Genomic DNA, 63,919 nt, shown 5'->3' on the forward strand with positions numbered 1-63,919 from the left:
AAGTGAGGATTGTTTACATTGAAAAGAGACTTTGAATATATTTGCGATCCCTCCACCTTTCCCTTGTCGGGTAACATTCAAAAAATTAAAATTTGGGGGCGCTGCTTCAATAAGGGTGGTAGCACTATTTGCTTGATCCAGCCAGGTTTCAGTTAGAAGCAAAAAATCAAGATTGTGTTTGCAAATAAGATCATTAATTAAAAATGACTTGTTTAAAAGTGATCTAACGTTCAGAAGAGCTAGCTTTACAGAAAGTCTAGAAGTAATATCTGCTTGTGCACTCTGATGTTGTTTTAAAACAGGAAGGAGATTAGATTGGTTCACCCCCAGGGTTAAATGTGCTCTATGTTTTCTGTTTCTTATCAACACAGGAATAGAGAATGGCATAGGCACATTGGGTCCCAGCTGGTTTTCAACACTACACCCATTTGCAGGGACTCAGAGTACATCAAACAAGACTTTCTAAATGTTCCATTTGGTTTGAGGGTGAAAGGATTGGAGATGACATGTATCTTTTGGATGGTGAAAAAGATTTGTAGCCAGCTGAAAGTCCTGGGCGAACACAATTTTGATGAACTGGGTACACTGCTTGTCGCGACAGATTTGGGCTGGAAAAAGAGAGTGTAGCCATTGGGAGCAATTTTTTCATGCTATTTGGGAAATCCATCCGAGGGGAAGTGGAGTCCTCTGTCTTTGAATGTTGGGAGTCTTGCAGGTCAGATGTCTGTGTGTCCTTGATGACGACTTGCAAAGATGATTGTTTAGGCTTTGTAACTATGTCAGTCTGCGACATCTTATCAACTGTTTTCCTCAATGCTTTTCAAGTGGAATAAATACAGTTGTGGGTAAATTAAGAAGAACCCTTTATTTTTGTCACATGTACACAAAAGCACAGCAAAATTCCTCCTCTGCATTTAATCCATCTGAAGCAGTAAAGACAAAGAGAGAGAGCAAGCATTGGGCAGAATAAATATATACAGTTGTGGGTAAATGATATGAATCTGTGATGTCTGCATGTTTCAGCTTTTGAATGTAACATTATCTGCTGGTACAATCTAAATTTTTAATCGTTTCAGAGAGACTGCACTAACTGCAGTTGTCTCAATTTTCATTATTAACTGTAGCGGTTGTTTCTTTGTTTGCCCAGCAATATGATACATGCTGCGTGATAAACAAAAACCTGTGACATCAGTGAAAGGCCTCTATAGCATAGAGCAGGCAAAAAAGAGGAGGCTTTCTTGTGAAAGATGGTATATGTATGTTTGTGTGCATGTGTTCGAAGCCTCAGAGGCCTGCAGTAACATCTTTATCTTTGTTATGACTTTGGGGTGTGGGACCTAGGTATAAATGTTGAGAGTGTTTGTTGTGAAAAGCCTGAAGAAGTGAGAGTGAGCAGTGAACTAGTGCTCAAAGAGGACAACATCTGTGTATGAACCTGAAGCTTCCATAAAACTTTTCTCCTCCAAGTTTGTGCCTGCTTTTCTCTTTCATTACTAAAGAGAAAACAGAAAATTTGCTTCACAATCCAATAAACCATGGTTACTTTTTTTTTTTTAACAATACACCCTTTTCCAAATTCAAGATTTCGAATAGGTTCTTTTAAGTTTCCTGGACAAATAAAATCATTCATTTTATTAAGCTATTTAAATCTCCCTCTTAAATGAAAGCTTACATTCTGCTTCTCAGAAACTGAAACAAATCTGTGCTGAGATAAGGATGATGACAAAGAGTCCTGTTAAAACTTTATTAACATACTATATAATCCATTCAGTGTTTTGGTCATTCTCACTTCTAATGTACACACAAACACAAATTTCAGTCAAGTAAAAGATTTAAAACATTCAGAAGGAGGAACAAATACTTTCAATATAGATTGTATCGCATACATTTACAGGAATGTCGCTCTCTGTCATGTACAGTACCTTGCAAAAGTATTCATCCCCCTTGGTGTTTGTCCTATTTTGTCGCATTACAAGCTGGAATTAAAATGTATTTTTGGAGGGTTAGCACTTTTGATTTACACATGCCTACCACTTTAAAGGTGAAAATTGTTGTTTTAACACAAACAATAATTAAGATGAAAAAAACAGAGATCTGGAGTGTGTTTCGTATGAAACCCCTAAATAAGAGCTGGTCCGACCAATTCACTTCATAAGTCACATAACTAGTTGATTAAGATCCACCTGTGTGCAAAGTGTCACGTGATCGGTCACATGATGTCTGTATAAATCAACCTGTTCTGGAAGGACCCTGACTCTGCAACACTACTAAGCAAGCAACATAAGAACCAAGGAGCCTCCAAACAGGTCAGAGACAAAGTTGTGGAGAAGTATAGATCAGGGTTGGGTTATAAAACATATCCCAAACTATGAATATCCCAGGGAGCAACATTAAATCCATTATAGCAAAATGGAAGAATATGGCACCACTACAAACCTGACAAGAGAAAGCTGCCCACCAAAACTCACAGACCGGGCAGGGAGTGCATTAACCAGAGATGCAACAAAAACACCAAAGGTAATACTGAAGGAGCTGCAAAGACCCACAGCTGGGATGGGAATATCTGTCCATAGGACCACTTTAAGCCATATACTCCACAGAGTGGGGCTTTATGGAAGAGTGGTCAGAAAAAGTCATTGCTTAAGAAAACAGGTTTGGAGTTTGCCCAGCAGCATGGAAGAAGATTCTCTGGTCAAATGAAACTAAAATTTATCTTTCTGGCCATCATGGGAAATCCAACGTGTGGTGTAAACCCAACATCCTGAGAACACCATTCCTACAATGAAGCATGGTGGTGGCAGCATCATGCTGTGGGGATGTTTTTTCATCTGCAGGGACAGGAAAGCTGGTCAGGACTGAAGGAAATATGGATGGCAATAAATACAGGGCAATTCTGGAGGAAAACCTGTTTGAGTCGGCCAGAGGTTTAAGACTGGGACGAAGGTTCATATTCCAGCAGGACAATGACCCTAAACATACTGCTAAAGCTACACTGGAGTGGTTTAAAGGGAAATATTTGAAGGGGAACTGAAGGCAAATTTTTTATTATTAAAATTCTATTTCTCATTTGATTAAATATAGGAATGCATTTTTGATCGCTATTTTGTCACTGCTATAGCAAGTTATGAGTGTTTGAAATATGCTATGTAATATATCAGCCCATATGTCAAAGCAACGGGCATAAACGAGATTCGCTGAGACCTGTGCGAGACATCGTAGGACGGAAGTAAAATGTACAGCGGAAATCAAAGTGACCAACATTTGCCAACATTGTCAAAAGACGCGCGCATCCTCCTTCGAATGCTGATGTAATCAAGCCGGAAGTTTTCAGTTTCCGAAATCACTCCCAACTCACTATATAGGGCACTATATAGTAGGGACACCATTTTGTAGTGCTGTCCGAAACCTTAGTGAGGATTATGTGGGAAATGCGCCCAGTATAATATGTATTTATCACAAAAATACATGTATGTACTTATTATTTTGAAAACCCACCAGCCGCCTGATCTGGCACGTTTTACTTGTGCAACAGTAATGGCGTAAATACCAGTGCAACGAACTAGTCCTTATCCTGTCGTCTTTCCAACTCTTCTCTACTCCACGTTGGCTCAAAGTCGTATGGAATAATCTCCATGTCACGTACGCGAGGGAGGCGGATGTATGTATGTGCAGAAGTATACAGTTTAATAAAGTACAGAATATATATACAGTGAGACAATATATACACACAGCCAAACAATCCAAAACGGTAGGCTAGATCAAAAACGGGAATACAGGCAAAAGGGTCAGTCGAAGCGCAAACAGCACATCAAAGGCTAAGCGAGGACAAGACCGAGAAACAAGGAAAAGAATTGTGAAACAGGAAATCAAGACACCGGGCAGAAAGGCTCTGTAATGCGTACATGGGTATCGTAATACTTCACGATGCAAATGCATCAGCACAGTCCTTAAATAGGCAAACACATAGTTCCTTAATTGAGCTCAGGTGCGCCTTGCTCACGGCACACATGCTGGAGTCCACTTGGTGCGCGCGCAGCCTGAGGCGTGCCTTCAGGTGCAAGTGCCACAGCACACAGGACTGACACTCCATCACTGATGAAGCTGGCAAATCTCAAAATTAATCTAAATTGGAATGATATGGCAATCTGGCCGTTGTGTAAAGTTTTCAAAATGGTGGCGCTGACACTTCACGTTTGAAATCTCACAGAAGTCTCGTGAAGATCGCGCAGATGAGCGATGCCTGGCGTGGACTATACGAACTATGTTCAACATGGCTAAAAACTGAAAAGGCTGATAAGTGTAATATAATGTCAATACGAGTCACAATATAAAGTTAAAACCGAAAACATAATTGAATAACACGTTAATTAAGAAATAAAGCAAGTTTAAAAATTACTTCAGTCCCCCTTTAAATGTCTTGGAATGACCTAGTCAAAGCCCAGACCTCAATCAAATTGAGAATCCGTAGGATAACTTGAAGATTGCTGTCCACCAACACAACCCATCTAACTTGAAGGAGTTGGAGCAGTTTTGCCTTGAGGAATGAGCAAAAATCCCAGTGGCTAGATGTGCTAAGCTAATAGAGACATACCCCAAGAGACTAGCAGCAGTAATTGCAACAAAAGGTGGCTCTACAACGTATTGACTTTGGGGGGGTGAATACCTATGCACTCCCCAGATTTCTATTTTTTCATCGTAATTGTGTCATAATAAAAGCAACAATTTTCACATTTAAAGTGGTAGGTATGTTGTATGAATCAAATGGTGCTAACCCCCCCAAAAATCCATTTTAATCCCAGCTTGTAAATGTGACAAAACAGGACAAACACCAAGGGGGATGAATACTTTTGCAAGACAGTACACATGTTTTAATAATGGCATGGGATATTTTATCTTATATGCTGCTATTTTTGTGATTGACTGGCATCCCATCTAGGGCAAATTCTCCTGCCTTGCACCGTGTTGCTGGGACTGGCTCTGGAACCACCACAACCCTGAGTAGGACGGATCAGTTACTGAAGATGAATATATGTTGCCGTTTGCCAGTTTCTCCCCATCATCTCAAGCCTTCTGCGATGACTGCTCTTTTCTCTTGAGCATGGTTTTATCTGGACCACCATGTATACGACATCATGTCCTTGAGCTGCGCTCTTCTTCCTCTTTTTCCAGCTGATAGGCAGGTTTATAACGGGTTACACCCTTGCTGTCCACCACTTGGAGAGAGAGGTTCCTGAAAGTGTTATCCATGCTGCCTAGCGAAGTGTAGCTACAGTACACACAAAGACATGACAAGAATAATGAGTACAGTAAGGAGTCTGATTTCAAAGAGAAAGAATCAAAGGACACATTTTGAACGAGTAAATGCTGTGTGTGTGTGTGTGTGTGTGTGTGTGTGTGTGTGTGTGTGTGTGTGTGTGTGTGTGTGTGTGTACACAAGTTGTAAATTAAGCCTCACCCTTTGTCATAGAGAATGCAGTAAGGTACATAAAGGGTTCTCAAGAACGACCAGATGTCATGATATGTCCAGTCCTATAGACACACAAAGAGAACAGCCTGGATGAAAAGAATATCCTAAATTGTGAGTGATGGTTACTCAGCTCAACCAACTGTGCATACTGTAAACATGTACAATCAGGAGGAAAAGAAAGAAAGTACACCCTTCTGCAATTCTATATTTTTATTTATCAGTGCCTAAATATCAATTGGGTGGCCCTAGCTAACTTCTATTGTTATGATCCTGGGTCATAAGCTGTATTATTATTATTATTATTGATTTCTTTGTTTTTGCTGTTCTCACTCCCTGTCGGGGGGTCTTTTCCTGTTCCTATGATTGTTCTTTAAGGATGTTCAGTTGTATGTGGGAAGAGAGGTAGCAATCTGTGAGCAGCAGTACGGGTTTATGCCAAGGAAGAGCACGTCGGATGCAGTTTTTGCTCTAAGAATGTTAATGGAGAAGTACAGGGAAGGCCAGAGAAAGCTACATTGTGTGTTTGTAGACCTGGAGAAGGCATACGATAGAGTGCCGAGAGATGAGTTATGGTATTGTATGAGAAAGTGTGGAGTGAATGATAAGTATATCAGAGTGGTGCAAGACATGTATGAGAACAGTGAAACAGCAGTGAGGTGAGCAGTTGGAACAACTGAATGGTTCAAGGTGAAGGTGGGACTCCATCAAGGATCTGCTTTGAGTCCTTTCTTGTTTGCCATAGTGATGGATAGCTTGACGGACGAAGTGAGGCAAGAGTCACCATGGAACATGATGTTTGCGGATGATATTGTGATATGTGGTGAAAGTAGAAAGGAGGTTGAGCTGGGTTTGGAGAGATGGAGGGATGCATTGGAACGAAGAGGAATGAAGGTGAGCAGTAGCAAAACAGAATACATGTGCATCAGTGAGAATGGGGATGAGAGTGTAGTGAAGATGCAAGGAGGAGACGTAAAGAAAGTTACCTGGGGTCAACTGTGTAGGAAAATGGGGGCTGCGATAGTGAGGTGAGAAAGAGAATGCAGGCAGAGTGGAGCAGTTGGAGAAAGGATTTCGGGAGTCATTTGTGATCGGAAAGTCTCAGCAAAAGTGAAAGGTAAGATGTATAAGACAGTAGTGAGACCAGCTGTGATGTACGGATTGGAGACCGTACCCTTAATGAAGAGACAGGAGGCAAAGTTGGAAGTGGCGGAGTTGAGGATGTTAAGGTTTGCGATGGGAGTGACAAGGTTGGACAGGATAAGGAACGAGCACATCGGAGGGACAGCACATGTGGAGAGCTTGGGAATGAAGCTAAGAGAGATGAGACTGAGATGGTATGGGCACATCCTGAGAAGAGATGCAGAGCATGTTGGAAGGAGAATGTTGAGGACGGAGCTGCCAGGCAAACGAGAACGAGGAAGGCCAAAGAGGAGATACATGGATGTGGTGAGAGAGGACATGAAAGTGGCAGGTGTAGTAGAGAAGGATGCAGAAGACAGGGAACAATGGAGACGAAAGATCCGCTGTGGCGACCCCTAATCGGGAGCAGCCAGAAGAAGTAGTAGTAGTAGTTGTAGGTGGGGGCAGCTGATTGCACCATGGTTGATGGCACCTGCATTAAAATGCTTTCTAGAGAAGATGGATGTGCTTCACCTTTTCCTGACTCCCAACTGGACCATGCCTTGTTTGTCGACTGATTAAAACGTTTTGAGTTGTAAACACTAAACGATTCCCTAAAAGCAGTTCAGTGTAATTGTACGGGTGAGAAGCCCTTTTTGTTGCACTCCATTTTCTCCTGTTTTTGTTCGGGAGTTAGGCAAGATCCCTGTATTTTATTTTGTTTTCTTTTATTGTCCAGGTAAGTTAGTGGACATTCAACTAGATTGCTTTGTTTGTTATTTTGGGCTGTGCTCACCCTGACGCCAATTTTACCTGTGTTGGAATAAATTGCTTGTGTCTTGGACTGCAATTGGCTGTGGCACTGGTTGTCTTTTGGGAGTGGGGAAAGTCACCCTTATGCTACGCTGAGGTTTCCCCCATGCCGGGCATAACACTATAAACAAACAAATAATCCCAGGTAACCAATAAATAAACAACCCTACACACACACACACACACACACACACACAACAGATTTCAATATGGAGTCATTTTTCCCCAAACAACATTCAGAAACTATGCAGGGAAAATAAGTACACCCTTCCTACTTCTACAATCATTAACAGCATAATTAGCATCCAGGTGTTACTAATAAAATGCACAAGATTAGTTAATCATGATGAAGTGTGACCGCATCTACAAAACCAGAACTTTTGGCAGTTTGTTGTTCTGGAGCACTCAGGTGTCTCTCTACATCATGCCAAGAAGAAAGGACATCAGTCATGACCTCAGAGAAGTAATTCAATGTTCAGAGATATTTAAATAAAAAAATAAAATAAAAAATTCAAACGCTACATCCTGTGACCTACAGGCCTCAGTTAAGCACATTAACTGTTTACGTTCATGAAAATCAGAAAAAAAAGAAGTATGGATTTATTTTATATCCCAACAGCAATGAATAAACCATCTCATCTCATCTCATTATCTCTAGCCGCTTTATCCTGTTCTACAGGGTCGCAGGCAAGCTGGAGCCTATCCCAGCTGACTACGGGCGAAAGGCGGGGTACACCCTGGACAAGTCGCCAGGTCATCACAGGGCTGACACATAGACATGTCCGGAGGAAACCCCTGCAGACACGGAGAGAACATGCAAACTCCACACAGAAAGGCCCCTGTCAGCCACGGGGCTCGAACCCGGACCTTCTACACCATCATGCCGCCCATATATATATATCATCTCATCTCATTATCTCTAGCCGCTTTATCCTTCTACAGGGTCGCAGGCAAGCTGGAGCCTATCCCATCTGACTACGGGCGAAAGGCGGGGTACACCCTGGACAAGTCGCCAGGTCATCACAGGGCAGACACATAGACACAGACAACCATTCACACCCACATTCACACCTACGGTCAATTTAGAGTCACCAGTTAACCTAACCTGCATGTCTTTGGACTGTGGGGGAAACCGGAGCACCCGGAGGAAACCCACGCGGACACGGGGAGAACATGCAAACTCCACACAGAAAGGCCCTCGCCGGCCCCGGGGCTCGAACCCAGGACCTTCTTGCTGTGAGGCGACAGCGCTAACCACTACACCACTGTGCAGCCCTATATATATATATATATATATATATATATATATATATATATATATATATATATATATATATATATATATATGTGTGTGTGTGTGTGTGTGTGTGTGTCTCATCTATTGTAGTCACAGGGCTGTAAAAAGCCTGTCAGGCTGAACGAAATGATTGGATGGCCTACCTACCTACAGCCAGCTGTGAGTACTAATAGCCATGTTTGTAATTTACATTCATTATAATTATATGTTTGGTGTTTTCTTACACGTGAATGAAACATGAGGCAGTTGGATATGATGACGACGCACTACACTCCTCCCCCAACGCTCTCTCTCCGTCTCTCGTGGACCCATCCTTCAGCAGTAATCAGGCAACGTTCATTCATGTATTTTGAAGGAGTGGCTTTGCAGAGAGGGCTAAAAGGAGGGGGTGGGATTTTTCAGCTGGGTACTTTCAAAATCTAGCTTCCTCTTGCTGGTTTCGCTTCAATTACCTACCTGAGCTCTAGAGACAGAAATGTGTCTATATTATTCATTACTCTTGGTGAAATTCTATATTTAACCATTCAAAATATCAAATAGCTCCCTGCAGTATGACAGTCTTTTTTTTCCCCCCATTTAATGCAATCTGTCATTAGCGGACAGAGCAGCTTGCATAAAAATCTCCTTTGAAGCCCCTTCCAGGCCACTGACAGAAATCCAGTGAAGCATAGCTTCTATAAGCTTCTACGGCAGATTCAAGTTCAAGGTTTAACACTCACTGCACAAAATACATCATTTTGGGTCCTGTCCAGGTTGAACCTTGTAACAAACAGCTGAGCATTAAAATGTTAATGAACATGACTGACATCTCAAACTTAAACACAACAGCACAGAGTGCTTGGAGCTGTGGTACTCAATCAATCGGCTAATGTACAGAACTTTTGCAAAACATGTAGAGCTTGTTATGCTATATTTGTAATCAATAAATACTGTAAATACATTAAGTATAAAGTTATGCATTTATAGTCTAGCTAGCTTCAGTGAAATTGAGTCATCCTGATTTTGGACAATTGTCAATTGACAATTTTGGAGAATTGTCATCCTGATTTTGGACAACTCTTTTGATGCTCTTATATATGAGAGACTAAGAATTAAACAGAATTCCAGACCAACAGATGAACACACAGATATACAGTAGATAAATACTTCAATAACAGACACGTGTGCGTCCCTTATTTTAAAAACCATCAGCCCCCAATGAATGTCAGTTAATCTTTATCAAAGATCTCAGAAATTCATGTTCAAATCCACAGACAACTTAAAATCTTGCTGTGGCCTTAAACTTCAACTGCGAAACTCTATAATAAGATCTGATTCTGCCTTTTTATAAAAGCATCTGTCAGATATGAATAAACAATTACTGTCAAGAAACGAATGTTAATGTAGTGGGCGGCGCGGTGGTGGAGTGGTTAGCACTGTCACCTCACAGCAAGAAGGTTCTGGGTTCGAGCCCAACGGCTAACGGGGGGCCTTTCTGTGTGGAGTTTGCATGTTCTCCCCGTGTCTGCGTGGGTTTCTTCTGGATGCTCCGGTTTCCCCCACAGTTCAAAGACATGCAGTTAGGTTAACATGGGGCGGCCTTGGGCTGAAGTGCCCTTGAGCAGGGGACCTAACCCCCAACTGGTCTCCAGGCGCTGTAGTATGGCTGCCCACTGCTCTGGGTGTGCGTGCGCGTGTGTGTGTGTGTGTGTGTGTGTTCACTGCTTCAGATGGGTTAAATGCAAAGAATGAATTTCACTGTGCTTGAGTGTGCATGTGACAAATAAAGGCTTCTTCTTCTTCTGGCCAAAGCATACAAAAACAAAAAACATCTCCAGGTAAAAGTTTTAAATCAGACAGATATACAAATTTGCTGTTTTACATACTGAACATAAGCAGTAATGATTTATGACTGAAATGCTGCACAATGGTTTCTGATCGCCTATTTATCTTTATAGCCTCTTCTGCTTGAGGAGCTTTAGAGAGACAGTTACAGATAAGAATACTTTCTTTACAGTTTCTATGGTTGTTCTAAGGCCTTAATTACATAAGGCTTGATTACAATTAAATAAGTTTCATTTCAATTAACTGTATGATTAAAATCAAATGAAACCTTCCACATTTATGGGTGGGAAAAAAAAAAACTTGAGAAACAGTAAGCATTCAGCACATCTACAAAAGCCATTAATCTTAGAAACTGTTTGCACAGATGTGCACTGCATGGGTCATAACAATGCTATAATTACATCCGTGAAACAAGACTTCCTTGTTTTGTTTTGTATTGCTGAAGCAAAGACAATGGGTCTTTACTTTATTAACAAAATAAACATATCCATTAGATAAATGTTATGCAAGTGTGGATTTGATGAATTTGGGAAATTTAAACAAAAAAAAGACTAACTGCCTTATATGTCTGACTATTCCCACTAAAACCTGCACAAATACAACTTTCAAAGGAACTCTATACAATCACTTTCAAAGCTGCAATACTCTTATCAGCCACATGGAGGGGTACTTGGACAACCAAAGTTTGTCATCTCACTTAGAATTATTGCATCGCTTTGATAAAGATGCTGCATTGGTTCAAATATCTCATCTCATCTCATTATCTCTAGCCGCTTTATCCTTCTACAGGGTCGCAGGCAAGCTGGAGCCTATCCCAGCTGACTACGGGCGAAAGGCGGGGTACACCCTGGACAAGTCACCAGGTCATCACAGGGCTGACACATAGACACAGACAACCATTCACACCCACATTCACACCTACGGTCAATTTAGAGTCACCAGTTAACCTAACCTGCATGTCTTTGGACTGTGGGGGAAACCGGAGCACCCGGAGGAAACCCACGCGGACACGGGGAGAACATGCAAACTCCACACAGAAAGGCCCTCGCCAGCCCCGGGGCTCGAACCCAGGACCTTCTTGCTGTGAGGCGACAGCGCTAACCACTACACCACCGTGCCGCCCTGGTTCAAATATAATTGTTGATATTTGCCAGATATCTGACTAATTGAATTAATCCGTGAAAGGATGTTCAAAAATTAATCTTTCCAACTTTGATACAAAATTTAAAGGTTTCTGAACTAATAATTACCAATCAAATTTAGACAACCCAAAACTCTTTTTCTGAAAGTAATAAAGTTTATTTTGCCATGTTCATTGTAACAGGTCTATGCCAGTGCTGTTGTACACATGATCTCTGACATATTCCCAAAGAAAAAAGCTATACTTCCCCTCCCCATCCTCACGGCATTCAACAGAGGAATCATCAAGAGTCTTCTGACCAGCTGATTTACTGTCTGTTACGGGACCTGCAGTGTATCAGAAAGTGAAGATAGCAAAGAACATCATGGGGTCTCTCTGCCTCAGGACATCTACCATAAGCACTGCCTCAGTCAACCAACCAGAATAGTATCCGTCCCGTCCCACCCCGTCCATAAACTTTTCATGCCTCTGCCATGTGGGAGAAGATTCCAAAGTGTCCAGAAAGTCCACACCCTTCCAAGTGTAAAGTTTCAGAATGTAATTGTTAGGCCTTACTCGACTCATGAGGATTGTTATTAGGAAGAATTCCAGAGCATAAACTCTCTGACTCTTCAAACATTTAGCAAACACTCAACAAGCATGGGTTCCTCTAAGCAGCTGGCTGAGGCATGATCTGGAAGAAAATTTTCAGATAGAAGGACTCATATACCCCTTTTCCACCAAATCAGTTCCAGGGCTGGTTCGGGGCCAGTGCTTAGTTTGGAACCGGGTTTTCTGTTTACACTGACAAAGAACTAGCTCTGGGCCAGAAAAACCGGTTCCAGGGTAACACCAGCCCTTTGCTGGGCTAGAGGAAAGAACTGCTTACGTCAGCAGGGGGCCAGAGTTGTTAAGACCAACAACAATATCAAGACCGCGAGAGGGTGCCATTTTTAAATAAGCGACGAGATATTATGGATGCAGTAAAGCAGCAGTCATCCATTATTGTTGTTGTTGTTGCTGCTTCTTCTTCTTCGTGTTGTTGTTGCTTCGATGTTCGCGCCAAGGTTTATGCAAACGCAGCGACGTAACTGACGTATACAGTGACGTAATGACGTGGTTCCCCTTAGCACCCTGAGCTATGGAAAAGCAAACTGGTTCTCAGCTGGTTCGCAAGTTGAACGAGTTGTGAACCAGCACCAGCACTGGCCCCAAACCAGCCCTGGAACTGATTTGGTGGAAAAGGGGTAATACAGTGGGCAGAATGGTAAAGTAGAATTCCCAAATGACAGCAATGATTTGCAGGAAGGTTTAGCTGTCACAAGACTGGTGTTTCAACTGTGCGCTGCTTGCACAAACATGATCTGCATGGAAGAGTCATCAGAATAAAACTTTACTTGCAACTCAATCAACAAATGTCAGTGTCTCGAGTATGTAAAACAGCATATCGGTAAGCCAGGTATTTTTAGAGGTATTTTTGGAAAAGTGCTGTGGACTATTGAAGTAAAAAGGGAACTCTGGCCACAACCACCAAAGGCATATTTGGAAGAAGGAAAAAAAGATAAGTGGCATTTCAAGAAAAGAACACCTTGCCAACTGTTATGCATGCGATGGATCGACAGTGCTCTGGGGTTGTGGTAGCTAGTGACACAGGAACTGTGGCATAGGTAGAAGGAAAAATATATTTCAGTTAATATGAGCAATTATGGCGGCGCGGTGGTTTAGTGGTTAGCGCTGTCGCCTCACAGCAAGAAGGTCTGGGTTCGAGCCCCGTGGCTGGCGAGGGCCTTTCTGTGTGGAGTTTGCATGTTTTCCCCGTGGGTTTCCTCCGGGCGCTCTGGTTTCCCCCACAGTCCAAAGACATGCAGGTTAGGTTAACTGGTGACTCTAAATTGACCGTAGGTGTGAATGTGAATGGTTGTCTATGTGTCAGCCCTGTGATGACCTGGCGACTTGTCCAGGGTGTACCCCGCCTTTCGCCTGTAGTCAGCTGGGATAGGCTCCAGCTTGCCTGCGACCCTGTAGAACAGGATAAAGCGGCTAGAGATAATGAGATGAGCAATTATTATACATACAGGACATTTTTTTGATGGAATAAAAACATGTATTCTATTTCCTTCTAGCAGGTTTCATTCATTTGGTTTGATAGCATATCACTTATCCTACATGTATTACATCTACCCAATGGAGAATGAGCATTGAATATGGTTTACGATATTGCATGGTTGTCAAGACATGATGTCACACATCAGAGATGTAAAACTTCTGCGCTAGCAAGCGAGTGTGATCATTTGTAAACAAACATGGTCGCCAGGTTTGCTTTGTTAAATACGGTAGATTTTGAGAGAATTTTGAAAGAGTAAAACACTTTGAACCCCCAAAAGGAACGTGTATGCATAATAATAAATACGAATAAATAAGAATATTGGCTGGCTTTTTTTGTCAAGTTTATTTGCATAGCGCTTAACAATAAAAACATTGTCGCAAAGCAGCTTTACAGAATTTGAACAACTTAAAACATGAGCTAATTTGTCCCCAATCTATCCCCAATGAGCACACCTGTGGCGATGGTGGCAGGGAAAAACTCCCTCAGACAACATGAAGAAACCTCGAGAGGAACCAGATTCAAAAGGGAAACTACAGTTCTCTAAAGCCTGGATACGCACTTCTTGGGCAGCACGGTGGTGTAGTGGTTAGCACGGTCGCCTCGCAGCAAGAAGGTTCTGGTTTCAAACCCAGTGGCCAGCAAGGGCCTTTCTGTGTGGAGTTTGCATGTTCTCCCCGTGTCTGTGTGGGTTTCCTCCGAGTGCTCCAGTTTCCCCCACAGTCCAAAGACATGCGGTTAGGTTAATATGGGACGGCCTTAGGCTGAGGTGCCCTTGAGCAAAGCACCTAACTCCCAACTGCTCCCCAGGCGCTGTTAGCATGGCTGCCCAATGCTCTGGGTATGTGTGTGTGCTCATTGCTCACGTGTGTTCACTGCTTCAGACGGGTTAAATGCAGAGAGGAAATTTCACAAGTGTGTGATGAATAAAGTTGTGCTTTCTTTTCTTTTTCTTTCTTTCTAACACTATAATCCTTTTTTTTGTCATGGTATATCAGATATATTCCAATAAGCTAGCATGAAACTGAATGAGTTGAACATATATCACTCAATGACTGCCAATATTATTTAAATGTAACACAGTCAAGAAACTGTATCTGAAAAGAGCTTTTTGGAATGGCCCGCACATTTCCCAGACTTAAACATTATTGAGAGCTGTGGTAGATCTTAAATCATGCAATACATGCAAGGTGGCCCAAGAATATCTCAGACCTGGAAATGTTCTGCAAGGAACAGTGGGATGTTATTAAATACTGACCTAGTAGGCTGCCCAACCTTTTGTAAATGCCACAATAGAGTAGCCTTCGGCACTGGACAGCCATTGTTTTTGAGTTGTTCATGCAGCCGTCTGAGGTTCTTGTTTGTGCAATATCTCACGAATGAATGAGTTGTTGAATGTTTGTAGGATTTTTGAAAGTTATAAAAAGAATTAGACTCGCTGGCAGTGGAGGCATTTCTGTTCTACTTGTTTAAAACAGCCATGCAGAGGCTGTTTCCTTCTTTTCACTCCAAAAAGCAACAAACTATGTAATTTGGTGAGGGGTGCCCAAACTTTTGCATGCAATTCTACACCACATTCATCTGAATCATGAACGTCATAATACTGTACCTACAGCAGTATTACTTGTCACGTGGGTTAAGCGCAACAGACACTATGCTTAAAACACTCGGACTTCAATGCTGCTGGTATGCGATGAATAAGGCCTCAGTTACTGTGTTGGTGATTACTGTATGTTCCACACTGTTACAACCATTATAATGGCTGTGTTGTATTTGTTGTGTTTTTTCATTGTAACAAGTCTACAACTTGCACATGATCCGTTTATTTTTGTGTCCATTTGTATTGCAACTTCTTAATTGTGCATGACATGTCTGGTGATTCACTGTTGTCACTTTCTGTGGAATAAAATCTCTTTTCCAAACCATACAATGTGCTGCATAAGTATTCCTCTTGAACTTTTCCACATTTTGTACTGTTAATAACCTGCAACTGAAATGAACTTAATTGGGATTAAGTAACAAATTGGTAGCTTGCCAATGAAAGAATAATTATGATCAGCACATTTTCTCAGCAGCAGAGTTTATGGGCCAGAGTTTATTGCTCTTTCTTTGCCCCCCCCGAGTGATATTTAAAAAAAAAAAAAAAAACACACACACACACCACTAGCTCTTTTTTTTTTTTTAAAGGTCCCATGGCATGAAATTTTCACTTTCTGAGGTTTTTTAACGTTAAAATGAGTTCCTCTGACCTTCTTAAGTCACCCCAGTGGCTAGAAATTTCATAATGTGTAAACCAAACTATGCCCAACATTTGAGAATGGCGCGTCAAAACGGCGCATTGATAAGCTCTTCCCTTTACTACGTCAGCAAGGGAGATGATCCCCACGCCCCCCCCTCTGGATTCCCACCCACTGTATGGATTACCCCGCCCAGTTGTAGTGAGGAGACCATAGAGAACACAACAACATGGCATCACCTAAGTGAGCGAAACATGGAAATTGCGCTGTACATGGATGTGACAACACAGAAAAGAGTCTGTTTTATTTACTTCAATAATACGCCATCGAGTCTACCTAAGACGGTGTATGTTTGTCGGAAGCATTTTCCTGAGGAATGTTTCCACAACTTGGGACAGTACAGGGCAGGTTTTGCACATCAACTGTCACTGAAGCCTGGGTCCGTACCAAGCATCCCTGCCGAATCAGCAACAAACACCGAACAAGTAAGTGTATAACTGGTCGTTTTGCCGTGTTTTAAAATTGGTGCGTTAGCCTTGCAATGGCTACATTAGCTGTGCAGCTAACTGCTTCCTGCAGTTAGCCAGGTAATCTGCGCTACAAAACTAAAGAGCATGCAGCATGCTCTGTTAAACTGAGTTTAGTCTGGAAATTGACTGTAACTTATGAGCTTATGTTTGACTATTGCTCCGCAATGCATGTCTTCTGTTGGATAAGCGCTATGTTGCTGGAGTTGCTGCTTCTATCCTCTTTGGTTATGGAGTGCGTGTTCAAGCCTAGGGTATTATACGTTTGTAAACTACCACTCCGAACACTCTCACTCTCTGTTCTCTGGGTCACGTTGAGTTTATGAAAGGAGTCCGAGGGAGAACGGGGTTTTGTCTTAGCAGCGTGGCTACAGGCGCTGATAGCAGCGAGTATGTGTGTGCGCAGCTTGGTCAAGCCCCTCCCCCTCCCCCCATGGCCCGCCCCCACCCTCTACCCTTCCCCGCCTCCTGCTTCTCATTAGCAAAACGACGCACTGGGAAAAGAGCTGAAATGGGGCTTTCTCCCAGGAGGCTATATTTACGTGCCGAGGGTTCATTTCGAGAAAGGCTGCGGATATAACATCCGGAAGCCTCCACGAGCCCGTTTAAAGCATCAACAAACCACCATGCCATGGGACCTTTAAAGACCTAGTGGTGTTTTTTTATTTTTTTATCTTTCACCTGAATTACAGTCCACAAGATGTTTTGAATTTGAACGGAGTCGAAATTCATTTAGTGGGCCAGATTAGAACCTTCGTCTGTGAGAACTCTGACTCCTTAAGACTAGATTCAGGATTTTACAATAATGCTGACTAAACTTGATTCAAAGCTTTAGAATTTTACTCAGAGTTTAAATAAAGTAGAATGTGTGCAATCCCATAACAGTTTAAACTTGAAGGCAATGAAAGTTTGCTTGTATAGAAGGATAAAACAGGCTTAATCAGCAGTCAGAAGGGCTAGTTAGTACACTTGACTTTCAATGCTTTGTGTGTGTGTACTTGCTATACATTTAGGACCAGGACATATTTTTTACCAAGAGAGTGAGGACATTTTGGCTGGTTCTCACTTCTTTAAAGCGCTTGTTTGAGGGTTAAGATTTAGTTTCAGGGTTCAGGTTAGAATTAGGTTTAGGTGAGGGTTAGGGTAAGGGTTAGGCATTTAGTTGTGATGGTTAAAGCAGATACGCAGAACCTTTATTTTTAAATAAATTTCTGAGTGGATAGTATCTTCATCCTTGACTTTTGTATGCTGCATAAATGGGAATTAAAAAATATATATATTTTTGAGAGTTAAAATCGACCACACGGCACAGTGGTGTAGTGGTTAGCGCTGTCGCCTCACAGCAAGAAGGTCCTGGGTTCGAGCCCCGAGGCCGGCGAGGACCTTTCTGTGCGGAGTTTGCATGTTCTCCCCGTGTCTGCGTGGGTTTCCTCCGGGTGCTCCGGTTTCCCCCACAGTCCAAAGACATGCAGGTTAGGTTAACTGGTGACTCTAAATTGACCGTAGGTGTGAATGTGAGTGTGAATGGTTGTCTGTGTCTATGTGTCAGCCCTGCGATGACCTGGCGACTTGTCCAGGGTGTACCCCGCCTTTCGCCCGTAGTCAGCTGGGATAGGCTCCAGCTTGCCTGCGACCCTGTAGAAGGATAAAGCGGCTAGAGATAATGAGATGAGATGAAAATCGACCACAAAGTTGGCATTCGAGCTGCCCCGCTGAGCCAGCCAGCCATGAGTGCGACATCACAGCGTTAACCGGTTTTAAGGCTGAGGCTTTTGACAGCTATAGACCAAAGTCATATAAATAAAAATTTATGGTGAAAGTAAGAAATACCGTTACCGACTTGTTCAACTAAGACTGGTTTGACTTCATTGATTGTGGGTTGACTCTCATTAAAACAGGATAGGTGTTATAACTTATGCAACATACATGTACATGCATGCATTTTCACTTATAAAACGTAAAAGGCTAATTAAATAATCAGACGAACTGAGACAATCACATTCTGAAGCAAATTAAATAACCTTATACCGGTAACTTAAACACACAATACAAATTGCATGTATTAATCTAAATGCAGGTAAACAACGTGTTTTTGTTGTTTTGTATCCAAATGAGAGTCGGCGCTTACCCATCTGTGTTGTCGCTTCTTGAAGGCCGATCTCGTGGCCGATTGTTTTGAAACAATCTGACTTTCAGTTGTTCGTTCAGTTCTCCATTCATTCACTTCTTCCACATAAGGGTGAGATGGCCGCAACATCCAGTTTAGAAATAAGACAGCTGGTCCACTCATTCTCCATTTTGTCCATACGGAGTACTCCGCCATTACTGCTCAGCTCAGGCAATTACTAAAACCAGGGATGGAACTGGATGTCACCGGTTTTAGCAACAACTGCGGGGAGGTCACTACCCAAGCGATGTCATGTCCCATTCCATTCCGGGTTTTAGCAACAACCCTTGGCTCACTCTGGGAGGACTGGTGCAACTTAACTTTGCTTTTTAAAAAAATAAAAATACTTTCCTTTTCTTGTAGTTTTCTTTGTTACTACTGCACCCTCTTTCAATATGGGCTTATAGCCAACGCTCTTCAACAGATCAGCGGTCTCGTACGAGTCTTCAGTAAAATGTGCAGAGTAGAGAAGAGATCACTTCATAGCCACCCAATGTGCCCGTGAACAACTCGCAAAACACGTCCAAATCTTTGCAGTTTGAACATTCTTGGGCCATGAATGCAACATAAATCCACCTTCTGTCATGTTGCTGCACCCGCCAGCAACACCTCTACACGGCATGGCGATAAATTAGCTCAAAATGGAGGATTGGAGTTGCAGTCAGCTCTGTGTTTTAGTATAGTGGAAATGGCGATGAGACCGATAGACTTCCTGCTGTGACGTTACGGATGTCAAAGTCATTCACTCAGACCGCTACCTACATAAATCACTTTAATCATAAAAATTACTATATTAGATTTATTGTTAACGCTTAAAACTATTCCTATGCCATTCTTGAGCTCTCAAGGCATCTATACACAAAAATGAGGCCATGGTTCTGCGTATATGCTTTAAGGTCTGGGTAAGGGGCTAGGGAATGCATTATGTCAATGAGTGTCCCCACAAAGATAGACATTCAAGAGTGTGTGTTCGTGTGTGTTCACCAGTAGCGGGTTGACTCTCATGTAGGGAGGCCAATCTGGGTCTGTGGGGCAGAGGGCAGTGAGAGTATGCGAGTATGGATCAGTGCGTCTGGTGCCCATTAGAACAGCATGGAGATCAGGTCTCTTCTCATGCACTTCATTCAGAGCCTGCCGAATGTTGCCCTCCACAGCAAACAGGTCCAGCTCATATCTGCAAAACACACAACCGGTGCTTTTGTTTATCCCCTTCGGACACAAGGAAAAATGCTATGGAACTTCATGTGTACAATTGTACACATTATGTCCGAAGGGGTTTTTCCTCAGATGATGCAGGTAAAGTTATTATTTAAGAACAAGGTTGAAATACCTTGGGGATCAACAGACCACGTGTATGGTTGCGTGTATGCAATACTTTTTGCTTTTACTGCCACATCTTGAGCAGTTTCACCATTTATCTTAATTATCTACTGACCGTCCTCTCATTAATAATTGATTTGTACAGGTGTTGCAATATTATGTCAATCATGTAATACGAGACTGTGAACTACCATGGAGGCACAACTAGTAATAATAATAAATCAGTTATGAAGAATTTACCTTTTAATAGTGTCTTGCAGAAATCTCTCCATCTCGGGGAACGGGGAGACAATTCGGATGTACAGAGCTTTCACCTTGTCTTTACTGTCTGGATAGCGGCTAAGGAGGAAGAAGGTTTAATAGCTTAAAAAAATAAATAAATAAATAAAAATTGCATTAGTGTGGTGTGTGCTGCATTTTCCACGGTGAAATCCTCCACATCCTGATCTTTCCATGCATTAAATTAGAGTATACATGAGGCACATTTATGCACGTATTATAAATGGATACACAGTTCCTCTGTCAATCAGCTGGGCTTTGGCATGAAACGATAGTATTTTTAGACCAGTTCTATGCACTACAATTCTCATAAACAACAAAAAAAAAGATTTAGAAAATGTCGTCTTTGTAACTATTTAACCTCAAAACTGTAGTATACGCCAACACCATGTCAGATAATGAACTAACCATCAATGTTCAGGAGATGTTAAAAGCAGAAATGTGCATAAAGATTATCAGTTGTGTTTCAACATACAAAAGTGCAATGTCACTGACCAGGTGCTGATTACAGATGTTCATTTTTCCAGCTTGAGATAAAACTTGAAGGTTTTATCCGATACTTTAAGTATTATTAAAAGAAGGGAAGTGAAAGCTTGATGTGTGTGAACAGAAACTGGATGGGTTTTTATTAGAAACAAAACTGCTGAATCATATCTGTTCATCAAAATCTAGAAGCGAGCTTCGAAAAAGCTCAGAAATCTAGGAATAAACTGCTGTTACATTTAGTGCTTTACTGCGGATTATGGATTTCTTGCTGTCCTACTTTGAACTGAGGCTGAGTTGACCTTAGTTCCAACTTCACAACATGAATACTGGTAAACAGTCAGTTGGGATTGACTCCAGCTCACCCACAAAACACAGTGGATAAGCAGTATAGATAAAAGGATGTTGAGTGAATACTGGTAAACTACTACATCCTTGCTATAGCTCTCTTCATAATATAAAACAAAATTCACAGCTTATTCATGTCTAAAATGTGGATCAGCTCAAGGAGCACATTTTTATATTAGCATTCCATGCTCTTGAAGTAATGCACATAAAATATAATAAATAGTCAAATGTACCAAAAAGTGTCTTTTTTGACTGACAGAAAGTGGCACAAATCTGATACTCGTTCCTCTTTTTCTCACCGTTTAAGTGCAGCGTAGAAAAGATGCAGCAGTGCCGTGCAGTCTTTGCCACCATTGAAGCCGATGCAGATCTCATTCAGTCGGTAATGATCCAGTGCTTTCTCAATCGTCCTCAGAGCTGAAGCCACTTTTTCCCCCAGTGGTGATCCTGAAAAATATTTGAGATTTAAAAAAAAAAAAAAATTACTTTCGAATATCTTAATAATAAATAGCTTGATATAATATCTATCGCACAAAAGGCAAACCTTTGTTTTTGTTGGGCACAAAAGTGAATCTACTTCTGCAAACAGATGTTACAGATTATACGTTTACTGAGATTATTACAAATCACGAGTTCAATCAGAGCTAATTGCTGACATTTCTGATTATGAAGCTGCCAGTCAGTATGAGTACATTTCAACCCGATCCAAAAACAGACCATGACTCAACCAGAAAAAAAAAAACAGAACACAACCAGTCTGTTCTGCATTATTTAAATCACTGATTCCTCCCTTTGCTAATATCCCATTGCTTGACTTACAGTTTTTAATCCATCTGCACGCTAAAACCAAGGAAACTACTCAGTGATCAATTTTACTATGCACTCTTATAATCTTGCCCTGTAACACCCTCTTATTTTTATTATTTCACTTAACATTTCAATAACAGTCTGTATTGACAGCCTTTCCTGTCTGTCTTTATTTTTTTAAATAATTACCATTCAAGGCGAACGAGTAGACCTCATGAGGAGCGACGGCTACAGGATCAGTGACTAGCCGCACCACACTCCCTTCAGGCAGCTCCTCCTCCAGCTGGGCCTGAGCCTTCTCCACCTTGTCGGCACTATCCGAGTCCAACACCAGCCTCACGCGGTAGTAGTTGCTCAGCCAGTCGGGATACGAGCCGAGTGATACGCGTTTTCCCCATTCCGACTGCAACCTTGTCAGGATGGGTGCGATTTCTGTTTCATCAGCATCCACAAACACCTCACGTGTGTCAAAAGCAGTTCCCGGGCTGGCAAACAGGTGCACTAAGCCATTGAAGGCACGCTCCAGTAGTGTAGGGATGCCAGGGAACATGTAGACATTGTGTACGCTGATCAACGGGAAGCGCAGAGGCTCACCGGTCTGAGGGTCGCGGCCGTAGTTCAGCTTTGCAGAAGAAGGCACCGTGGCAAGTTTCATGGTGGCACTGGACGAATCAACGGTGCCGAAGAACTTCTCGATGAGGCGTGTGAGCTCTGGGTGGGCATGCAGACTCTCGCCAAATGCCAGCGCCACCGCTTCAAAGGTCACGTCATCATGAGTGGGTCCAATGCCACCTGCCATGATCAGGTGTGTTACTGTAGGAGAGAGTGCAGCCACTTCCTTAGCGATGACCTCCTGTACATCAGGCACCACTGAAATGCGCTGCACACTGACCCCCAGCTTGCGCAGGCCACGGCACAAGAAGGTGCTATTCGTGTCTGCCGTGTGACCCTAACACACACACACACACATACACACACACACACAAGGTATAAAGATGCACCCCGATAAGATTTTCAATCTGTTTTTCCAACCATGACATTTATACCTCATTTACATTTTATCTCTGAGAGTTTTTATCATATTTGATGTATAGTTCTTAAAAAAAAACGTATTGTGTTACAATCACTACATCCTGTACAGGCAATTAGTACTACTAATGAGCATTACATCTAAAAATCTAAAGACATAGAAATCAATATGTATTTTTCACATTGAGGCATAAAATAAAAAGGTAAAAGCACTTCTGTGGCACAGCTGATGAAGGGCATGTTTTAAAATGTGTAGTACTGTGGTTTGCAAAGTGGACAGTGACATCCAGCTAGAGGGTTCGCAATTTTATTAGAATCTTTTTTTTCAAATAACGAAATGGCAGTTGTTGACAGTTACACTAATCTGTTTCTTATGCTGTTCATTTTCTGATCTCGTTGTCGTCACTACAGAACCTGATCCAGGCTTGAGGCGAACCATGTCTGGTTGACTTGCCCAGAATTGCAGTAGCAGTAAGGTGGCCAGTTCCTTTCTGCACACTCAGAGACTCACACACACACATTCACACCTATGGGCAATTTAGAGCAGCCAGTTAAACTAACCGCATGTCTTTGAACTGTGGGGGAAACCAGAACACCCAGAGGAGCAGACACGGGAGGAACATGAAAACTCGACACAGAAAGGCCCCTGTCAGCCACAGGGCTCGAACCCAGAACCTTCTTGCTGCGAGTTGACAGTGCTAACCACTGCACCACCATGCCGACCATTTTCCGATCTAAAGCTATATCATTTAACATAATGGCAAGGGATGTGTATCGTTCATGCTTGTGTCACACATTGGCATTTCAGCCTTGCGTATGTACGGCGTATCAGGATACATGGCAGTAAGAAAGGAACATCACAGCATCGCCAACTTAAGTAGCTAATACTCTAGGATGCTGTGGCAGCGGGGGCGTGGTCAAGCATCGGTCTGTGACCGGAGGGCGGAGTCAGGGAAGGTAAGTGGCAGAATCTCTGCACCTGATATTTATTAACGTGTTTAACGTTTATTGTGTGTCTTCCCCAGTGACTGCGCCCTATTTAAAGAGAGAGAGAGAGCAGAGGAGGAGAGCTCTCTCCCCAACCAGACGACTTGTGTGTGTGTGTGTGTGTGGCTGGAGAGTACTGCAATTGAAAAGTGCAAAATAAAAGAGTTTTGTGAACTCAGTTCTGGCCTGCCGTCCTTCTGTGCTCCTCCCACTCATATGAACTGTCACAGTGGTGCCGAAACCCGGGATTGGAGCACAGAAAAAGAACAGCCCCATGGAGTCCTCCCCCTTCACGGACCTGGTCCACGCCCTCGCCACGGTCCAACAGAGCCAGCACCAGGCGCTAGTCGCCCTCTGGAAGGAGCAAGAACAACGGCTCGAGGCCCTGGTGTTGGCGCAGCAGGAAGATCGACAGGTGTTCCAGCACCTCCTCACGTCGGCAGGGTCCACCACCTCCACGGGCCCTTCCCCACTCACCCTAACTAAGATGGGCCCGCATGACAACCCCGAGGCCTTCCTCATGCTCTTCGAGCAGGCAGCAGAGGCCTTGGGCTGGCCGGTGGAACAGCATGTGGTGCGCCTCCTCCCCCTGCTAACGGGCGAGGCGCAGCTGGCCGCGCTACAGCTCCCCGCCGACCTCCACCAGGCCATCCTCCAGCGTGTGGGGCGCACCCGCGAACAGCAGCGACAGCGCTTTCACGCTCTGTGCCTGGAGGAAGTCAGCCGGCCGTTCGCGTTTGGCCAGCAACTCCGGGACGCCTGCTGGCGGTGGTTGAGGGCCGACAACCGCGACACCGAGGGACTCAATCGGGTGGTACTAGAGCAGTTCATTGCCTGTCTACCGGAAGGGACCGCGGAGTGGGTCCAGTGCCACCGCCCAGCGTCGCTGGATCAGGCCATTGAGCTGGCGGAGGACCATTTGGCGGCTTTTCCGATGGCAGGACAGCGGACATCCTCTTCTTCCCTCTCTTTCCCCTTCTGTGTCCCGTTCTCCTCGCCCCGTTCCCCCACCGCAGAGATGGGGGCCGGCCACACCTGCGGGGCCGGGCCGTTTCCCCCTTCTGTGTCTGTCTCTTCCCCCCCTCAGGTGAGTGAGCCCCAGAGCGCCGGTGCAGAGAGGAAGCCCGGGCCGGTTTGCTGGCGCTGCGGGGAGCTGGGCCACCTCCAACAGCAGTGCTTGGCAATGGAGGTGGGCGCGGTGGTTTGGATCCCCGACGCGCCAGGAGCCGCCCTCGATCGGGCCGGAGCATATCGCATACCGGTGAGTGTCCAAGGGGATACATATCAGGCATTGGTGGACTCTGGCTGTAATCAGACCTCAATTCACCAAAGCCTGGTGCAAGACGAGGCACTGGGGGGAGCACAGTTGGTGAAGGTGTTGTGTGTGCACTGGGATATTCACAACTACCCTTTAGTGTCGGTCCACATTCTTTTTCGAGGGGAAAAATTTAGAGTAAAGGCGGCGGTTAATCCTCGCCTTACCCACTCGATAATTTTGGGGACTGATTGGCTGGGATTCGGGGAATTAATGAGCCATGTAGTGAAGAGTGGGTCCTGCCGTAGTTCAACAGGGGGAGGTCCCGGTGTCACACTGGCGGGAGCAGCTGTCACAGAGCCGTCTATGTCATCTCCGAGTCAGAGTGAGGAGCAGCCAGCCCCTCCTTCTATTGGGGACTCACTCGCGGATTTTCCATTAGAGCAGTCGCGAGACGAGACTCTGCAGCATGCGTTTGACCAAGTGAGAGTAATCGATGGTCAAACGCTCCAGCCAAATGCCACCCCGTCCTTCCCCTATTTTTCTATTATAAAGGATAGATTATACCGTGTGACGCAGGACACTCAGACTAAAGAACAAGTCACGCAGCTTTTGATTCCAAAGAGCCACCGGGAATTGGTATTCCAGGCGGCTCACTTTATTATTGCGAAAGCGCTCTTCTGCGTCATCTCCCGAGTTGGGATCCCCAAAGAGATTCTGACTGATCAAGGCACCTTGTTTATGTCACGCACCCTGAATGAACTGTATGGGTTATTAGGAATTAAGCCGATCCGCACCGGCGCTCATCACCCACAAACGGACGGTTTAGTTGAACGGTTCAGTCGCACCCTCAAAAATATAATTAAAAAATTCGTAAGTGAGGACGCACGTAATTGGGATAAATGGCTCGAATTCTTGTTATTTGCAGTGCGAGAGGTCCCACAAGCCTCTATGGGGTTCTCCCCATTCAAATTGTTATATGGGCGTAAGCCGCGTGGCATTCTAGATGTGCTGCGAGAAAATTGGGAGGAGGGACCTTCACCAAGTAAAAATGAAATTCAATACGTCATTGACCTGGGCGCAAAACTCCACATACTCACACACACCTAACCCAGGAGAATTTGCAGCAGGCCCAAGAACGGCAAACCCGCCTGTACTACAGGGGTACGCGCCTTAGGGAGTTCGCACCGGGAGATAAAAGTACTCGTACTCTTGCCCACATCGAGCTCCAAATTGATCGCAAAGTGGCAAGGACCCTTTGAGGTCACACGGCGAGTCGGGGACGTCGACTATGAGGTGAGGCGAACGGACAGGGGTGGGGCACTACAGATTTACCACCTCAAATCTGCTCAAACTCTGGAATGAGGAGGTCCCCGTGGCGTTGGTGTCGGTGGTTCCAGAGAAGGCGGAGCTGGGGCCAGATGTTCAAAAGGGAACATTGGCATCGCGTACCTCTCTGGTCCCCTGTGGAGACCACCTCTCCCCGACCCAACTCGCAGAGGTTGCCCAGTTGCAGACCGAATTTTCGGATGTGTTCTCACCCCTGCCTGGCTGCACCGACCTCATAGAGCACCACACTGAGACGCCCCCGGGGGTGGTAGTGCGCAGCTGCCCTTACAGGCTACCCGAACACAAGAAAAAAGTGGTTCGGGAAGAACTTGAGGCCATGCTCAAAACAGGTATCGTCAAGGAGTCCCACAGTGACTGGAGCAGCCCGGTGGTCTTGGTACCCAAGGCCGACGGGTCGGTCCAGTTTTGTGTAGACTAATAGAAAAGTCAACGTGGTGTCTAAAGTCGACGCGTACCCAATGCCTCGTATTGATGAGTTGCTCAATCGACTAGGCACGGCTCGCTTTTACTCGACACTGGATTTGACAAAGGGGCAGATTGGCAGATCCCCTTGACTCAATTATCCTGAGAAAAAAAAAATGGCCTTTTCCACACCGTTTGGCTTACACCAGTTTGTCACACTTCCTTTTAGGCTGTTTGGGGCACCCGCTACGTTCCAGCGGCTGACAGATAGGGTCCTCTGCCCCCACGCCACCTATGCGGCCACATACCTCGATGACATCATTATCTATAGTAATGACTGGCCGCGGCACCTGCAACATCTGAGGGCTGTCCTTAGGTTGCTGAGGCGGGCAGGTCTCGCAGCCAACCCGAAGAAGTGTGCGATTGGGTGGGTGGAAGTACGGTATCTGGGCTTCCACTTGGGCAATGGGCAGGTGCGTCCCCAAATTAACAAGACAGCAGCAATTGTGGCCTGCCCAAGGCCCAAGACCAAAAAGGGGGTGAGACAGTTCCTGGGGTTGGCTGGCTACTATCATAGGTTTATACCTAATTATTCGGACGTCACCAGCCCACTGACTGATCTCACTAAAAAGGGGGCACCAGATCCAGTCCAGTGGACAGAGCAATGCCAGCGGGCTTTCTCTGAGATGAAGGCTGCACTGTGTGGGGGGCCACTGTTACACTCCCCTGACTTTTCTCTCCCCTTTATGTTGCAGACGGATGCGTCGGACAGAGGGCTGGGGGCTGTTTTGTCCCAGGAGGTGGAGGGGGAGGACCGTTCAGTGCTGTATATCAGCAGAAAGCTGTCGGTGCGTGAGGGGCGCTACAGCACCATCGAAAAAGAGTGCCTGGCCATCAAGTGGGCGGTCCTCGCCCTCCGCTACTACCTGCTGGAACGCCCTTTCACCCTCTGTTCGGACCACGCGCCCCTCCAGTGGCTCCACTGCATGAAGGATGCCAACGCGCAGATCACCCATTGGTATCTGGCACTCCAACCCTTTAACTTCAAGGTGATCCACAGGCCGGAGGCGCAGATGGTCGTGGCGGACTTCCTCTCCCGTCGGGGGGGGGGAAGTCGGTTGCAGGCCGGACAGCCACCTGGCCTGAGTCGGGCAGTGGGGGTATGTGGCAGTGGGGGCGTGGTCAAGCATCGGTCTGTGACCGGAGGGTGGAGTCAGGGAAGGTTAGTGGCAGAATCACTGCACCTGATGTTTATTAACGTGTTTGTGTGTCTTCCCCAGTGACCGCGCCCTATTTAAAGAGAGAGAGAGAGCAGAGGAGAACAGCTCTCTCCCCAACCAGACGACTTGTGTGTGTGTGTGCGCGTGCGTGGCTGGAGAGTATTGCAACTGAAAAGTGCAAAATAAAAGAGTTTTTTGAACTCAGTTCTGGCCTGCCGTCCTTCTGTACTCCTCCCACTCATACGAACTGTCACAGATGCATAACACAATCTCCTTGTATGCCAGGGTGCAGCGTATTTTTAAGTCCACACTTAAAAATCCGTAGCACATACAGCTGTGGTCAGAAGTTTACATACATTTACATGAATTTCTTCTTAGATATGAATGTTATGGCAATATTTGGGCTTTCAGTAATTTCTTTGAACTGTTCTTTTTCTGTGGCAGAATGTACAGCATACATCTTTAATTTAAAAAAAAAAAAAAAAAAACACTAGAATTTGGTGCACAAGTTTGACTGAAATCAACACAGGGTTAAAATTATACATACAGCACACCTAATATTTGGATAAAATGTCTCTTCGCAAGATTCACCTTGACCAAACATTTTTGTTGACCATGAACAAGCTTCTGGCAGAATTCTGGTTGGATATTTCATGACACTTCATGGTAGAATTGGCAGAGTTCAATTAAATTTGTTTTTTTTTCTTGGCATGGACTCCACTTATAAGCACGGTCCATACATTTTCAATAGGGTTGAAGTCAGTACTTGTTTTAAGCTTAATGTTAGCCTGCTTTATCCTCCACAACCAGCTCTAAATGTGTGTTTGGGTTTATTGTCCTGTTGTAAGTCCCAAGTTGTGTTCAAGTTTCTGATGGTTTATGCTGAAGAATTCTGAGGTAGTCCTCCTCCTTCATTATTCTGAATTGATTATCAAGTTAGCTTCGGGGAAAATGACTTAAATGAAAAGTAACTTCATGGTTTTATACAACTCTATTTTGAAGAAAAGTCGGGATGCTCTCTTAAATGTAAATTAAAAAAAAGAGAACGTACAGGGGTGATAGCGTTCCGGCGCGCCGTGGCTGGGGAAAAAAAAATAATAAAAATCTAGTTCGCCCATTGTCCTGCGTCATTCTGAGATGCGCAGATAGACAGTAAAGGGAGAATTCCCTTTACTGTCTATCTGCGCATCTGAGAATGACGCAGGACAATGGGCGAACTAGATTTTTTTTTTTTCCCCCAGCCACGGCGCGCCGGAAATCCGGCGCGGCACGCCGGAACGCTATCACCCCTGAATGTAGTAATTTGCAAAACCGCTCTGTGACAGACTGCGTGGGCAAACAGTGCAATAATTTAAAAATAACATTCCTCAATGTAAAATGCAAATAATGTGGGGATCACATCATCTATGGTACATAATATCATTAAAAGATTCAGAGAATCTGGAGAAATCTCTGTATGAAAGAGACAAGGCCGAAAATCAACACTGCGTGCCCACAATTTTCGGGACCTGACACTGCATAATAATAAGCACGTGTCTGTAGTGGAAATCACTGTTTAGGCTCAGGAACACTTCAGAAAACCATCATCTGTGAAGACAGTTCATTAATGCATCCACAAATGCAAGTTAAAACCAGATATAAACAATATTCAGAAACACCACCACCTTCTGTGGGCTCGAGCTCTTTTACGATGGACTGAGGCAAAATGGAAAACTGGCCTGAAGTCTGACAGGCCCATCCAGCTTGTTCAAAAGCCAGCATCTGTGATGGTATGAGGGTGCATTAGTGTACATGACATGGGTAGCTTGCACATCTGGGAATGCACCATCAATGCCGAACAATATATACAGATGACGCCTTTTTCAGGGAAGTCCTTGTTTATTTCAGCAAGACAATGCCAAACCGCTTTCTGCACATATTACAGTGGCATGATTCCATAGTAAAAGAGTCCAGGTGCTAAACTGGCCTGACTGCAGTCCAGATCTGCCACCCATTGAAAACATATGAAATGAAAATATGACAAAGCAGACCCTGAACTGTTGAGCAACTGAAATAGTATCAGGAAAGAATGGGACATTTCACTTCCAAAACTATAACAATTTGTCTCCTCAGTTCCCAAATGTTTACAGAGTGTTGTTAAAAGTAGAAGTGATGCAACACAGTGGTAAACATGCCCCTGTCCCAACTATTTTGAAATGTGTTGCTGACAAAGTTAAAAATGGGCATATATTTTTCAAACAACAATAAAATTTCTTAGTTTCAATATTGTTGTCTTTGTACTATTTTCAATGAAATATTAGGTTTCCATGTGGCGGCACGGTGGTGTAGTGGTTAGCGCTGTCGCCTCACAGCAAGAAGGTCCGGGTTCGAGCCCCGTGGCCGGCGAGGGCCTTTCTCTGCGGCGTTTGCATGTTCTCCCCGCGGGTTTCCTCCGGGTGCTCCAGTTTCCCCCACAGTCCAAAGACATGCAGGTTAGGTTAACTGGTGGCTCTAAATTGACCGTAGGTGTGAATGTGAGTGTGAATGGTTGTCTGTGTCTATGTGTCAGCCCTGTGATGACCTGGTGACTTGTCCAGGGTGTACCCCGCCTTTTGCCCGTAGTCAGCTGGGATAGGCTCCAGCTTGCCTGCGACCCTGTAGAACAGGATAAAGCGGCTAGAGATGATGAGATGAGATGAGATTAGGTTTCCATGATTTGCAAATCATTGCAATCTGTTTTTATCTATATTTTTCACAGTGTCCCAATTCTTTTTGGAAACAGGGTTGTAGTTGGGAGTAATTCTTTCTTCTAAATAACCCAGCTTCCTTTACGTGGGTTTAATAAATTCACATACTTGTATTAATGAGTATAAAGAGTAAAAAGTTGACAGCATATGCCCTCGTTAAAAAGACACAGAAATAAAAGCATCAGTAGATTAATTTAGGGTCATATTTCCTGTCGCTGTAAGCATCTACTAGCTCTCTGCAGTCTCTCAGAATAATGCATACTGTGTTCAATCAGCAAACAGCATGTTATGATCAAAAAGGACCGACCTTTTCTCTTTTCAGATAACTCTGTTATACTTTTGGGTTTGCTGTTGTGTTTCCAGATTTGATGATGTGCTTTTGATTTTTCTGTTTTCCAAATTTTCTGGTGTGTTTTTGTTGTTGCATGATGAATAAACAGAGATGTTAACAATAAGCAAAACAGCATTCATAACACACATTTAAACAAGCAGGAAATAGAAATATGACAAGAACAAATTGTTTGACGTTAACAAGGTAATAAAACAAGTAACACATTTGGAACACACACTTGGTCAACAGTACCATAAAAGAGGATGGAGGCCAAAGGGGACTCTGAGAAACAAACATTGTTCAGAGCTTGGACCAAGTGCACTGACATGCCAGACTGGTGATTTGTTTTCTTGGATAAAGATGAAAGATTGAGCAACTAAAGAAGCACATCATTTGGACAGTTACTGCAATTAGACACTTACACCAAGTCAGCCTGCTTTGTGTCAGACAATATCACACCAACCCAATGTGGATTATTTTCTTATAACAACACATCCTGTCCTGACAACTGCTCAGGTCCAAGGCTGCCTGACAAATATTTAGGCCCTGTGCAAATACAGTCTCCATGGGCCCAATTTTGATTTCTAAAAATATTCCCAGACCCTTCTAAGAAATCCCTCTGTCAAGGAGGCCAGAATATAATCATAATCATTCCCAATATTCCACAGTAATTCCCCTGCACAATTCGCCAATAAGATATATACTAACCCAATTTCCAGAAAAGTTGGGGTATTTTCCAAAATGCAATAAAGACAAAAATCTGTGATTTGTTAACTCACATGAACCTTTATTTAACTGACAAGTGCAAAAAAAAAGATTTTCAATAGTTTTACTGACCAACTTTTGTAAATATAAACAAAGTTAGAATTTGATGCATGCAACACACTCAAAAAAGTTGGGACAGAGGCATTATTACCATTGTATTACATCACCTTTCCTTTAATAACACTTTTTAATCATATGAGAACTGAGGATACTAATTGTTCCAGTTTTGAAATTGGAATTTTTGTCCACTCTTGCTTAATATAAAACTTCACCTACTCAACAGTCTGTGGTTGCCGTTGTCCGATTCTCCTCTTCATGATGCACCATACATTCTCAGTAGGAGACAGATCTGCACTGGCAGCAGGCCAGTCAAGCACAAGCACTCTGTGTCTACAAAGCCATGCTGTTGTAGCCCGTGCAGAATGAGGCCTTGCATTGTCCTGGAAGGAAGACACATTGCCTTGATGAACAAGTCTCTCTAAAATCCCAATATACGCCTTTGCATCAATGGTACCTTCACACACATGCAACTCACCCATGCTGTGGGCACTGATGCACCCCATATCATCACAGATGTTGGCTTTTGCACTTTTCTCTGATCATAAAGTGGATGGTCGTGTTCATCTTTGGCACAGAGAACTCCATGTCTGGTTTTCCCAAAAATAAGCTGAAATGTGGACTCATCTGACCACAGCACATGTTTTCACTGTTTTTCGGTTCATCTAAGATGAATTCAGGCCCAGAGAAATTGGCAGTGTTTCTGCATAGAATTGATGAATGGCTTCCTCCTTGCATAATACAGTTTCAGGTTGCATTTCTGGATGCAGTGGCGGACTGTGTTAAGTGACAACGGTTTTCTGAAATACTCCTGAGCCCAGGTGGCTATATTTATCACATTAGCATGACGGTTTCTCAGGAAGTGCCACCTGAGGGCTCGAATGTCATGCACATTCAACAATGGTTTCCGACTTTGCCCTATACACATTGAGTTGTCACCAAATTCCCTGAATCTTTTCACAATATTATGTACTGTAAATTTTGAAAGACCTACAGTCTTTTGTTGAGAAATTTTCTTTTTGAATTGAATAACAATCCTCTCAGCAATTTTGACTCAAAGTAGTGAGCCACGACCCATCCTTGCTTGCAAAGACAGCCTTTGATTCATGTTCCTTTTATTCCCAGTCATGTTACCAGTTAACCTGCTTATTGTGGAATCTTAGAAAATGGGGTTCCATGAATATCCCGTAAACTTTTCAGTCTTATTTTGTCTCTGTCCCAACTTTTTTGTGTGTTGCAGGCATGAAATTCTAACTTTGTTTATATTTAAAAAATACAATTAAGTTGGACAGTAAAACTATTGAAAATCTTTTCTTGATAATTTTGTAAGTTAAATAAAGGCTCACATGAATTAACAAATCCCAACTTTTCAGGAAATGGGGTGTATGTGTGTGTGTATATATATATATATATATATATATATATATATATATATATATATATATATATATATGTATGTATGTATGTATGTATGTATGTATGTATGTATGTGTGTGTGTGTGTGTGTAATTTTGTCAGTTCACATGAAATAACAAATCCCAACTTTTCAGGAAATGGGGTGTAATATATATATATATATATATATATATATATATATATATATATATATATATATGTGTGTGTGTACAGTTGTGGTCAGAAGTTTACATTACAATGACATGAATGCCATCTTGGATATGAATATCATGGCAATATTTGGGCTTTCAATGATTTCTCTGAACTGTTCTTTTTCTGTAGCAGAATGATTGTACAGCATACATCTTCAAAAAAATAGAATTTGGTACACAATTTTCCTCAGGTTTTCTGAAATCAACACAGGGTCAAAAGGCTACATACAGTGTCAAAAATATACATACAGCACACCTAATATTTCGATAAAATGTCTCTTCGCAAGATTCACCTTGACCAAACATTTTTTATTTACCATGAACAAGCTTCTGGCAGAATTCTGGTTGGATATTTCACGACTCTTCATGGAGAATTGGTAGAGTTCAATTAATTTTTTTTTCCTTGGCATGGACTAGACTTACAAGTACGGTCCATATATTTTCAGTAGGGTTGAAGTCAGGGCTTGTTTTAAGCTTAATGTCAGCCTGCTTTATCCTCCACAACCAGCTCTAAATGCGTGTTTGGGTTCATTGTCCTGTTGTGACTCCCAATCATGTTCAAATTTCCAATGGTTTGAGATTATGCTGAAGAATTCTGAGGGAGTCCTCCTTCTTCATTATTCCATCCACTTTGTGCAATGAACTAGTTCCACTGGCAGCAAAACAGCCCCAGAGCATGATGCTGCTACTACCACCACCAGCTGGTACAGTGTTCCTCTGTACATTGTGGTCATTGTGGCCAAACAACTCAATCTTTGTCTCATCTGACCATACAGCTTTCCTTCAGAAGGCTTTTTCTTTGTCCATGTGGTCAGTTGTAAACTTTAGTTAAGCTTGAAGGTGTCAATTTTGGAGCAGGGGGTTATTTCTTGGATAGCAGCCTCTTAGTCTATGGTGAGCTGAACTGTAGACAGTGATCCATCAGCTTCCAGTTCATGGCAGGGCTGTGCCATAGTGGTTCCCAGGTTGTTCCTGACCATCCAAACCAATTTCCTTTCAGCTCAGGGTGACCGTTTGGGTTATCTTGAAGCAAAGTGGCTTGGCAAAGTGACTACATCTCACAATAACTTGGATACAATCATTTGAACTGATCTTGGAATTTGCAGTTGTTTAGAAATGGCTCCAAGAGACATTCCAGAGTTGTGTATGTCTGCAATCCTCTTTCTCAGATCTGCACTGAGCTCCTTGGACTTTCCCATTTTACTGTGTGTTGGTCAATCCAATGAGTACTGTAAACAAACCCTTTTTATGAAGGCACAGAGAAGCTACCAGCTGTAGTCAATCATGATCACTAACAGGAAGTTAAGAGACCTTAGCCTTGGCAAGATAAGAGACATTTTGGAAGTTTCAGCACCTCTGAATTAATAACATAAGTGAGCGTATGTAAATTTTTGACCCTGTATGTATAATTTTAACCGTAGTGATTTATGAAAACCCAAAGAAAATTAAAACTTGTACACCAAATTCTAGCTTGTTTGTTTTTTTTTAATTAAAGATGTTGTACATTCTGCCACAGAAAAACAACAGTTCAAAGAAATTACTGAAAGCCCAAATATTGCCATGACATTCATCCGTCTGTATTTCATCGCTCAAATACAGACACTGTGATTCCTCACAATGGTCAAAGCGCTAGTAAGCCCACAGATAAAGCGGAAATGTTTAACAACTATTTCTGTTCCGTTTTCACTTCTCCCAACTCAGACAAAGCTTTTTGTAGTTATACATGTCCCTTGAGATCAGATGAAAAAATAGCTGAAATAACGCTAACCGTCAACGAAGTGCGTGACTGTCCATCAAATCTAGATGTAACAAAAGCCACTGGTCCTGGTGGAATTCCTGCTCGTATTCTAAAGGAGTGTAGCTCACAAATAGCTCCAAGTCTTTGTGATTTATTTAATCACTCCTTAAAAACTGGGCGCTTTTCTTCAAACTGGAAATGTGCCGACGTCACTCCTGTTCACAAGAAGGACTCAAAGGAGCCTGCTGCAAATTATAGACCTATCTCTTTGGTTCCAGTTGTAAGTAAAGTTTTGGAGCGCTGTGTTTGCAACAGACTTTATGATCACATCTCGCGACTAATAACATCACTCCAGCATGGCTTTGTGCACAGTTGCTCGTGCGTCACACAACTTCTGTCCGTACTTCACAAAATCGGTGAAGCTCTAGACAAAAACAAACAAACAATCGGACATTTTATATCTGGACTTCGCAAAAGCTTTTGACTGTGTTGACCATACTATCCTGGTCGAAAAGCTGAAATGGTACGGTATCGATGGGTATCTGCTAGAGTGGTTTTGAGATTATCTTGGGGAAAGAACACAAAGAGTGGGAATTGACAGCGTGGTCTCCAAGCCTCTGCCCGTGACCTCCGGTGTGCCTCAGGACAGCCTGGTCGGTCCTGTGCTTTTCACTATTTTTATCAACGATCTTCCTGAGGTCGTGGATAAAGAAACTGGAGTCGCTCTATATGCAGATGAGACAAAACTTTTTCGCACTATCCTGACATCCGAAGACAGCGAGCAATTACAGCGCGATCTAGCCAATGCCGAGGGGTGGAGTTGTGAATCGAACATGCAGTATAATGCCAACAAGTGCAAAATATTGACCGTCACGTGGAAAAAAACTCCAATCATTCACGACTACCACCTGGGCAGCACGTGCCTTCAACGAGTTGACGAAGAAAAAGACCTGGGCGTGGTTATTTCAAGTAATTTAAAATGGGATTCGCATGTCTGCTCAATAGTCAACAAGGCTAACCGGATGCTTAGCTTTCTAAAAAGATCCTGTCCCTTGCTGATGGAAATTCAAGTGAGGAGGACTTTATATTTGTCGCTCGTCAAGTCACAGCTCTGTTACGCGTCTGAAGTATGGTCCCCTGCTAGTGTCAACCTCAGAAGCCTGTTAGAGAGAGTCCAACGGCGTGCAACGCACTGAATACTACAACAGCGTATTGGGGATGCTACTTACACAGACAGCCTGCACTTGCTTCCTCTGACTTATGATAGGGAGATTAGAGACTTAGTCTTTGTATATAAATGCATTAATGGCCAAACAGATTTGAACATAAACCTCTACGTGTCTTTTGTAACTCATGACCGGTTTAGGGCCCAAAATCCGAAATTAATTTTAAAACCTGCACACTGCAGAACTTCAACTTATCAGGCCTCATTCTTCAATAGGATTGTTAAACCATGGAACTACGTATGTAAATATTTTTCCCCAGATAAATTCCGTAGCCTCCCTGTTTTCAAATCATCCCTGTTAGAGCTGTACTTTGAATTACTGACCTCCACCTATAATACGGACTTTTCATGTACTTGGTCTGTGTACCGTGACTGTGGTTGCCACAGATCAATTTAGTCTAATTTTAATTGTATGATTTTTCTCTTTTATACCTTCGGGGAAACGCCTTGCATGGGTCACCCGTTCGCGTTCTCCCCTTTGGGCTGACTTACTGTATTATGTTTATTTTTATGTTTATTTCTTTTTTTTATGTTTATTTTGTAACAGTCCAATAAAGTTGGTAAAATAAAAAAAATAAAATAAAAAATAAAATCCAACATGACATGTCACTGTATGTAAACTTCTGACCACAACTGTACATAGCAGCTTCGATATGTCACACATGCATCATATGTACGCCATAAAAACAAAAGCTATGCAACACTGATGCAGCGGGAACATTCCACGAACACCTATTACGCCGTGTGAACGCTTTAGTTGACGTGTCTAATGAAGATGGCACCGGGGCTGGCTGGGGGGATTTGGCTGATGTCTTCCCTCTTCCCTTATTGGGTCCTGACTTATTTGCTGGCATGATGCTTTCTTGACTGTGACGAATGACAACGAACACAGCGTGGGGCAACCTTTTATACCCACCTGTGAACACCGCAGATACGCCGCAGGTAGCAACGTCACACGTAAGAACGAAACGGTTACGCCATGGCAACACATCATACGACACACATACAAACCCCAGATACGCCACACATACACCATGTACGTCACAGGACTTTAATTTTGGACAAAATACGTCTCATTTCTTGGCATTTGACCCACACGCCGCTTATGTGGCAAGATACGAGACAGTGTGACACAAGCATAAGATTTTAACAGTACTGCTACTCTTACCGATACTGCTCATCAATCTGGTAATTAGGGATAAAATTAGCTCAAGTCTTTAATTTTCCATAAAGCTGCTTTGTGACAATGTCTGTTGTTAAAAGCGCTATACAAATCTGGCAGCTCTCTTATTGGTACTTTTGTAGCATCTGTAGGTGATGGTCTTTTGCTAGATGTTTTGACAGATCACTCTTGTTTCCACCCTTACACGCAAAAGACTTGTTGCACTTGTGGCAATGAGCGTTGTCAGCATTGTCTCTAATGAAGCGTATCCGCACTTTTGAGCATTTAGTTCTCTCTGCCACGTCACTAAGAGCAGGAAATCTGTGTGGCTGTGCTGCAGTGTGTGAGAGACAGAGAGAGAGAGAGAGAGAGAGAGAGAGAGAGAGAGAAGCTGCCCCATGCCCTGCCCTTCGCACACAGGCTTCAAGAGAGAAGGATCTCTCTTCTGGATTGCAAAGACCAAAAATGCATCTGAGGCGATCTTAATCAGAAATGGAGCTGGTGAGATAAAATGTGCAAGATAACATTTATGCCGGAAAACTATTTTCTTAATGTCTCCAGTACTGAAAGCAGAACCAATAATGTCAGAGTTTCATGATACGATGGTATTTAATAATTTAGCACCGGGGCCTGTTTAATATCAGGTTTCAGCACCTATGCCTAATAATGGCTGATTGAATCTAACGGGTATTTTGGCAAGACCAAGAAAATTGTTCTAAATGTGATGCTGAATGTACATTTTAAGACAAGTGTAACTGGTTCTGTGGGTAGAAGGTTCAGCTATAAAAGGCTCCATTGGCTTCAGTAAATGGATATGATCACAACTGTTTGGCTAATTTGTTTAATATTTGACTATGTTCAAGACCTGCGATAATTGGCGACCTGCCCAGGGTGTACCCCGCCTCTCGGCTGAAGTCAGCTGGGATTGGCTCCAGCCTCCCCCTCGATCCTGAGGGATAAGCAGTATAGACAATGGATGAATGGTTACATTATTAAAATAGTCCAGAAAATGTCTCACCACACATGAGGGACGTGAAGCTAAAATGGCGTGCTTCTAAATAATCTGTACAACACCACCAGAAGTTTTCCAACCCTCACGATCGCCTTCAGCCATTCTTTGGAAAGTCTGCACACCATGGCTTTCTGTGTGTAATGAATATTACTCGAATATTACATCATAGCTGGTGGGCCTCACCATCTCACCTTAAGAATCTCATCGCCGATGATGACGATGGCAGCTGTGATCACTTCTCCATTCTCAGTGCTGCCATTCTGGGCCATACTGCTGAAGTGAGCTCCCACACGGCGAATCCTCTCCGCAGCTCTGCTCAGCCGAGGTAAAGCCTGGAGCATTCAGCCGGGGTGAAGGCTACAGAAAATATGCAGAAAGACTCTGTGGGAGGCAAGCATGTCTATGAATGCTTATAGTCATCAGAAAAAAAAAAAAAAATCTGCTAACAGTCAAAGCCATTGGACTTGATCTTGAGAACTTATGTGAATGAGGTAAACTCAATGATTTACTATTAACGGACACTCATGATATACATCATCTCATCTCATTATCTCTAGCCGCTTTATCCTGTTCTACAGGGTCGCAGGCAAGCTGAAGCCTATCCCAGCTGACTACGGGTGAAAGGCGGGGTACACCCTGGACAAGTCGCTAGGCCATCACAGGGCTGACACAGACACAGACAACCATTCACACTCACACCTACGGTCAATTTAGAGTCACCAGTTAACCTAACCTGCATGTCTTTGGACTGTGGGGGAAACCGGAGTACCCGGAGGAAACCCACGCGGACACGGGGAGAACATGCAAACTCCACATAGAAAGGCCCTCGCCGGCCACGGGGCTCAAACCCGGACCTTCTTGCTGTGAGGCGACAGCGCTAACCACTACACCACCGTGCCGCCGATATACATCATTATAACCTAAAATTACACTACAGCCAGACAAAACAGGCACTCTTATTAACTATCCAAAGTCAGAGGACAAACGTCTCTTTGAAAAAGCTGAAGAAATAACTGACACACCAACTCTGAAGATGTCAGGAGAAAGAAATGTTACGTTTCTGTAAATCATTACGACTTTTTCTGACTACCTGTCAGTAACAGCGATAGAGAACAGTCTTTCACACCTTTGTCCAGAATTAAAGCATATGTAATGCCTTACGGTATTGCTTTAAAATGAACATATATCATTAGTAACAACCAAAATGTATTAGGAGGAAAAATATTAATTATTTCTTATTTTATTATCAAGCACAAAACTATTGATAAATCACTGCTTCCAGATCCCCGAACAAGGCAGCCTTGCCTCAGGGCTAATCTCGCATGACGTCACACGTTGTACCCTGGTTATCTGGGTCATTTCGGTTCATCTGGCTCCGTGCTTGTTTACTCAATGAAATTGGATATTGTTGTTGGAATCTTACAAAAATAATGATGGGAAAATGTGGAGTTGTGTTTGGATGTTCAAATCCCTATACAACAGGACATTCAGTTCACAAATTTCCAAGAAATGACACTAATCTAACGCGACAGTGGGTGAGGTTTGTGCAAACGAAGCAGCCAGATTTCATGTCACCTACTAATAATAAATCTGATTTGTCAAGTGTTCATCACCACCAGAATGACCACATGGGAATTACTGGAGCAAAAAAGAAACCCATTTCTATGCTCGAAAAACCACATGTCTGATATGACTAAAGTATGTGCAAGGACGAGTAAAACTTGAATGGTAATCGTCCGATCAGATGACAAAACTTAGTGCTGGCAGCCTAAGCAACACAGGCAACTGCTCCATGATGCAGGTCTGAACTGTCAGTCTGGCAGTAGCATATTTAAATTATTATTATTATTATTATTATTCTGCAAAGTGAATCACGCATCGTGACATCTGACTCCTCATCAAAACAAAGTTCACCTGTGTCTACAACCCCGATTCCAAAAAAGTTGGGACAAAGTACAAATTGTAAATAAAAATGGAATGCAATAATTTACAAATCTCAAAAACTGATATTGTATTCGCAATACAACATAGACAACATATCAAATGTCGAAAGTGAGACATTTTGAAATTTCATGCCAAATATTGGCTCATTTGAAATTTCATGACAGCAACATCTCAAAAAAGTTGGGACAGGGGCAATAAGAGGCTGGAAAAGTTAAAAGGTACAAAAAAAGGAACAGCTGGAGGACCAAATTGCAACTCATTAGGTCAATTGGCAATAGGTCATTAACATGACTGGGTATAAAAAGAGCATCTTGGAGTGGCAGCGGCTCTCAGAAGTAAAGATGGGAAGAGGATCACCAATCCCCCTAATTCTGCGCCGACAAATAGTGGAGCAATATCAGAAAGGAGTTCGACAGTGTAAAATTGCAAAGAGTTTGAACATATCATCTACAGTGCATAATATCATCAAAAGATTCAGAGAATCTGGAAGAATCTCTGTGCGTAAGGGTCAAGGCCAGAAAACCATACTGGGTGCCCGTGATCTTCGGGCCCTTAGACGGCACTGCATCATATACAGGCATGCTTCTGTATTGGAAATCACAAAATGGGCTCAGGAATATTTCCAGAGAACATTATCTGTGAACACAATTCACCGTGCCATCCGCCGTTGCCAGCTAAAACTCTATAGTTCAAAGAAGAAGCCGTATCTAAACATGATCCAGAAGCGCAGACATCTTCTCTGGGCCAAGGCTCATTTAAAATGGACTATGGCAAAGTGGAAAACTGTTCTGTGGTCAGACGAATCAAAATTTGAAGTTCTTTATGGAAATCAGGGACGCCGTGTCATTCGGACTAAAGAGGAGAAGGACGACCCAAGTTGTTATCAGCGCTCAGTTCAGAAGCCTGCATCTCTGATGGTATGGGGTGGCATTAGTGCGTGTGGCATGGGCAGCTTACACATCTGGAAAGACACCATCAATGCTGAAAGGTATATCCAGGTTCTAGAGCAACATATGCTCCCATCCAGACGACGTCTCTTTCAGGGAACACCTTGCATTTTCCAACATGACAATGCCAAACCACATACTGCATCATGGCTGTGTAGAAGAAGGGTCTGGGTACTGAACTGTCCAGCCTGCAGTCCAGATCTTTCACCCACAGAAAACATTTGGCGCATCATAAAACGGAAGATACAACAAAAAAGACCTAAGACAGTTGAGCAACTAGAATCCAACATTAGACAAGAATGGGTTAACATTCCTATCCCTAAACTTGAGCAACTTGTCTCCTCAGTCCCCAGACGTTTACAGACTGTTGTAAAGAGAAAAGGGGATGTCTCACAGTGGGAAACATGACCTTGTCCCAACCTTTTTGAGATGTGTTGTTGTCATGAAATTTAAAATCACCTAATTTTTCTCTTTAAATGATACATTTTCTCAGTTTAAACATTTGATATGTCATCTGTGTTCTATTCTGAATAAAATATGGAATTTTGAAACTTCCACATCATTGCATTCCGTTTGTATTTACAATTTGTACTTTGTCCCAACTTTTTTGGAATCGGGGTTGTATCAAAAATCTTGTTTTCCTGGACTGGTTCCTGTAATAAAATTTATCCTACCAAGCGTCAGAGACATTCACTGTATGCTCACTCTGTGCTAAGAGAGCAGGGAACCAGTCTAAAGTAGCTCGGCTCGTTTCATGGAAAATGCGTTTAAAAGTTTTATTCAACACGACAATATATAAAAGTATGAAAAAATATTTTGAGGAAACCATTCAAATTTCCTTGTTTTTGGTTATAATCTGTCGAAGTATGCGTGTTCGAGCGTACTGGAAAAGCTCGGCTCAGAGGGGTCTATGTAATGGCGTAATTATACCAATTGGCTAAGGGCGACAAGGGTCAAGGACATCGTGTGCCAGCAGCACGACTGAAGCGGGCAGGTGTCAAACTTGGAACTTTTATATCACAATTGGAGTTAATAATAAACGATATCACTAAATAATGTTCCTTACCTCTAACCAGTGTGTGTGTATTATGATTTTTTTTAATTGTTTCTGATGGTTTCATATTTCGTAATGATAAATATTTAGAAAATAAAAATATCAACATTGTGGCACGGGAGCCTGGGATTGGTGGACAGCCGACAAAGGGTGTCTCCCGTTGGTTGTAAATCGTGACATAAAAAATCAAACACATACAGGACCCGCTGATTGGCTGTTCACATACTGAAGCCAAGCAGAGATGTCCAGCGTTTGTTGCTGTTGTCCGAGAAAACTACAGCTAAAAAAGCTCTACTACCGGATTACTTGGATAATCTTAGTCAGAAAGAAGCGCAGGATAGATAGACGTTGAAATTAGAGTTTATTAGAGGTTATGATCTGTACAAAATTCCTCAAAACGACTGGAGTGACAGTGTAGATTTGTGGCCTAGCATTAACATTAGCTACACATTGGAATATACCTTCTTTGTCCCCAAAGAGTCCTGATACGGAAGAACAGTTTTATTTATTTAAATTAAAAAAACACCTACAAAAGCAAAAAAACCTTCTTTGTATAAAAACTTTTTCCCCGACATCAGGTTTTGGGAAGAGAATGTTGCAAAAGCCAAAGCATTTACTCTCAAAGGACTCCGACCTGAACTGTGGGCTGGATGGTATCCCCGTCCCTCCATGTCTCAACAACTCTAAGGACATGTAGTTACACAGCTATCTGCACTCTATCATTTATAGATTGATGCTTATTATTGTTAAAGGTCCCATGGCATGGTGGTTTGTTGATGCTTTAAACGGGCTCATGGAGGTTTCCAGATGTTATATCCGCAGCCTTTCTCGAAATGAACCCTCGGCACGTAGATATAGCCTCCTGGGAGAAAGCCCCATTTCAGCGCTTTTCCCAGTGCGTCGTTTTGCTAATGAGAAGCAGGAGGCGGGGAAGGGTAGAGGGTGGGGGCGGGTCTTATCATTAATATTCATGACATGTAAACGTGTTACCTCTGATCAGGGCTTTGAACCAGAATTTTTTTCCTATTGGTTCGTTCCGAACAGGAACGGAATTTTAACGTTTCCGGTTTTGGGTTCCACCATTAAATAGACGTTCCCGAACCGGTTAGAACAAAAAAATTTCATTCCCGGAACGGTTAATTACATTCCCTGTCAGCTGTTTAACAAATGGCTATAAAATTATGTATCCGTCTCATCCAGCTTAAGCCAAATGTAGGCTAATTCTATTACAACCTTCATTAAATAAGACAAGAAATAATTCAAAACAATTATTATTTCAAATGTTGGCGATTTGGATTCTCGGTATGTCTTCCCATCAACACAAACAGAAAAAGTGCCAAAAATGAAAGATAATTCATTTAGTGTGTTACCAAAGGCTAGTCAGGCCCTATGCATTGATAGGCTAACAGAGGTTAACGTCATTTAATGTTCGCAAGCCTCTCATTAACGTGGACAAATATATTGATATCGTGTTTGAAATTGACGTTTTTGAATAACGATAGACTGCAATATTTACCTCTTATTTAAGACGTGGAGACGTGATAGTAGTCCACCCTCCCGCTCTCTCCATTCAGTCAGCGAACGTCACACAGGAAGTGAACCCCAGCGGGTCATAGAAACTTGCGCAGGAGAAGAATGACTTTTTTATTTGTAGGCTATGGAAACTTTGAGGAACGAAATAAAAACCGTTATTAACCAGTTACCATTATTTTTAATAAGCGTTTCTGTTCCGGAGCATAAAAAATAATAAAGTTTCTGGTTTCGTTTCTGTTCCATGTGAAATAGAAAAAGTTCCCGGTTTTCGTTTTCGTTCCTTGAACTGGTTCAAAGCCCTGCCTCTGATTGGCTAACAGCACTGTGACGCTACCTCCAGTGGGTCAGAACAAGCAGATGTGGGTGTCTTACTATGGCGAGAGAGAAGGAACAAACAGTGAAGGGAAAAATACCGCGCGCTGACGTCATTAAGGTGCGACGCGAGGAAATAAAATAAATTCAACAAATGTTTGGGTTTTTACTGAACAAACAAACAAATAAAATGAACGAGTGACTTAAAAAAAAGAATGTGGGTGTCTTTGTAAAAACTGTTTTGATTGGCTATTATAACAGAGCATGCTGCATGCTTTTTGGTTTTGTAGCGCAGAGTACCTGGCTAACTGCAGGAAGCGGTTAGCTGCACAGCTAATGTAGCCATTGCAAGGCTAACGTGGCACCGATTTTAAAACACGGCAAAAAGACTTAACAGTTATACACTTACTTGTTCGCTGTTTGTGGCTGATGCGGCAAGGATGCTTGGTACGGACCCAGGCTTCAGTGACAGTTGATGTGCAAAACCTGCCCTGTACTGTCCCAAGTTGTGGAAACATTCATCAGGAAAATGCTTCCGACAAACATACACCATCTTAGGTAGACTCGACGGCGTATTATTGGAGTAAATAAAATTAAAGCCGCAAGCGGCCTCGACGGGCCCTCGCGCCAGCGGCCAAGGGGGGCGGGGGCATGCGTCCCCGCGAAAGACCTTCCACAGCTTCCTCGGCAAGAGACATTACTCCCACAATGGCGACAAAGCACAGAATTGGACACATGGCAACAATAGGGTCTCGCACTGTACGGTGCTCGGGGCCTAATAATAAAAATAATAATAATAATCCTTCAAAAACAAAAGGGTCTTGCACTGGACGGTGCTCGGGCCCTAATAGTAATAATAATAACTAGAAACTATATGCCAAGCAGGCACCTTAATGCGAGAGGCAAAAATCACAACACGTAAGGGGGCGCTATAGAGGCCCTGAGGCCCGCCTGGATCTGGGCTTCTGGTTCTCAGTAGCGGTGGCAGTCTAAGAAAAAGGAGCCAAATCTCGTGCGTTGTCGACCATGGCAAGCGCCCCAATAAGGGTCTTGTAAAGAGTTTGCTTGCCAAGTTTGACAAATCAGAAGCTGCAATATCATTTTTGCCATAACCAGCACCCCCAGGGGCGAAAGTGCACAAAATTTGGCGTATATGTCAGGTGAGCTATGAAGAGTTTGCGTATGAAGTTTGATGACAAGTGAGTAAATAGAAGATGAGATATAGATTTTTCAAGAATAAATATTTTGGTTTTTCCCATGTCAGTAGGTGGCGCTATGCTGTACATGAGCGATTATGAGTTGGAAAAACAAGTGTCTACAACAGCAACGTACTATCACAAGGTAGTGGTGTGAAGGAAAAGAGGAAAGATTGGATTTTTTGCCCAAAAATAGCGCCCCCAGTGGCGAAATATCACAGAAATTGGGTAACATGTCAGAAGCCCAATGAGGGATTTGCGTGTGAAGTATGAGCAGTTTTGAGCAATTAGAAGATTTGTTATGAATTGTTAAGCATGTAAAATTTTGCATTGAAAATTGATTGACGTATAACTTCTGAACGGTTTATGCTACGTGAAACGTATTAAGCACCTTTTGGCAGCCATGTCTGTAGATGATGAGTATCAATTTTGGTGACATTCCTATGAACGGTCTAGGAGGAGTTGCGCCGTCTTCGTGGCCATGCATTTCGCACAAAAGTGAAATTACCTCACTTCCTGTTGGGCGTGGCTAATGCATTGGCATTACATTTTTGTCCGGCTTAGTGAGATACATATGCGTACCAAATGGCATGCCACTACTACAAACTACATGGCAACCAGGCACCTTAATGCGGGGGGCCAAAATCACAACGAGTTAGGGGGCGCTATAGAGGCCCTGAGGTCCGCCTGGATCTGGGCTTCTGGTTCTCAGTAGCGGTGGCAGTCTAAGAAAAAGGAGCCAAATTTCGTGCGTTGTCGACCATGGCAAGCGCCCCAATAAGGGTCCTGTAAAGAGTTTGCTTGCCAATTTTGACAAATCAGAAGCTCCAATATCATTTCAGCCATAACCAGCACCCCCAGGGGCGAAAGTGCACAAAATTTGGCGTACATGTCAGGTGAGCTATGAAGAGTTTGCGTATGAAGTTTGATGACAATTGAGTAAATAGAAGATGAGATATAGATTTTTGAAAAATAAATTTCTTGGTTTTTCCCATGTCAGAAGGTGGCGCTATGCTGTACATGAGCGATTATGAGTTGGAAAAATAAGCGTCTACAACAGCAACGTATTATCACAAGGTAGTGGTGTGAAGGAAAAGCATTATGGAATTATTTACCAAAAACCCGTTTTGGAGCAATTGCGTCGGCCAGAAACAGCGCCCCCCATGGACGAAAATTCCCAAAATGTGGTATACATGACATGGGAGGTAGTAAGAGGGAGGCCGTGAAGTTTGACCAAATTTGAAGAAAGATTGGATTTTTTGCCCAAAAATAGCGCCCCCAGTGGCGAAATATCACAGATATTGGGTAACATGTCAGAAGCCCAATGAGTGATTTGCGTGTGAAGTATGAGCAGTTTTGAGCAATCAGAAGATTTGTTATGAATTTTTAAGCATGTAAAATTTTGCATCGAAAATTGATTGACGTATAACTTCTGAACGGTTTGTCCTACGTGAAACGTATTTAGTAACTTTTGTCAGCCATGTCTGTAGATGATGTGTATCAATTTTGGTGACATTCCTATGAACGGTCTAGGAGGAGTTGCGCCGTCTTCGTGGCCATGCATTTCGCACAAAAGTGAAATTACCTCACTTCCTGTTGGGCGTGGCTAATGCATTGGCATTACATTTTTGTCCGGCTTAGGGAGATACATATGCGTACCAAATGGCATGCCACTACTACGAACTACATGGCAACCAGGCACCTTAATGCGGGAGACCAAAATCACAACGACTTAGGGGGCGCTATAGAGGCCCTGAGCCCCGGCCAAGTTTGGGCTTTTGGGTCTGAGTAGCGGTGGCAATTCTCGGAACTGGTGCCAAATTTCGTGCGTTTTCGCCCATGGCAAGTGCCCCGAAAATGGCCCAACAGCGGAGAAAAATAAAGAAGACGGAAGAATAATTAAAGCCGCAAGCGGCCTCGATGGGCCCTCGCGCCAGCGGCCAAGGGGGGCGGGGGCATACGTCCCCGCGAAATACCTTCCACAGCTTCTTCGGCAAGAGACATTACTCCCGCAATGGCGACAAAGCACAGAATCGGACACAGAGTACACGGTGCGCTGAGATGTTGTCATGGACAGAAAATTTTATGCCATGGCTCCCCAACCAAATTAATGTATTTACCTCCTCAGTCACCAAGCTATAGCTACATAGGATTGTCTTCTGTTAGACATCTATTAGTCTGTATGTAACGCTACAACACTTGCTCCCGACTGCCTACCCATTCCCCACAAGTCATGTGTGTTTAAGGCAACAAAAACAACATACTCCTGGTGCCTCATGATTGGAAACACCTCTCCCGCAACTGATACAGCGCAATGAGTGGCCCCAGTGGTGAAAGTTCACCAAATTTGGTATACATGTCAAGGGACCTATGAAGAGTTGTTGTGTCAAGTTTGATCAAGTTTGACCAATCAGAAGCCGAGATATAAAATGTTGCCTGAAAACAGCGCCCCCAGAGGCAAAAGTTCACAAAATTTGGGAGATATGTCAGGTGACCTGTTACGAGTGTGCGTATCAAGTATGATCAAGATTGAGTAAATAGAAGATGAGATATTGATTTTTGAAGAAAAAATGTTTTGGTTTTTCCCATGTCAGAAGGTGGCGCTATGCTGTACATGAGCGATTATGAGTTGGAAAAATAAGTGTCTACAACAGCAACGTACTATCACAAGGTAGTGGTGTGAAGGAAAAGCATTAAGGAATTATTTACCAAAAACCCGTTTTGGAGCAATTGCGTCGGCCAAAAACAGCGCCCCCCATGGACGAAAATTCCCAAAATGGGGTATACATGACATGGGAGGTAGTAAGAGGGTGGCCGTGAAGTTTGACCAAATTTGAGGAAAGATTGGATTTTTTGCCCAAAAATAGCGCCCCCAGTGGCGAAATATCACAGAAATTGGGTAACATGTCAGAAGCCCAATGAGTGATTTGCGTGTGAAGTATGAGCAGTTTTGAGCAATTAGAAGATTTGTTATGAATTTTTAAGCATGTAAAATTTTGCATTGAAAATTGATTGACGTATAACTTCTGAACGGCTTATCCTACGTGAAACGTATTTAGGAACTTTTGTCAGCCATGTCTGTAGATGATGTCTATCAATTTTGGTGACATTCCTATGAACGGCCTTGGAGGAGGTGCGCCGACTTCGTGGCCATGCATTTCGCACAAAAGTGAAATTACCTCACTTCCTGTTGGGCGTGGCTAATGCATTGGCATCACATTTTTGTCCGGCTTAGTGAGATACATATGCGTACCAAATGGCATGCCACTACTACAAACTACATGGCAACCAGGCACCTTTATGCGGGAGGCCAAATTCACAACGACTTAGGGGGCGCTAAAGAGGCCCTGAGGCCCGCCTGGATCTGGGCTTCTGGTTCTCAGTAGCGGTGGCAGTCTAAGAAAAAGGAGCCAAATTTCGTGCGTTGTCGACCATGGCAAGCGCCCCAAAAAGGGTCTTGTAAAGAGTTTGCTAGCCAAGTTTGACAAATCAGAAGCTGCAATATCATTTTTGCCATAACCAGCACCCCCAGGGGCGAAAGTGCACAAAATTTGGCGTATATGTCAGGTGAGCTATGAAGAGTTTGTGTATGAAGTTTGATGACAATTGAGTAAATAGAAGATGAGATATAGATTTGTGAAGAATAAATTTTTTGGTTTTTCCCATGTCAGTAGGTGGCGCTATGCTGTACATGAGCGATTATGAGTTGGAAAAATAAGTGTCTACAACAGCAACGTACTATCACAAGGTAGTGGTGTGAAGGGAAAGCATTATGGAATAATTTACCAAAAACCCGTTTTTGAGCAATTGCGTCGGCCAAAAACAGCGCCCCCCATGGACGAAAATTCCCAAAATGTGGTATACATGACATGGGAGGTAGTAAGAGGGTGGCCGTGAAGTTTGACCAAATTTGAGGAAAGATTGGATTTTTTGCCCAAAAATAGCGCCCCCAGTGGCGAAATATCACAGAAATTGGGTAACATGTCAGAAGCCCAATGAGTGATGTGCCTGTGAATTATGAGCAGTTTTGAGCAACTAGAAGATTTGTTATGAATTTTTAAGCATGTAAAATTTTGCATCGAAAATTGATTGACGTATAACTTCTGAACGGTATAGGCTACGTGAAACGTATTTAGTAACTTTTGTCAGCCATGTCTGTAGATGATGTGTATCAATTTTGGTGACATTCCTATGAACGGTCTAGGAGGAGTTGCGCCGTCTTCGTGGCCATGCATTTCGCACAAAAGTGAAATTACCTCACTTCCTGTTGGGCGTGGCTAATGCATTGGCATTACATTTTTGTCCGGCCTACTGAGATACATATGCGTACCAAATGGCATGCCACTACTACAAACTACATGGCAACCAGGCACCTTAATGCGGGAGACCAAAATCACAATGACTTAGGGGGCGCTATAGAGGCCCTGAGCCCCGGCCAAGTTTGGGCTTTTGGGTCTGAGTAGCGGTGGCAATTCTCGGAACTGGTGCCAAATTTCGTGCGTTTTCGCCCATGGTAAGTGCCCCGAAAATGGCCCAACAGCGGAGAAAAATAAAGAAGAAGACGGAAGAAGAATAATAATAGTGAACTCTTACAAGAACAATAGGGCCTTCGCCCTATAGGGCTCGGGCCCTAATAATAGTGAACTCTTACAAGAACAATAGGGCCTTCGCCCATAGGGCTCGGGCCCTAATTAAGCCACTGCGTCTTCAGGGGCTCTCCCGTCGGCAGTAAAAACAGACTCCTTTCTGTGTTGTCACATCCATGTACAGCGCAACTTCCATGTTTGGTGGCAACTTTTGAGCTGGGCGGGGCAATCCATACAGTGGGTGGGAATCCAGAGGGGGGGGTGGGGATCATCTCCCTTGCTGACGTAGGCAAGGGAAGAGTTTATCAACGCGCCGTTTTGACGCGCCATTCTCAAATATTGGGCATAGTTTGGTTTACACATTATGAAATTTCTAGCCACTGGGGTGACTTAAGAAGGTCAGAGGAACTCATTTTAACGTTAAAAAACCTCAGAAAGTGAAAATTTCATGCCATGGGACCTTTAAAACAATATCTGAAGTGTTATCTGTAAAATAACAAAATATCTTGCTCACAACTTTCAAACAATATTGCAAGATTTTATTTTAATTTTATCTAATAGTGGATGGTACAATAATTACAAACGCTAACAGAATCAGCACATTACAGTTGTAGCTATAGTCATATAGTAACTATAATCACCCCTGTAATAATAAAAGCTAGCAGTAAGTACCTTCAATGAATGGAAAGACATGCTTTTGTGTCTCAAATAGTAAACCACACCCTCTACAGTAAAGATATATCATTTACATAGTGAATTCTCTCATCTCATTATCTCTAGCCGCTTTATCCTGTTCTACAGGGTCGCAGGCAAGCTGGAGCCTATCCCAGCTGACTACGGGCGAAAGGCGGGGTACACCCTGGACAAGTCGCCAGGTCATCACAGGGCTGACACATAGACACAGACAACCATTCACACTCACATTCACACTCACGGTCAATTTAGAGTCACCAGTTAACCTAACCTGCATGTCTTTGGACTGTGGGGGAGAAACCGGAGCACCCGGAGGAAACCCACGCGGACACGGGGAGAACATGCAAACTCCACACAGAAAGGCCCTCACCGGCCACGGGGCTCAAACCCGGATCTTCTTGCTGTGAGGCGACAGCGCTAACCACTACACCACTGTGCCGCCATAGTGAATTATCCCATAGATAAATCTGTCTTACCCCATTTATCATTTGACCCATCATGCATGGGTAGATGAGGAGGACGGGTTGTTTAATTTCCTCTTAAATGCAATGGCAAATTGAATAAGACAATACTGCAGTACAGACTCCTGTTTTATAATTCATCTTTGCAATATGTCATTGTTAGGCAAAACAAAGTGTGTTTTGTGTCCTAAACTCTACCTAAAAAGACATTATGTACTAGTACTGTACATAAGTTTTACATATATGATATTGATTTATATTTCATATTTTCAGGGCTTGTCTTGTTCCTTTGTTGCAGAAATAAATGCTTTTAAAAAAATTTTACTTTTGTTTAAATAACTCAATTCTACCCCCAGAAAACATATCAGTATTGCCTTGATCTATGTACTTCAAAACTTGCCGAAATACCACAAAATTTTAGGGCAAAACCGGGGGGGGATTTTTGAGGCCATTTGCCTGCAGGGCAAAAGGTGTCAAAAGTTAACGTTGAGGCCTGTATTTTGCAACGGCCAGCTTAGAATAAAACTCCACAAACCAATCAGTGATTCCAATTCTCTCTGGCTGGTGGTGCGCTATCGGCCGTGAGTGGGACTGTCGTGAACTGAGTGAACTGGCAGTTTCTCGTCTTGGGGGCTCGAAAAGATAACCATTTACTTCAAATGGAACATCCTTGGTAATCAATTGCCCCTTTAGCTAACATATAAGAATCCCAATCACTATCAGAATTCTCTCCAAAACATGATTCCATATCGAGACTGGTCTAACCACTGCTGCGCACAGAAACGAAACTGATACCTGGATTGTTACACGTGTGACGTCACTCACCCCTTCAGGATCTTTCGGTTCAGTCTCGGCAGATTCCATGAAAATTGGTTGATCTTATTGATTTTCCATTAAATTTATAGCCTTTTGGATCAGCTATGGTTTGAAAACACATGGTCAATCAACGTAATGATTGCTGCATTGTACAAGGAAATAAACGTGTGGTTTAGGGACATTAAAAATGCTATTTAAAAACGAGTTAAGGACTAGAATGACTCAAAAGCAGGGTCTTTTTGTGTGTCCATGCCCAGGGGCCCATAGTCTCATAACCCGTCCCTGTTTGGCGGTGTTGGGATTTCAACTCGCAACCTTCTAATCAGTAACCCAAAGTCTGAATGATCACCGAGCCACCACAGTGAACTCTCATGATCACTTCAAATTCTTGTCACCTTTGCAGATTTTGGTTCATATCTCATGGTCAGAAAGGAAATGTATCTGAGACACCTACTCTAGGCTGGATATTCCGCACTACCTCATCTTAACAGCTGCTAGTTTGTTTATACTGCTTATTTCATGTTTACCTGCTATACCTCAAGTGCCCTTGACTGTTTGGTTATTTGAACCAATTTATGTGTATATATCATCTCATCTCATTATCTCTAGCCGCTTTATCCTGTTCTACAGGGTCGCAGGCAAGCTGGAGCCTATCCCAGCTGACTACGGGCGAAAGGCAGGGTACACCCTGGACAAGTCGCCAGGTCATCACAGGGCTGACACATAGACACAGACAACCATTCACACTCACATTCACACCTACGGTCAATTTAGAGTCACCAGTTAACCTAACCTGCATGTCTTTAGACTGTGGGAGAAACCGGAGCACCCGGAGGAAACCCACGCGGACACGGGGAGAACATGCAAACTCCGCACAGAAAGGCCCTCGCCGGCCACGGGGCTCGAACCCGGACCTTCTTGCTGTGAGGCGACAGCGCTAACCACTACACCACCGTGCCACCCTGTGTGTATATGAGTGATTCCACGCTTATGGGTACTGAAATGGGGACATGAACTTATTTTTAAAAATTCACCTAAAACCATTTCTTTTTTTACCATCAGGTCACAAAACATGTAATCTTTAATGAATGATATGTTAAAAGATAACTTTAATTTTCTGAGATGTAATAAAAACATATTTATATGCCAAAGTCAAGCCTATGAGTTCCAAAATGATGTCTGTTACATTACTTCTGTTACGATTGTCCATCTCGCGTCTGTTACAAATTAATTACAATCTCGCTATATACCATGTTAATCTTATTGAAAGAATGTGTATGTTTATTCTACTACACATGTTTATTAATTATATTTGCTAAAACATCACCTTCCTATGTTTCAAAAAGTAATTCTACATTGTTAAAATTGAGAATATATATGTCCACAACACTTCTGTTACGTTCTGACTTTGGCATATAAATATGTTTTTATTACATCTCAGAAAATTAAAGTTATCTTTTAACATATCATTCATTAAAGATTACATGTTTTGTGACCTGATGGTAAAAAAAGAAATGGTTTTAGGTGAATTTTTAAAAATAAGTTCATGTCCCCATTTCAGTACCCATAAGCGTGGAATCACTCATATATATGAGTGTTTAGTCTACGTCTAGTTCATATCTAGAGTGTTTATACTGTTTATATTGTTGTTTGTTTGTTTTTTCAATTATTCTATTTTTATTTATTGCATTGCCTGTTTGCACCGTGGGTCAGAGAGGACTGAAATTTCATCTGTGCTGTATGTCGAGCATGTAGAGAATATTTGACAATAAAGTTGACTTGACTATATAGAAGATAGACAAGAGCTCTTCTATACACGTGTTAGGTGAAGTGAATATGGTTTGAGAAGTGAGTTAACAAATTAAATGCAGCAGGAAGGTTTTAATTACCAGGCTTGTCGGATCTCTTACCTTCTTAGCAGATAATAAACATTCACTGTGTGTGAATCAGTCCAAGAAGTTCACCTGAGAAGAGCATCTTCTTCAACATGAACATTTCTTCAAGTCAGAGGACAACTTACTCCAACGCTCAAGTGTCTTCAAGCTCTGTAACGTCCAAAGACAGTAAAAAAAAAAAAAAAGATATTACATAACATAATACTAAACCAGCGAGCCGTTTAATGAAGTGTTTAATAGAACACGCACCTTTATCCGCTGAATAACAACCAAAACAAAACCACCGTTTCGTGAAGAAGACTTGACCTCTTCTTGAAGCCAATAGAACTGAGCCACTTGCCGGACATGACGTAGCAGCCACTGAATTGTCCAATGAACTTGAAGAAGGGCGGGACTTGCTCACCAACGCGGAAGTGTCGCCACTTCTTTCACATTCACAGTGGTGCCTCAATGTCACTCAGAATTGACAAGTACCATTGCCTTTCTTTTAATCTTGCTGTTGTTTCTTTTTTTAATGACTGAGTTTGTATCATTATTATTGAAATTCATATTCATACCAATATTTTAAACGAAGCCTTAAGTGGGAGACATATCTATATCTGCTCTCTCACCAAGAAAGCACAGCAGAGGATGTTCTTCCTGCAGCAGTTGAAGAAGTTTCTCATCTCATCTCATCATCTCTAGCCGCTTTATCCTTCTACAGGGTCGCAGGCAAGCTGGAGCCTATCCCAGCTGACTACGGGCGAAAGGCGGGGTACACCCTGGACAAGTCGCCAGGTCATCACAGGGCCAACACATAGACACAGACAACCATTCACACTCACATTCACACCTACGGTCAATTTAGAGTCACCAGTTAACCTAACCTGCATGTCTTTGGACTGTGGGGGAAACCGGAGCACCCGGAGGAAACCCACGCGGACACGGGGAGAACATGCAAACTCCGCACAGAAAGGCCCTCGCCGGCCCCGGGGCTCGAACCCAGGACCTTCTTGCTGTGAGGCGACAGCGCTAACCACTACACCACCGTGCCGCCCTGAAGAAGTTTGATCTGCCAAATACACTGATGGTGCACTTTTACACCACCATCATTAAGTCCATCCTCACCCCCTCCATCACCGTCTGGTACGCTGCTGCGACTGCCAGGGACAAGGGCAGAATGGGACCAGCGCATCATCTGCTCTGCTGACAGTAGAGCTGGGTGATATGGCCAAAAAATCCCTCATCTCATTATCTGTAGCCGCTTTATCCTGTTCTACAGGGTCGCAGGCAAGCTGGAGCCTATCCCAGCTGACTACGGGCGAAAGGCGGGGTACACCCTGGACAAGTCGCCAGGTCATCACAGGGCTAAAATAACAATCAGGTGTTAGAAAATATGGACTGAAGAAGGAAATGTTGTTTTTCTCCTTTGCTGTCTATAGTAGTACTTCTACTTCTTCTTCTTCTGGCTGCTCCTGATTAGGGGTCGCCACAGCGGATCTTTCGTCTCCATTGCTCCCTGTCTTCCGCATCCTTCTCTACCACACCTGCCACTTTCATGTCCTCTCTCACCACATCCATGTAGCTTCTCTTTGGACTTCCTTGTTTTCATTTGCCTGGCAGCTCCATCCTCAACATTCTCCTTCCCACATGCTCTGCATCTCTTCTCAGGATGTGCCCATACCATCTCCGTCTCATCTCTCTTAGCTTCATTCCCAAGCTCTCCACATGTGCTGTCCCTCTGATGTGCTTGTTCCTTATCCTGTCCAACCTCGTCACTCCCACTGCAAACCTTAACATCCTCAACTCCGCCACCTCCAACTTTGCCTCCTGTCTCTTCATTAAGGGTACGGTCTCCAATCCGTACATCACAGCTGGTCTCACTACTGTCTTATACATCTTACCTTTCACTTTTGCTGGGACGTTCCGATCACAAATGACTCCCGAAATCCTTCTCCAACTGCTCCACTCTGCCTGCACTCTCTTTCTCACCTCACTATCGCAGCCCCCATTTTCCTGCACAGTTGACCCCAGGTACTTGACCGATTTTCGATTTTAATCAATTTTCTCCCTACTAAAAATCAAACTACAGATGACAAAGAAATGGTTCAAAACAAGTTTTACCTTTATTTTGTTTTCACTTAAATTTTCCCTTTGGGGTTAAAGTGCAACCAGAAACCAACTAGATAGAACTCGACGCCAACAGCGTCGATGGGGATGCCTCCGCCTGGTAGACTACACGCCTTATTAAGTTGTGATTTGGGGATGGACATTTGACCTCACGGTAATCTTGACCTGGTGAAATTACTTGTATTAGCCTTGGAGATATTGTGTTCACAAGGTTTTTGGACAGACATTTGACCTCACAGTGACCTTGACCTTAGACCTTTTGATCTCAAAATCTAATCAGTTTATCTTTGTCCCCAAATGCACAAATAGTGAAAGTTTGGTGAAATTCCTTTCATTTGTCTTGGAGATATTGTGTTCACAAGGTTTTCGAACAGACATTTGACCTCACAGTGACCTTGACCTTAGACCTTTTGATCTCAAAATCTAATCAGTTCATCTTTGTCCCAAAGCGCACAAATGGTGAAAGTTTGATGAAATTCCTTTCAGTCGCCTTTGAGATATCGTGTTCACAAGGTTGCGGGACGGACGCACGCACGGACAGACAGACAACCCGAAAACATAATGCCTCCTGCACCTTAAGGTGGCAGAGGCATAAAAAGAAGCCAAAAAACAAGCTTGTAGATGAGATGGCAGACCATGCCATTGTAAACAGTGAGAACATACAGTAACTTTTCGAAAGCTTTCTCCAACATAGCTTAGTTTCAAACTGGCACTGACACAATGCACCCTCAAACTTAAAAAAATAATAATAATAAATGCCCCCGCAAAATAAATAAATAAATAAAATTGTGTCCTTTTCGATAAAACTGACAAAATAGGGGGAAAAATCCCGACTTTTCCACCGTATGTATGGGCACCATGTCTTTTGCAATAAACATCACGATAGCATCTGTGATTGCCTTCCACCACGCCCCATTCTTATCATAAGGCACACAGTTCAAAAATGTGTCCGGGATGGTTGCTTGCTTTACTTTGGATGGTGCGCTTGTGCTGCGGCTATTTCATTCCGCTGGGAGCAGCACTTCTCCCGCTCCGCTGCATGCTTCTGTTTAAGGTGTTGGAATAAATCCGTCGTGCTGCTTCCTTTGGAAGCAACCATTTTTAAACACACCTTACAATGAGGACTTGTTTGGTCTGCGTCCGACGCCGCAAAACTGAATCAATTCCAGATCACAGAGGAAGTTACTCCTTTCTTGGGCACAAGTTGCGGCTTTCCCCCAATCGCTGCCATGTTGTTTGTGTGTGTCTATGGCAAGCGTGCGGGAGGAGGGCTATAGAGTCAGTGCCCGATCCGTCACTGCTGCCCGATCCGTTCTGCACATGCGCAGAGGGTAGGGTGACCAGATTTCCCTAGTCTGAAACCGGGACACTTTTGTGCGCGACCATGCTCGTGCACACACACCTTTTTTTTACATAAACGTGACACTCAGAGAGGTGCTCTTATCATTTTGTTGAAGCTCACATTTATCAACATCTCACATGAAATAAAACAAACAGGCATTTTGTTATCTAGTAGCATAGTGGTATACAGATCAGTTAAATTACGGTCAGACAACAGATTTTGTAATGGCTGAGAATAGGCCAGGCTATGTCCATAGGCCAAATTTAAACTGATTTATTTCACCTGTTTGTGAGAACACCAAGAAGAATGCATATGCACATGTAGGCTATATCTCTAAAATTGTATGCACTATAGCATGAACTTAAAAAGTAGATATGTGACCTCAACATAGCCTACAGTAGGTCAGAATCAACCTTACTAACCATTCCCCACAACTGAATGAATAAAGCAAGATGTGTACAAAAGTGAACACTTTAATGGAAGGTGCAACAAGCTGTTCAACACAGCAATATGGCCAAACTGTCAGAATGGTATGTTAAACAGAAACAAAAAAGAGACAAGTGATTTGAGAATATATACTACGGAAGCCGAGAGAGGCCCTTCATATAATCCTTTTTTTTTATTCACCTTAATTATTTCGACATAATTAATTCGAGATTTCCAGAAAACAAAACCGTTATTCCGAGATCTCGAGAAAACAAAACAATTATTCCGTGATCTCGAGAAAACAAAACAATTATTTCATGATCTCGAGTAAACAGCTGAGAAATGGTTCATTCAGGTGCGCCAAGAGACTTGTGATATGCTGACTTTGGGGCTATTTCTCATTCTGTATAGACGCAACTTTGGTCATTAGAATGTCTGGAATAATCGATCACCTAATAAGGCAATATTTTGATCAGGGGTTGACACAGGGAGAGATTGCATTAAGTCTTTTAATAAGGGATAATTTCAAAATTAGTCCGCGGCACCTCCGCAAAAGACTGGCCCGGCTTCATCTCTACCGACGGAGATACAGTGATCCAGCTGAGATCATGAAATAATTGTTTTGTTTTCTCGAGATCTCGAATTAGTTTTGTTCTTTTCTTGAGATCCTGAATTAATTATGTCGTCGTTATCTCGGGATAACAAGGTGAATAAAAAAGGATTATATGAAGGGCCTCTCTCGGCTTCCGTAAATATACACTCAAACAAAACAGCAGTAAAGGAGGAGAGGGGTGACAGCCTGAGGAAAGCCCCCACAGGAGCGCACAGCATTTGCAACATAGACTACCCAACTCAGTACAAGAACAAAACACTTACAGTGTGTGCAGTAGGCTTCGTGCGCATTGTTCTGCACCTCTCGGAGGAAGGGGTAGGTGCCCTGTAAATCTTTGGAAAAGGTACATTTTCTTTTCGGCATAATTGCTGCGGCATTACTGCTGCTAGCTGCTAGACAAAGAACATTTGCACCAGTTAATGTTTATTTTATTGTTGCATGGCAACACGTTCTGTTGCCTGGAATAATGTGGTTAAATAAACACCCATGCCACAGGGCCAGGGGGCAGTAACCAAGAAAGTTTGCGGTTCCTGTCAATTCATCAAAATAGTAAATGCAGACATTTCTCCGCTAATGATTCCCACGCTGCTCAGTCGCAAACGTCGCAAGTGGCGAAAACCGGGACATATCCGTGTCCCGACAGACTTTTGTCGGGACTCGGGACACACAACCCCAAATCGGGACTGTCCCGGTAAAACCGGGACGTCTGGTCACCCTAGCAGAGGGGAGCGTTGGTGGCGGAAGTTAAAACTGAGAGAAAACTGATTTTCATAAAAACACATCGTCCTTAACTGTAAATTTGAATTAATCGATAAAATCGATTTATCGCCCAACTCTAGCTGACAGGACAATTGACTGCAACCTTCCATCTCTTCAAGGACCTGTATGAGTCCAGGACCTTGAAGAGAGAAGAAAGGATTGTGGCTGACCCCTCTCACCCCGGACACAAACTTTTTGAACCACTTCCCTCTGGTAGGAGGTTGCAGTCCATTAGAACCAAAACCTCATGCCTTAAGGCCAGCTTTTCCCCACTGTAGCTGACCTTATCAATAAAGTCAGAGACCGCCACTGACTCTAAACTCTAACCTCACACTTCCAATCTGTGACATTAATGCAATTTGTCTCTGAACTGCAATTTTGCACATTTCAAGGTCATGTCATACATCTTCATTCTGCAAACTTTTATTGCACATTCCAGCTCACACTGTACCACTTGGTTATTGACTTAGCCCATTACACATATTCTCTTCCTCTCACGCACTCTTATCATGTCTCTTCTCCATCTTCATCATGTGACCTATTTTTTGCACATTCCGGACATACTGTACAGTTTGGACTCCAACAACTCATGCACAGACCCCTTAAATTATGTCCACTTTTCAAATTTGTACATTCCAGATTCTTCTATTTCTTATTCTATGTATATAGCTACTTCTTCTCTTTGCTAAATTCTTCTATTTTTACTGTTCAAGCACCAACCACCAAAGCAAATTCCTTGTATGTGAGAATACACTTGATTCTGAGAACTTGAGAACTTGATTCTGAACCCTTTTAAAATGCATTTTGGACACACCTATCTGAGACAATGTTGAAAACAAACTCTCATCATTCATTCATTTATTCATTCATTCATAAGCAGCTTTGTTGTGGTTTGGGCTGTGGTGTGAGGTGGGATGGGAGGCCAGTCCATCTCACAGAGAGAGAGAGAGAGAGAGAGAGAGAGAGAGTATTTCTTTGCATATGGAAGTCATGAGAGTGCACTCATGAATATGTGGAGTGACCAATTGGTTGCATGGCATATTAATTCCACTTCAGATTTTGTTGGAACAGTAATTATCAGTCCTAGTGCTGCTTTGTATATCTTTATAGCACAAAAAAAAATTAGTTTAGGGCAGCACGGTGGTGTAGTGGTTAGCACTGTCACTTCACAACAAGAAGGTTCTGGGTCAAGCCCAGCGACTGACGGAGGCCTTTCTGTGTGGAGTTTCCATGTTCTCCCCATGTCTGTGTGAGTTTCCTCCGGGTGTCTGGTTTCCCCCGCAGTCCAAAGACATGCAGTTAAGTTAACTAGCTACTCTAAGTTGTCCATACTGTATGTGTGAATGGTTGTTTCCCAAACCCAGAAATGGGATGGCTGTGGCCAGGAAGGGCATCCGGCGTAAAACTATGCTCCAATTAATATGGCATGTGGAACAATAGGGTCCACATGGACCCTGACTTGGCAACAGTGCTGGACAAGGGAGAAGATGATGATGATGACAAATAATTAGTTTAGTTGTGAATTGGGCATGTTCAATAAGGGAACCCACATAAAATATGTTAAAACCGGGATCTCCGATATTTTGGTTGGATTTAACAACACACTCATTGACCTTTTTTGATTTTGCCCTCAGAGGAATCCTTGTGGCTATCTTAAGGGCCATTCCAATACTTTATACTTTTGGCCTTCAGGAGCACAATGTGCCCTAAAACCCACTTACCCATTTGCCCCACACCAAGGCATGCATGTGACATGCATTTGATGACAAAATTTGCCTTCATTGTATATTAATTCTATAAACATCTAGCCTATCTATGCTTAGTGTAGTTCATTAGTATAACAAATGCAGAAATGTTATTTGCAAAATAAACAATAAAGCGACTAAGTCAGTTCCTTTTTTCACAGCCTCTAGGGTATACGGAGATGACAGTTTATTCATTACATCTACTTTGTAGATCCACTCACAAGCCTTATATCACGTGCACATATCCGATAGGTGCACTTAGCTTTTATATGCTGATAATTTGATAATGTACAACGTGCCAATGTGACTGTCTTGTACTTATGATATTAAATAAAAAATTTTGTACATGGCACGTACAAGGCACTTAACACCGAGTTGGCTATAAGCCATGTACGACAAGATTGAGTGGAATAATTGTTTTATTACTGTATATCCAAATTCACTGGATTTGAGAAACAGAGCATTTTTAATTTTTGCAAATTTGATAAATAAAACCTTCATACAAAACATCCAACAAAATCATTTCTGCTTAGAATGTAAACAAACTGGCAAAATGGCAGTAGCAATTTGTGAAAGCTGCTATAATAATTCTTGAAAAATAAAAAAGATATATTCTTACCATCAAATACTTTTATTCCATATTTTGTTGCCTTTTTTGTATTTTTGGGGGGTTTTGTTTTCGAGTAGAGTTTTTATTTCGTCCTCGGTTGGTTCAGGAACACGCGCCACCATTTTCTTTTCTCGACTATATATACATACACAGTTGTGGTCAGAAGTTTACATACAGTGACATGAATGTCATCTTGGATATGTCATGACAAGGTTGGGCTTTCATTTATTTCTTTGAAATGTTCATTTTCTGTGGCGAAATGATTGTACAACATATTTCTTTAATAGAAAAACCCCATGAGTTTGGTGTAGAAGTTTTAATTTATTTTGGGCTTTCTGAAATCAACAACTAGTCAAAATTATACATGCAGGGTCAAAAATTTACATACACTCACTTAGATTATTAATTCAGAGGTGCTGGAACTTCCAAAATGTCTCTTATTTTGCCAAGGCCAACACCTCTTAACTTTCTGTTCATGATTATGATTGACTACAGCTGGTAACTTCCCTGTGTCTTCATAAAAAGGGTTTGTTTACAGCACTCACTGGATTGACCAATGCACAGTAAAATGGGAAAGTCCAAGGAGCTCAGTGCAGATCTGAGAAAGAAGATCGCAGATGTACACAACTCCGGAATGTCTCTTGGCACCATTTCTAAACAACTGCAGATCACATGATCAGTTCAAACAATTGTATGTAAATTACTGGGAGGTGTAGTGACTTTGCCAAGCCACTTTGCTTCAAGAAAACCCAAACTGTCACCCTCAGCTGAAAGGAAATTGGTTCGGATGGTCAGGAACAACCTGGGAACCACCACGGCACAGCCCTGCCATGAACTGGAAGCTGATGGATCACTGTCTACAGTTCAGTGAGTTTTATATCACCATGGTATGGACTACAGTAAGAGGCTGCTATCCAAGAAATAACCCCCTGCTCCAAAATTTACACCTTCAAGCTTAACTAAAGTTTGAACTGACCACATGGACAAAGAAAAAGCCTTCTGGAGGAAAGCTGTATGGTCACATGAGACAAGGATTAAGTTGTTTGGCCACAATGACCACAATGTACAGAGGAACACTGTACCAGCTGCTGGTGATGGTAGCAGCATCATGCTCTGGGGCTGTTTTGCTGCCAGTGGAACTGGTTCATTGCACAAAGTGGATGGAATAATGAAGAAGGAGGACTCCCTCAGAATTCTTCAGCATAATCTCAAACCATTGGAAATTTGAACATGTTGGGAGTCACAACAGGACAATGAACCCAAACACACATCAGAGCTGGTTGTGGAGGATAAAGCAGCCTGACATTAAGCTTAAAACAAGCCCTGACTTCAACCCTACTGAAAATATATGGACCGTGCTTGTAAGTCGAGTCCATGCCAAGGAAAAAAAAAATTAATTGAACTCTACCAATTCTACCATGAAGAGTCATGAAATATCCAGCCAGAATTCTGCCAGAAGCTTGTTCATGGTAAACAAAAAATGTTTGGTCAAGGTGAATCTTGCAAAGAGACATTTTACCCAAATATTAGGTGTGCTGTATGTATATTTTTGACACTGTATGTATCCTTTTGATCCTGTGTTGATTTCAGAAAACCTAAAGAAAATTGTGCACCAAATTCTATTTTTTTTAAGATGTATGCTGTACAATCATCTCATCTCATCTCATTATCTGGAGCCGCTTTATCCTGTTCTACAGGGTTGCAGGCAAGCTGGAGCCTATCCCAGCTGACTACGGGCAAAAGGCAGGGTACACCCTGGACAAGTCGCCAGGTCATCACAGGGCCGACACATAGACACAGACAACCATTCACACTCACATTCACACCTACGGTCAATTTAGAGTCACCAGTTAACCTAACCTGCATGTCTTTGGACTGTGGGGGAAACTGGAGCACCTGGAGGAAACCCACACGGACACGGGGAGAACATGCAAACTCCACAGAGAAAGGCCCTCGCCGACCACTGGGCTCGAACCTGGACCTTCTTGCTGTGAGGCGACAGCGCTAACCACTACACCACCGTGTCGCCCCCTGTACAATCATTCTGCTACAGAAAAAGAACAGTTCAGAGAAATCATTGAAAGCCCAAATATTGCCATG

At 43.0% G+C, this 63,919-nt stretch overlaps 1 protein-coding gene across 6 annotated transcripts; it reads right to left on the minus strand.

Moving 5' to 3' along the window:
* Window positions 1-846: 846 nt before the first annotated feature.
* flad1 (flavin adenine dinucleotide synthetase 1) lies at window positions 847-54,849 on the minus strand. 6 transcript variants are annotated; one of them, XM_060921474.1, is made up of 10 exons: window positions 54,465-54,849; window positions 54,231-54,365; window positions 38,970-39,135; window positions 38,632-38,715; window positions 22,102-22,861; window positions 21,405-21,552; window positions 20,236-20,334; window positions 19,660-19,849; window positions 5,456-5,529; window positions 847-5,266 (listed from the first exon to the last, which is right to left on the minus strand). In XM_060921474.1, exons 3-10 carry the CDS (start codon window positions 39,117-39,119, stop codon window positions 5,131-5,133), a joined length of 1,641 nt encoding a protein of 546 aa, XP_060777457.1. In that variant the 5' UTR covers window positions 39,120-39,135; window positions 54,231-54,365; window positions 54,465-54,849; the 3' UTR covers window positions 847-5,130. The 6 variants fall into 6 exon arrangements, with proteins under 6 accessions (XP_060777457.1, XP_060777456.1, XP_060777461.1 ...); XM_060921473.1 differs by having other exon boundaries at window positions 38,970-39,159; XM_060921478.1 differs by lacking the exon at window positions 38,632-38,715 and having other exon boundaries at window positions 38,970-39,159; window positions 54,465-54,844.
* Between the last annotated feature and the right edge of the window lie 9,070 nt (window positions 54,850-63,919).

This window comes from Neoarius graeffei, chromosome 5 (assembly GCF_027579695.1).
Source record: "Neoarius graeffei isolate fNeoGra1 chromosome 5, fNeoGra1.pri, whole genome shotgun sequence".
NCBI lineage: Eukaryota > Metazoa > Chordata > Actinopteri > Siluriformes > Ariidae > Neoarius > Neoarius graeffei.

Coding starts and splice junctions, on each gene's coding strand:
- flad1 (XM_060921474.1), bottom strand. CDS start 39,119: ATGCTCCAGGCTTTACCTCGGCTGAGCAGAGCTGCGGAGAGGATTCGC. Junction 19,850..20,235: donor CTGCAAGACACTATTAAAAG/GTAAATTCTTCA, acceptor TGTGTTTTGCAG/ATATGAGCTGGACCTGTTTG. Junction 5,530..19,659: donor TGAGAGTCAACCCGCTACTG/GTGAACACACAC, acceptor GTGTGTCTATAG/GACTGGACATATCATGACAT.